The sequence below is a fragment of the Macrotis lagotis genome, chromosome X (genome assembly GCF_037893015.1).
Source record: "Macrotis lagotis isolate mMagLag1 chromosome X, bilby.v1.9.chrom.fasta, whole genome shotgun sequence".
Lineage (NCBI taxonomy): Eukaryota > Metazoa > Chordata > Mammalia > Peramelemorphia > Peramelidae > Macrotis > Macrotis lagotis.
Genome location: NC_133666.1, coordinates 1,634,243 through 1,693,532, shown reverse-complemented (window position 1 = coordinate 1,693,532; position 59,290 = coordinate 1,634,243). Strand labels below are relative to the sequence as shown.

At 41.2% G+C, this 59,290-nt stretch overlaps 1 protein-coding gene and 1 pseudogene across 1 annotated transcript; both read left to right on the top strand.

The window, feature by feature from the left end:
• Window positions 1-26,034: 26,034 nt before the first annotated feature.
• On the top strand, window positions 26,035-56,687 carry LOC141496922 (dynamin-1-like protein). Its single transcript, XM_074199498.1, is given in 18 exon segments — window positions 26,035-26,136; window positions 26,909-27,083; window positions 27,483-27,529; window positions 27,764-27,835; window positions 27,929-28,016; window positions 29,613-29,774; window positions 30,317-30,437; window positions 38,144-38,275; window positions 38,358-38,564; window positions 40,757-40,877; window positions 42,184-42,234; window positions 42,237-42,341; window positions 42,528-42,617; window positions 43,232-43,330; window positions 51,322-51,474; window positions 55,575-55,684; window positions 56,360-56,519; window positions 56,631-56,687. Coding segments are annotated over 18 exon segments (2,052 nt in total).
• LOC141496923 (alpha-ketoglutarate dehydrogenase component 4 pseudogene) lies at window positions 49,962-50,234 on the top strand (annotated as a pseudogene).
• Window positions 56,688-59,290: the final 2,603 nt, after the last annotated feature.

The window sequence follows — 59,290 nt, the reverse complement described above, 5'->3', positions numbered from 1 at the left end:
GGGATTCTCTAGGGTAGACTATCATGTCATCTGCAAAGAGGGAGAGTTTTGTCTCTTCCTTCCCAATTCTAATTCCTTCCATTTCTTTTTCTTCTCTAATTGCTGAGGCTAACATTTCTAATAAAATATTGAATAGTAGTGGTGATAATGGGCTTCCTTGTTTCACCCCGATCTTATTGGGAATGCCTCTAGCCTCTCCCCATTGAATATAATGCTTTCAGATAGATACTGCTTATTACTCTAAGGAACAGTCCATTTATTCCTACACTCTCTAGTATTTTTAGTAGGAATGAAACCCCCAAAATTTCAGATGAGCAATGGAAGTCCCCACTTTGTAAATCTCAGCTGGAATAGAATTGGCACCAGTTGCTTTGCCACAAGAGAGGAGTCTAATATCATTCAAAACTTGTTTTTCAGTTGGAAAAGATTGATTTCAACCTGAGGTAAACAGTCAATGACTTCATCTCAGTGCTGGCCGATTGGATGACACAGTTCACTCTTTCTCTTCTTTTTCTTTTGTTCTTTGCTTCCTTCTTTCTATCTTCCTTTCTTCCTATCACTTTCTAATTTTTCTAAAAGTCTATCTCCTTAATGTAGAAAACTGAAAGGAAATAGAATTGAGTATACCTTTTCCATGGGTGTGCATGGCACCTTCACCAAATTTGATCATGTATAAGGATATAAAAACCCTCACAGACAAATGCAGAAAATCAGGAACATTAAATGGACCCTTTTCAGACTGTAATGTAATAAAAATTACATTCAATAAAAGATTTTAGAAGCATAAATTAAAACTTAATTGAGAACTAAGAAATCTAATCTTAAAGAATGAGTGAGTCAAAAAATAAATAGAAATAAGAATCTCATTAAAGATAATGACAAGGAGAAGTCCCATGTTTGTGGAATGCAGCCAAGCAAATACTTAAGGGGGAAAAAAGACTACAAAAATAATAAATTTAAAAACCATAATTAAACACTAAAATAGAAGCGCTGACAATCAAAGGAAAAATTCATAAAATTAAAAGAAACTACCATTGAACTAGTAAATAAAACTAGGAGCTGGTTTATGAAAAAGGATAAATATTTGGTGAATTTGATTTTAAAAATAAAACCAAATTACCACCACTGAAAATAAAATTGTGGGGGGAGCGGAGCCAAAATGGCGACAAGAAAGGATCAAGTCTTAGGTACTCTCTGATAAAATTTCTAAACTAAGGATTCCAACTAAACTTTTGAGAGACAGAACCCACAGAGGGACCCAGAGAGGCAGTTCTCCTACTCAAGGTAACCTGGAAAAGAGCAGAAAGGCTCTGCTCCCTGGGGTCGGAGGGGCAACCCGCCAGAGGGGTGGCCCGCCAGAGCGAAAGAACTTCAACCTCCTGGAGGCAGCCCCAGGGCCCTGGGAGCCCCAGCTCACAGCAGCAGGGAGTCTCCTGAGCTATACCCTGGGGAGCACCAGGCACAAAGTGGGGGAACAGCGGGGGACCTCTGCCAGAGCCCAACCCTCAGGGCACACAGTGAGCAGCATGGTCTTTCTACAGCCCAGATCCAGAAACAGAAGCAGGCTGAGCCAGTAAGCAGGAGCCTACAGAGCATGAGCCCATTGAGCTGAGGGAGGGGAGTGAAGAGAGACTGCAGAGCTCTGTCCTCTGCCTCTGGAACAGGACTCTGGGGCTCTGAACACATTCAGATCCTGATCACAGTCTAGGCCCCCCCACAGAACAGCAGGGCTCCCCCCCACCTCAGCCCTGTGGCAGAGGGGTGGGGCACTTATGGTCATTCACAGAGCAGGAGGGAGAACAGAGCCTTACACACTGAGATCCTTGTGGGAGTGTCCCAAAAGCTCAGGAAGCACCCCAAAACCAGGCCCAGGCTGGGAAAATGAGCAAGCAGAGAAATAAGAGGAAGACCATTAAGAAATATTTTGCAAATGAGCCCAAGAAGGATCAAAATACTCAGTCTGAAGATGAGGAAGCACAAGCTCCTGCATCTAAAGACTCCAAGAAAAACAGAAATTGGGCTCAGGCTATGACAGAGCTCAAAAAAGACTTTGAAAATCAAATGAGGGAGTTGGAAGAAAAACTGGGAAAAGAAAGGAGAGAGATGCAAGAAAAACATGAAAAGGAAGTGAGCAGCTTAGTCAAGGAAATCCAAAAAAATGCTGAAGAAAATAGCATGCTAAAAACCAGCTTAGGTCAAATGGATAAAACAGTTCAAAAAGTTATTGAGAAGAAGAATGCTTTAAAAAGCAAAATTGGGCAGATGGAAAAAAGAGATAAGAAAACTCTCTGAGGAGAACAAATCCTTCAGACAAAAAATAAAATTCAGCGAGATTGATGAATTTACCAGAAATCAGGAACCAATACTTCAAAACAAAAAAAATGAAAAATTAGAAGAAAATGTGAAATATCTCATTGAAAAAACAACTGATATGGAAAACAGACTTAGGAAAGATAATTTTAAAATTATTGGAATACCTGAAAGTCATGATCAGGAAAAGAGCCTTGACATCATTTTCAAAGAATTACTACAGGAAAATTGCCCTGATATTCTAGAAGCAGAGGGCAAAATAGAAATGTAGAGAATCCACCAATCCCCCTGAGAAAGAGATCCCAAAAAACCAACCCCTAGGAATATCATAGCCAAGTTCAAGAACTCCCAAGTCAAAGAGAAAATATTACAAGCAGCCAGAAGGGCACAGTTCAAATATTGTGGAGCTGCAGTCAGGATCACACAGGACTTAGCAGCAACTACATTGGAAGCTCGTAGGGCTTGGAATACAATATACCAGAAGGCAAAAGAGCTTAGAATGCAGCCAAGAATGAACTACCCAGCAAGGCTGAATGTCCTCTTCCAGGGAAAAAGATGGACTTTCAATGAACCAGGGGAGTTTCAAATGTTCCTTTTGGAATGGCCTGAGCTGAACAGAAGGTTTGATCTTCAGATACAGGACTCAGGTGAAGCATGGAGATTGGAGGAGAGGGGGAAAATACGAGGGACTTAATGATGACAAACTGCATGTATTCCTGCATAGAAAAATGACACTGATAATACTCATATGAACCTTCTCAGTTAATAGAGCAGGTAGAGGGAGCTTTTATAGTTGAAGCACAGGAGAAAGCTGAATTCAAAAATAAAATATGGTGTAAAAATGGAGTCAATAGAAAAAAAGGGAAATGGAATGGGAGAAAGAAAAAGGAGAGGGAGAATAGGCCAAGATATTTCATATAATAAGATTTTTCTTTATTACAATGAGCTATTGCAATGATATGGAAGGGGAGAGGCAAGGGGGAATGAGGGAACCTTTGCTCTCATCAGAGGTGGCTAGGACAGGAAACAGCATATATACTCAATGGGGTATAGACATCTGGAGTAAGAAGGAGTTGGGAGCTGGGGGAAGGGGTGGGGATGTGAATAAAGGAGGAGAGGATGGACCATGGAGGGAGAGTGGTCAGATATAACATATTTTCTTTTGTACTTCTTGCAAGGAGCTGGGATTGGAAGGCCTGTCCAGGACCATAGGGCCAGGTGGATTCTAGGCCTAAGGAGTGGTATGGGGGCTCAGGGCCTCTTGGCCTCAGGACCGGGGATCTGTCTGCTGCGACATTCAGCTAACCTACAGCAGAGTCAGAGTGAAAGGAGAGAGAAAATATAGTACATGGTAGTGGAGAAATAAGAAAGGAGGGAGTTGCGATCAGCAGTGGCAATGTTGGAAAAATATGGAAGCAACTTTTGCGATGGACTTACCATAAAGAATGCGATCCACCCATGACAGAGTTGTTGGTGTTGGAACAAAGACTGAAGTACATTTATTATTATTATTATTTGGGGGAGGGGGCAGGGCAAATGGGGCTGGGTGGCCTGCCTGGGGCCACATAGCAGGGTGATCTTTGGGTGTCTGAGGCCAGATTTGGCCCCAGGTGCTCCTGGCTCAAGGGCCAATGCTTTGTCAGCCACCCAGTCACCCCTACTATTATTACTATTTTATTTTATTTTGGGTCTTTTTTTCCCTTCTTTTTGGTTTTTGTAGGGCAGTGGGGATCGGGTGGCTTGCATGTCATATGGCTGGGTGATTGTTGGGTCTACGGGGCTGGATGTGGACTCAGGTGCTCGTGGCTACAGGGCTGGTGCTTCGTCCATTGCGCCACCTGGCCATACCTACAATTATTACTATTTTTTTAATTTTAATTTTTTTCTCTCCCCTTTACTTTATCATTCAAGCAAGTCTATATTCGTGGGGGGAGGGGGTATTTTGTTTACTCTTAAACAAGAATATTTTGTTAATGTAAAAAACATTTGTACAAAATGAGAATAAAAAAATAAAATAAAAAAACAAAAAAATAAAATAAAATTGTGAATACACAACCAATGAAGATGAAAGTTAATCAGTTATTTGGAGTGTTAACCCCCAACAACAAATCCCATTTTATCAAGGATCCCTGGGTGCGCTGACATCTTGGAGGGGGAAGAGTCACATTTGAAGAGGTCTTGGCAAAAATGATAAGGCACAAAGATCCCAGGTTAGGGAGGAGTCACCCCTTCTGGCATATCCTCCTGAACATATCTTCTGGTAGGTGTGCCTGATATCTAGCCCCATCCCTAAGTTGAGGGAACATGCCCCTCCTTTGATAGACAAGCCAGAAGTGACTTTCCAGATCCCATCTTCTGAAACTGAAATTGTATTTTTCTAAAAACCCTTTTCAAAGCTGTATTTTGAGGGGGTTGGTTTTCTGACAAGATACCCAATGCATTCCTGCATCATCAGTGAACTTAGAGACATATTAAAAAACATGTATGTTAACCTAATTTGGTCTTACTCTTTCTTGAGGCCAAACTCTGAAGGCTAAAGTTTATCCCTTATTAGGACAAGCTGTTAAGATTAACACATATATAATCTAATATTATTTTATAAGGTCAAACTCCTGGAAGTCCTCAGGAGCTATTTTGCATGGTTACATGTCAATAGAGCTGACAATATAAAAAAGATGAATATTTCAAAAAATATAAATTGCCCAGATTAACAGAATAGGATAACTCTATATTAGAAAAAGAAAACAAGCCATTAATGTGCCTCCAATGAAAAAATCCACAGAACTAGGTATATTTATGAATTCTACCATTTAAAAAAGTTTCAATACCATATATTTTTTGCAAGGCAAATGGGGTTAAGTGGCTTGCCCAAGGCCACACAGCTAGGTAATTATTAAGTGTCTGAGGCTGGATTTGAACCCAGGTACTCCTGACTCCAGGGCCAGTGCTTTATCCACTGCACCACCTGGCCACCCCCTATATGTTTTTTTTAAAAAGGTAAAGAAGTCCTACCAAATTCCTACTAAGACATAAATATGGTTTTGACACCTAAACCAGAGAAAGCAAAAACAAAAAAAAAAACTATAAACCAATTTCTCTAGTTAATATTGATGTGAAATTTTAAATAAAAGAGTAGCAAGGAGATTATAATAATGTATCACAAAGATTATATACTATGAACAAGTGGGATTTATACTAGAAATCCAGGGTTGGTTCAAAATTAGGAAAACTATCAGAATAATTGATCATATCAATGACAAAACCAGTTTTAAAAAAATTCTGATTATGTCAATAGATGCAGACAAGCTTTTTAGCAAAAAGCAATACTGATTTCTATGAAAAACCCTAGAAAGCATAGGAATAATTGTGCTTTTTTTGAAATGCTAAGTATTTACTTATTAAAGAAATGCAAATTAAAGCATCTCTGAGGTACCACCTCACACCTCTCAGACTGGCCAATATGACTAGAAAGGATAATGATCATTGTTGGAAGGGAAGTGGGAAATCTGGGACACTATTATATTGTTTGTGGAGTTGTGAACTCATCCAATCTTTCTGGAGAGAAATTTGTAACTATGCCCAAAGGGCAACAAAAATCTGCATACCCTTTGACCCAGAAATACCACTACTGGGTCTATACCCTGAAGAGATGATGAGAAAGGATAAGAACATGACTTCTACAAAAATATTCATAGCAGCCCTGTTTGTGGTGGCAAAGAATTGGAAATCAAGTAAATGTCCTTCAATTGAGGAATGGCTTAGCAAACTTTGGTATATGTATGTCATGGAACACTACTGTTCTATTAGAAACCAGGAGGGATGGGAATTCAGGGAAGCCTGGAGGGATTTGTAAGAACTGCTGCTGAGTGAGATGAGCAGAACCAGAAAAACACTGTACACCCTAACAGCAACATGGGGGCGATGATCAACCTTGATGGACTCGCTCATTCCATCAGTGCAACAATCAGGGACAATTTGGGGCTGTCTGTATTGGAGAATACCATCTGTACCCAGAGAAAGAACTGTGGAGTTTGAACAAAGACCAAAGACTGTTATCTTTAATTTTTTTAAAAAAAAAAACAGTTATCTTATGCAATTTTGCTATCTCTTATACTTTATTTTTCTTCCTTAAGATATGATTTCTCTCTCAACACATTCAACTTAGACCATTGCATAGCATGTAAACAATGTCAAGACTGACAGACTACCTTCTGTTGGGGGTGGGGGAAGAAGTAAGATCAGGGGAAATATTGTAAAATTCAAAATAAAATCTTTCTAAAAGTAAAAAAAAAGAAAGAAAGAAATGATAAGTTTTGGGGGCAGGGGCAGCTAGGTGGTACAGTGCAGTGGATAGAGCACTGGCCCTGGAGTCAGGAGGATTTGAGTTCAAATCTGCCCTCAGGCACTTAATGATGCCATAGCTGTGTGATCTTGGGCAAATCACTTAACCCAATTACCTTGCAGAAAGGAACCAAAATCAAAAGAAATGATTAGTGTTATCTATATAAAACCTATAACCAGTATTTTTTATAATGGTGAGAAATAAGACAATGGGTGAAACAAAGATGCTTAATATTCCCATTCCCATTTAATACAGGACTAGAAATGCTAGATATAGAAATAAGAACAAATGGTATTAAAAATAAGAATAGGCAAAAAGGAAAGAAAATTATCCCTTTTTGCTAATGGTATGATGGTATTTAGAGAATGCTAGAGCCAACCAAAGAACTAGAAAAACAATGAACAACTTTAGCAAAGTTGCAGGATATAAATTTGCTTAAATCCTCAGCATTTCTGTATATTACCAACAAAACCCAGTAGGAAGAGCTAAAGAAATTCCATCTCAAATATCTTCAGATGGTATAAACTAGTTGAGAGTCTCCCTGCCATGACACACACAGCAACACAAATTAAACAACACACTTTTCACATAAAGCAAGATATCCAGGGAAGCTTGGTAGTGCAGTGGATAGAGCATTGACTCTGGAGCACCTGAGTTCAAATTCGGCCTCAGACACTTCATAATTACTTAGCTGTGTGACCTTGAGCAAGTCACTTAACCCCATTGCCTTGCAAAAAAATAAATAAAATTTAAAAAAAGAAAGCTATCCAACAAATTGGAGAACTATTCATTGTCCATGGTTAAGCTGAGTCAATGTTTTAAAAATGACAGTACTCTCTAATTTAATTTACTCATTCAGTATCATACTGCTCAAACCACCAAAAAATTTACTTTATAGAACTGGAATGAGAGCAACAAGTGAACCAGTGGATAGAGCTCCAGACCTGGAATCAGGAAGATCTGAGTTAAATCTAGCCTCAAACACTTACTAACTGTGTAACACTGGGCAAGTCACTTTATTTCTCTTTGCCTCAGTTTCCTCAACTATAAAATAGGAATGATGACAGAACTTCCCTCCAAGGAGAGTTCTGAGGATCATTATTGTAAAAATCTTAGCACAGTGTCTGCTATGTAGTAAGATCTATATAAATGTTAGTTATAATTACTGGAAAAAATAATAGTTTGAGGTGGTGGTATTTTGACCATAGCATGGAGCCAACTAGAATCATGCTGTCCCACTCACCTCCTCACCATTCAGCCCTTTACCCACTAAACATCCCCATACCCTTTCCTCTTCCCTTTCCAGACAACCAATCTGGGGGAGACATGTCGGAGAAGCCTGAGTCCATACTCTTCTTAGCTATCATGGCTACCTGAGCCACCGTGGTCTTTAGCACTCTAGGTAAGCTTATGGCTCAGGAAAAAGTGGTACCACTATGGCAACCACCAGTCAAACAAATTGAGCCGATCATGAAGACAATCATTCCTATAGTCATGACTGGTATCATCATCTCTATCTCTGGTCTGGTTATACTTCTACTACTTCAGTCAATTCTCAACCCTGCAGCCACTGTGATGTGAAAGCCTGTCTTGAACCAGCTCATCCCTCCCAATTGACTCCAGAACTAAGCTCAGTCATTAATTGGCTTTAGTAGGTGGTCAGTAGTAAATGCAGAATGTCTTGGTGACTTTTCTATCTGTGTCACTCCATCCTTGACTGAAAGGCCCCTGAACTGGGCAGAGCTGGAACTGAGGCATCCCAAGACCAGCTGGACAGCCATGTTGACTCCCTACACATTTTCCAATAGTATTCTGTGCATAAAGATGTATTCAAATGGTAATTTTTCTCTTTGCTGGATGTTTATTTCAAGGTTTGGCAAGTTTAGAATGTCTCTGGAGCAAGTTTTCCATTTCCCATACTATAATCTTATATGTAGGTTTATTATTGTACTGTGTGATTAAATGTCAAGTGCTGAGAACTCCTTGGATGAGTTCATTTGAAATTCAAGATTCTTCTAGTGTTTTAGTAAGTTTTAGTAAGAATTATGTGATTTGGGAACATGTTGAACATGTATTTCCAGTGGTGCTGTAGCACTAAACCAGGCTCACAATATTTCCAAATAAAATTCTGATTAAAAAAATAACAAAATTCATTGGGAGGAACAAAAAGTCAAGAATATCAAGGGAAGAGGTTAAAAAATGCAAAGAAAAGTGGCCTTGGAATACCAGATTTCAAACTATATACTGGCTAAGAAACAGAGAAATAGATGAATGGAATACTTGAGGTACCTAATATTTAGAAACAAATGAACACAGTGACCTAATTGAGAAAAACTTCTGGGAAATCTGGAAAGCAGTCAGGGAGAAATGAGTCATAAACCAACATCTCACAGTATGTATCAAGATAAATTCAAAATGGGTACATGACTTAGACATTAAAGATTGATATCATAAGTAAATTAGAGGTGTATGGAAATGAATTACCTATCAGCACTATGGACAGTGGAAGAGTACATGATTAAAGTACAGATGGAAAGAATCATGGGAGTAAAATGGATAATTTTGATTATATGACATTAATTTTTTTTGCACAAGCAAAAACAATGCAAACAAAACAAAGTCATAATTAGAAGTAAAGTGGGGAAAGGGTGGCAGTTTCTCTAATATGATAAAAGTCTGTTTTTTAAATTTCAAAATTTTTTTCCAATTATATGCAAAGATAGTTTTCAACATTCATCCTTTTGCAAGTTTTTGAGTTCTGCATTTTTCTACCACCTTCCCTTCTCTTCCTCCTCCCCATCAGTGAGCAATCTCTACATGTACAATAGTGTTTAACACATTTCCATATTAGTCATGTTGTGAAAGAATGACTATGTTCACTTTTTTTAAAACTTCTTTGTTTTTTTTTCTCATTTTTCAGATATATAGGGAACTGAGCCAAATTTATAAAATAACAACTATTCTCCAGTTGACAAATGGTCAAAGTATATGAACAGGCAGTTTTCAGAAGAAGAAACTAAATCAATAATCATATGAAAGAATGCTCTAAATCATTAAGACCAGAGAAGTACACAGTAAAACTACTCAGGTACCATCTCATACTCATCAGATTGGCTAACATGGCAGAAAAGGAAAAGGCCAAATTATGGAGGAGATATGCAAAAACAGAAATATCAATGCACCATAGGTAGAGCTGCAAACTTTTCCAACTATTCTGGAGAAGAATTTAGTCACTTGTATGCCCAAGGGACTCTTTAACTGTGCAAAACCTTTGACTAGCAATGCTAGATCTGTATTCCAAAGAGATCAAAGAAAAGGTAAAAAAGACCTATATGTAAAAATATTTAAAGCAGCTCTTTTTGTGATAGTGAAGAATTGGAAACTGAGGGGCTGCCCATCAATTGGGGAATGCTTGATCAAGTTGTCATATATGAATGTGATGAAACACTACTGTGCTGTAAGAAATTATAAGAGGGTTGACTTCAGAAAAACCTGGGAAGATTTAAATGAAGTGATGCAAAGTGAAGTGAGTAAAACCAAGAGAACAATATTGTAAGGATAATCAACTATGAAAGACTTGGCAACCTATCAATGATCTACAACAATTTGAAAGGACTCAAGATGAAAATTGCAATCTAGGGGCAGCTAGGTGGTACGGTGCATGGCTAGAGCACTGGTCCTGGAGGCAGGAGGACCCAAGTTCAAATGCACCCCCAAACATTTAATATTCACTTAGCTGTGTGACCTTGGGCAAATCACTTAACTCGATTGCCTTGCAAAAATCTGAAAGAAAGAAGGAAAATTGATACCTACTTCCAGAGAGAGAGAAGTGGCTTCTATTTTAAAATAGCATTAATGATTTCATTTTGCTTTTATATCCACCATTTTGTGAAATTAATTTTCAACTCCATGGGTCACCTGATTTAGGAAGTTTCACAAGAAGTTTCCCCTTCCCCTTCGTCACATGACTTAAAGAATGTCACAAGAATACTGCTCTCCTTCTCACCTCAGTGTCTCCCAACCCCCCCTTCACCAATGAGAAATTAGATGTCTCAATCCCTATAATCCTGTGTTTCCTGTTTTTCATTCCTTCCATTGTTGTATATCAACTGTGAGAAATCAAGTTTCTGGGTCCTTGGCTACCCACATACCAACTACATGCATTGCCAAATAAATTGCTGCCTGAATGTAATTATTGCATTTCTTTATGCCATTGTGACAGTTCTGGTGACAATGAAATGATTGAGACTTCAAGACTCCATGTGACAATGGGACCTTTACTGAAAGAACACCCTAAATTCTCTTGTCATAATTCTATTGATGGACTTCCTCAGTGAAGGACTGCACAAACCCAGACCTCTAAGTCCTCTCCAATAAGTATCAATTATTCCCTAATAAGGGAGGCATGGGAACTGGCTCTACTAAGTGACAGATAATCCCGTAGGGAAGTTTGGTCTGAGAGGGAAACTTCCTATTCAAAAGGGAATGACTAAGAATAGAGCTCTCAAATTATGCAAAGATTGGAAGGTATAGCCAAAATGGCTGAGCAAAACCTTGAAACAGTTTTAAATACTACCCTATAACAAATTCTTGAGCAGCAGAACCCCCAAAATAACTGAGTGATACAATTTTCCAGTCCAAGACAACTTAGAAGGTCATCAGGAAAGGTCAGTTTTACCAGGGTGAAAGAGGAGTGCAGTCTAGCACAGGCCACTTCAGCACAGAGCAGACCTCAGCAAGCCAGGAACCCACCTTGGGAGTGTCTGAATTAGTGATGGCAGTGGCAGTTTCTGGACCTCTCAGTTCACAGATGGTAAGGGGGTCAGAAGGAGATTACAGCAGTCTCGTTGCTGACACTGAGACAGGACTCTGTTACATTGCCCCTACTTGGATCTAGGTCTCAGTTCCAGGGAAAGAAAAAACACTAGCATACCAGAGCTTGCAACTATAGGAGTGAAGACCCTGGTCTGAGTTCCAGGGTAAAAAAGATTGTGATTGCTCACAGATCAAGATACAGTACAATAGAGTAGTAACCACACTTCTCCCTAGATCATACCACCTTGAAAGAAACAAAAACTTATATATCTCCAAAATTATTTCTGAAAACAATTGCAACAAGAGCCCAAAGCTTGGAATGGTGCCTCTTCTACTTTAAAAGCAGAGCCTTTACTTTAGTAGAAAGTTAAAATAGGAAAATGAGCAAACAACTGAAAAACATCCTGATTATAGAAAGTTACCATGATGACAAAGAAAATAAAAAAAAAACAAACTAAGAAGAGAACAAAGTCAAAATTCCTATATCCAAAGCCTCAAAGTAAAATAAGGATTGACCCCAGGCCATGGAAAAGCTCAAAAGTTCATTTAAAAATAAAGTAAGAGAGGTAGAGGAAAAATTGGGAAGAGACATGAGAGAGATGTAGGAAAAGCCCCCCCAAAAAGTCAACAGCATGGTAAAGGAGGCAAAAAAATATTGAATAACACCTTAAAAATAGGATAAATCAAATGGTAAAAAGGGCACAAAAATCCAATGAAGAGAAGAATGCCTTGAAAAGCAGAATTAGCCAAATGGAAAAAATTATACAAATATTCTCTGAAGAGAAGAACTCCTTGAAAAAGTAGAATTGACCATATGAAAAGGAAATAGAAAAACTCACTGAAGAAAATAATTCCTTAATAATTAGAATTATGCAAGTAGAAGCTAATCATTTTATGAAACAATAAAATGAATGAAACAATAAAACAGAACCAAAAGGATGGAAAAAATAGAAGAAAATGTGAAATATCTCACTGGAAAAACAATTGATATGGAAAATAGATCCAGGAAAGTTCATTTATAATTTATTGGGGTATCTGAAATCCATGATCAAAGAAAGAACCTAGACATCATCTTTCTTTTTTTAAGAAAGATTTTAGTTATTTTGAGTTTTACAATTTCCCCCCATTCTTGCTTCCCTCCTTCCACCCCTCACAGAAGGCATTCTCTTAGTCTTTACATTGTTTCTATGGGAAACACTGATCTCAGTTGAATGGGATGAGAGAGAAATCATATCCTTAAGGAAGAAACATAAAGTATGAGATAGTTAAATTACATAATAAGATAATGGGTTTTTTTTTTTCAATTTGATGGTAATAGTCTTTGGACTTTGTTCAAAGTCCATAATTCTTTCTCTGACTACAGATGGTATTCTCCATTGCAGAGAGCCCAAAACTGTTCCTGGTTGTTGCACTGATAGAATGAACAAGTCCAATCATCGTCCCCATGTTGTTGTTAGGGTGTACAGTGTTTTTCTGGTTCTGCTCGTCTCACTCAACATCAGTTCATGCAAATCCTTCCAGGCTTCCCTGAATTCCCATCCCTCCTGGTTTCTAATAGAACAATAGTGTTCCATCACATACATAGACAACAGTTTGCTAAGCCATTCCCCAATTGAAAGACATTCACTTGATTTCCAATTCTTTGCCACCACAAACAGGACTGCTATAAATATTTTTGTACAAGTGATGTTTTGACCTTTTTTCAGCATCTCTTCAGAGTATAGACCCAATAGTGGTATTTCTGGATCAAAGGGTATGCACATTTTTTTTGCCCTTTGGGCATAATTCCAAATTGCTCTCCAGAAAGGTTGAATAGACATCATCTTTCAAGAAATTATCAAAGGAAAAACTGCCTTGATATTCTAGAACCAAAGGGTAAACTAGAAATAGAAAGAATATACTGCTCACCTCCTGAAAGAGATTACAAAATGAAAACTGCCAGGAAGAGCTACCAGGTCAGGGAGAATATATTGCAAGCAGTCAAAAAGAAACAATTCAAATGTCATGGAGTCACAGTCAGAATAGCACAAGATTTAGCAGTTTCTACATTAAAGATCAAAGGGCTTGAGTTATAATATTCAGGAGATCAAAAAGGTTGCAACTAAGAATCACCTACCCAACAAAACTGAGTATAATAAGTTCAAAGGGATAAAAATGAACATTTAGTAAGCAACTTTTTAAAAATTTTTATTTATTTAAGGCAATTGCCCAAGGTCACACAGCTAGGCAATCATGAAGTGTCTGAGGCTGGATATGAACTCAGGTCCTCCTGACTCCAGAGTCAGTGCTCTATCTACTGCACCCCCTAGCTGCCCTTAAAAAAAATGAACATTTAATGAAAGAGGACTTTCAAGCATTCCCAATGAAAAGACCAGAGAAAAAATTATCAAATACAAGACTAAAAAGAAGTATAAAAAGATATACAGGAAAGAGAGTTCATAAGGGATTCAACAAGGTTATGTGTTAACATTAATATGTGAGAAGATGGTACTTGTAAGTTAGTGAGAAGGCAGTTAGAAAAAGTATGCACAGAGGGCACAGGTGTGAGTTGATATGAGGGGATGATTATCTAAAAAAGAATTAAAAAAAAGAAAAAGAAGAAAGCACTGGGAGAAGGGAAAAGTGAAAGGCAGAATGGGGTAAATTGTCTGACATGAAAAGGGCCAAAAGAGATTTTACAGTGAATGGGGAAGATGGGAGTAGTATGGGAGGGAGAAGGGAAGCTTGTGAACCTTACTCTCATTGGAATTAGTTCAAAGAGGGAATAACATGCACACTCAGTTGGGTGTAGAAATCTATCTTACCCTACAAGATAGTAGGAGGAGGGGATAAGATATGGGGAAGGTGCTGAAAGAAAGGTGGATAGATTGGAGGAGATACTGGTCAGAAGCAGTACACTTTTGAGGAGGGTCAGGGTAAAAGGGAAGAAGGAGGACAGAGAGAAAGGGGGAGAGGGAGGGAGAGAGAGAGAAAGGGGGAGAGGGAGGGAGAGAGAGAGAGAGAGAGAGAGAGAGAGAGAGAGACAGGATAAACAAGGAAAAAATAGAATGAGGGAAATATATAGTTGGTAATCATAACTGTAGGGAAAAAATTTACAGCAAGTTTCTCTGATAAAAACTTCATTTCTCAAATACATCAAAAACTAAGTTAAATTTATAGAAATAAGAGGCAATCCTCAATCGACAAATGGTCAAAGGATATGAACAGGCAGTTTTCAGACAAAGTTAATTCTCTGAGTCACTATTGATTAAAGAAATGGAAATTAAAACAACTCTGAGCTACCACCACACACCTATCAGATTGGCTGATATGACAGTAAAGAAAAATGATAAGTGTGGGTGGTATGTGGGGAAATTAAAACACTAATTTATATTGGTGAAGTTGTATAATGATTCAACCACTCTGATGAGCAATTTGGAACTATGCCCAAAGGCAATTTGGAACTATGCCCATAACCTTTTGACCCAGCAATTCCACATGTAGCTCTCTCAAAGACATAAAAAACAAAAATATGTATAAAAATAATTATAGCAGCTCTACTAGTGGTGGCAAAAAACTTAAAACTGAAGATTTCTATCAATGGAGGAATGGCTGAACAAATTATACTATATGAATATGACAGAGTTCTATTATTCTGTAAGAAATCATGAGTGACTTAACTTGAGAAAAGCCTGGAAAGACTTACATGAACTGATGCTGAGTGAAGTGAGTAGAACCAGAATATTGTAAAGATTAACAGCAACACTAAGTCAACTATGATAGATTTAGCTCTCATCAGCAGTACAATGATGAAAGACAATTCTAAAGGACTTATGATAGAAAATACTATCCACATCCAGAGAATGAACTATGGAGTCTGAATGTAGACCAAAGCAGACTATTTTCTATTTTTAAATTTTGTTTTATGTTTTGTGTCCCCCTCCCCCATGGTTTTTCCCCCTTTTGTTCTGGTTCTTCGTTCACAACATGACTAATGTGGAAATATGTTTATCATACTTATACATATATAATAATAACCTGTATCAGATTACTCCCTGTCAAAGGGAGAGGGGAGGGGAGGGAGACAGGGAGAAAAATGTGGAACTCAGAATCTTACCAAAAAATGAATGTTGAAAACTATCTTTTCATATAGTTGAAAATAAATCAATAAATTTGTTTTTTAAAAAAGTAATGATGGGGCAGCTAGGTGGCGCAGTGGATAAAGCACTGGCCCTGGAGTCAGGAGTACCTGGGTTCAAATCCAGATTCAGACACTTAATAATTACCTAGCTGTGTGGCCTCGGGCAAGCCACTTAACCCCATTTGCCTTGCAAAAACCTAAAAAAAAAGTAATGACTATGATGGAATACTATTGTGCTATAAGAAATGATGAGCAGGATGCTCTCAGCAAAATTTGGAAAGACATGAACTGATGTAAAATGAAATGAGCAGAGCCAGAAGAACATTGTACACAGTAACAGCAATATTGTATGATGATCTACAGTGAATAACTAATCTATTTTCAGCAATACAGTCATCTAATAGAATTCTTTATGATTTATGAGGAAAGGTGCTATCCATCTCCAGAGAAAGAATTGATGGAGTCTGAATGGAAATAAATGATGCTTTTTTTTTCTTTATCTGGGGGGGAGGGGGTATTTTTCCCTGTGTTTTCTTTTTTTTTCCTTTCTTTTTTTTTTTAGATTTTTGCAAGGCAATGGGGTTAAGTGACTTGCCCGAGGTCACACAGCTAGGTAATTATTAAGTGTCTGAGTTTAGATTTGAACTCAAGTCCTCCTGACTCCAGGACCGGTGCTCTATCCACTGTGCCACCTCGCTGCTTTGTGTTTTCTTTCAAAGCATGACTTACATGGAAATGCATTGCATGACTGTATATGTATAACCTATATCAAATTGCTTTCCTTCTTAATGGGGAGAGAGAATTTGGAACTCAGAATTTAAAAAAGAAGGCTGTTAATATTGTTTTTACATGTAATTGGGGGGAAACCCCAAATGTATATTTTTTTTAAATTATACAAAGATTAGTCAAAAATATAAAAATCTCGATGGATCCCGAATTTGGCCTAAAGGAGGGACTTTCAATTATTGAAATGAAAAAGTTTAAGATTGTTTTTAGACAATTATGCATACTGACTTTTAAAATTAAAACTTTCTTCTATGTGTGTGTCTCTCTTGTTGTAGTGTCTGCATTTTTATATGGTCTGACTAGCCAAAAGAAAAAAAAGAATATAAATAGTGAAAACCTTTCTGGGAAACTTTTCTGAGTCTTCAGAACAAAAATGTCTCTCTACCCTCCTAACACTGACCAAGACAAGAAAGAAGGGAATCTTTGTTCCCAATATAGGGCATTGTAAAACAAATTAGAATGAAGGGGAAAGAAAACCATGAGAAAGGAAGAAAAAAAATAAAAGAAGTTTTTAAAAAGTGAGCATAGTGTGCAGTCATGCTCTGGTATTTTATTTTTAGGTTTTTGCAAGGCAAATGGGGTTAAGTGGCTTGCCCAAGGCCACACAGCTTTGCAATTAAGTGTCTGAGCTGCATTTGAACTCAGGTACTCCTGACTCCCGGGCCGGTGCTCTATACACTGAGCAACCTAGCCACCCCCGCACTGTGCCACCTAGCTGCCCCTATAGAATCTATTTTAAGGAAAAATGAGAATAAAATTCTATGACTGTTCCATGGAAACAGCACTTAGACCTCTCATTACTCTTTCTCCAGGAAGTGACCAATTTATTGTTTTAGTGCAAGGGGGAAAGGTAATTTCACTTATTAGAGAAAGCTGTCTGAAACTAGTTGGAAAGTATTATCAGTGAAGTTCCAAAGTGGGAAACAAAAGTTTGCAGTTCAAATGTATCTGACACTTAAGAACTATTAACTCTTCTCTAGAAACTTATTTAAATTGGGAACAATTTCAAAGCAAGTAAAATTTAATTTGGAAAAATATTGTGTATTACCACTGTATTTCTTCTGTGAATGAAATAACAGAACTTAATTATTTATCTCCAGTTGTCTTGATCCACGTCTGGCCACTGGACCCAGATGGCTCTAGAAGAGAAAGTAAAATTGGTGACTTAGCCCAGCACCACTATACTCTGCTCCCCAACTCCCAGCTTAAATCCAATTCACTTAGTGGTCATGGCATCACCTCCCTGATGTCATCAGCTTCTTCAAGAATGAAGGACAAACATCATCATCAATTATTTAGGTAAAGTAATGACAAAAATCACCAAAAGGTGTTAGAATAGATGATATATATGTAAACTTGAAGAACTTCAAAGGCAACAACATTGCAATTAGTTAGTTTTGTGTAGTAAAAATTTTTGCTAAATAAGAACTTATTGTTAAATAAATAAATAAATATATATATATATATATACATATGAATATATCAAAGATCTCTTTTTGGGTAATTTGCGAAGATCTCTTTAAGTTTAGCTACCTGGTTCCTTGAAACTTTCTAGTTGGACAAGGTCATAAAATCTTACCAACCCTTCTGATCAAGCCTTGTAGGACCACACCCAGCTCAGGTGGGAAAGCTTACCTGTTTCCTTATAGTAAAGAGTGATTTTTATCTGATAGATTACTTGGCTATCACTTGGGAAAACTATGACCTTGTACCTATTAATAAATAATCAGGATTGAAGTTACATCATCTCTAAACCAATTAGTAAGAACAGACCCTATAGCCAAAGATTTCGATCCTGCCTCAGGGGAAAAAGAGGTAATAGATATTAGAGGCTCACTGCCTTCTCTGGGCTGTGGTGTTAGCTATGATGTATTCATTGTATAGGTGAAACTCTGGAATGTAATTATTCTTAAATTATAAATGAAAGGTCAACAAGATATCCTTATATATGTGCTAATGGATTACTGCTGCCATAACATGAAAAAATAATAACAGTCCAGAGTTGGGAGTGGGACCTCCCACTGCAGTGGATAGATTGCTAGGCCTGGTGTTGGATCAGAATTCGAATCTTGCCTCAGATCTCACCCTTACTTGCTATATGAACTTGGACAAATTACTCTGCCTCAGTTTCCTCTTCTGTAATATGATTAGGAAAAGGAAATGGCAAAGCACTCTAGTATCTTTGTCTAGAAAATCCCAAATGGGCTCAGGAAGAGTCAGACACAAATGAAATGATTGAACGACAACAAAAGCTGTGATGAATGAAATTGTGCTATTTAAGGAAAAATCTCTTAGAACTTTAATTTGATATTGTTCTAAGTTTTGATATCAAGTCTGGTTGTCTGAACTGTCATTAAGCCAACAGTCCACCATTCAAGGGGAAAATGCCATGTGCTGTTCAAAAGGAGTGGACTCTGAGAACTACTACAGGGTGGATGGCTGTCCCTAGAAAATGCTGAGGGGATGACCTTGGTATGGGCTAAGACAGAATTCTCTTGATGCAGTTTCCCATTGTACCCTTTCAGAACTTGAAATTTTTCCACCTAATTCAGAGCCAACTTTTGATACTCTGTTAATAAAAGTGCAATTTTTCTGCATTATTAGCTCTCAGATATGACTCTAACCTGGAACCAAACAGAACTAAGGGAGTTTTTCCCATTAGGGCTTATGTCAGGTCAGTTTTTTGTCCTTGAGGATTCAATTTACTTTTTTGCTGTTGGTTTTTTTTGCAAGGTAATGGGGTTAAGTGCCTCACCCAAGGTCACACAGCTAGGTAATTATTATGTGTCTGAGGTCTGATTTGAACTCAGGGCCTCCTGACTCCAGGGCTGGTGCTCTATCCACTGTACCACCTAACTGCCCACTTTGAGGGGACAATTTTAATATCATCATAATTATGTTCCTTCTTTTCCTTTCCTAGCAAATGTCTATAATCAAGATTAGTGAACTATAGAAGTTTTTGTTATTGCAATGATAATCTCTTAATAGAGATTAATACTAAAGCATCTCTGAATTACTATAATAGGATATAAGTATGAAAGATTTCACTGTTTTCAATCTGAATTTTCAGTCAATTCCAGGTCCTGTTTAACTAGGTAAACAAGTTTCTAGTCTTGCCAAGCTCTTACTACTCATTATGTATTCATAAGAATGTCTTTGAAACATCATTCTTTCAAGGTAAGATAAAGATAATATCCCCACAAAGAGGAAGTGAAAAAAAAGATGTAAATTTACATATGTGGCACAGTGAATAAAGCACCGGCCCTGGAGTCAGGAGGCCCTGAGTTCAAATCTAGTCTCAGACACTTAATAATTGTCTCGCTGTGTGACCTTGAGCGAGTCACTGAACCCCATTGCCTTTAATAAAAAATAATTTTTTTTAATTAAAGATTTTATTTTTTTTGAGTTTTACAATTTTCCCCCCAATCTTACTTTCCTGCCCCCCCACAGAAAGAAATTTGTCAGTCTTTACATGGTTTCTATGTTGTACATTGATCTAAATTGAGTGTGATGAGAGAGAAATCATATCCTTAAAGAAGAAACATAAAGTATAAGATCTAACAAGATCAGACAATAAAATAGCAATTTTTTTTTCTAAATTAAAGGGAATAGTCCTTGGTCTTTGTTCAAACTCCACAGTTCATTCTCTGGATACAGATGGGATTCTCCATTGCAGACAGCCCCAAATTGTCCCTGATTGTTGCACTGATGGAATGAGTGAGTCCATCAAGGTTAATCATCACCCCCATGTTACTGTTAGGGTATACAGTGGTTTTCTGGTTCTGCTCATCTCACTCAGCATCAGTTCATGCAAATCCCTCCAAGATTCCCTGAATTCCCGGCCCGTCTGGTTTGTAATAGAATAATAGTGCTCCATAACATATTTATATCACAGTTTGTTAAGCCATTCTCCAATTGATTATTATTACTTGATTTCCAATTCTTTGCCACCACAAACAGGGCTGCTATGAATATTTTTGTACAAGTGATGTTTTTACCCTTTTTCCTCATCTCTTCAGAGTATAGATCCAGTAGTGGCATTGCTGGATCAAAGGGTATGCATAATTTTGTTGCCCTTTGGGCATAGTTCCAAATTTCTCTCTAGAAAGGTTGGATAAGTTCACAACTCCACCAATAATGTATTAGTGTCCCACAACCCTTCAAACAATGATCATTGTCCTTTCTGTTCATATTGACCAGTCTGAGAGGTATGAGGTGGTACCTCAGAGAAACTTTAATTTGCAATTCTCTAATAAGTAATAATTTAGAACAATTTTTCATATGACTATGATTGCTTTGATCTCCTCATCTGTAAATTGCCTTTGCATATCCTTTGACCATTTGTCAACTGGGGAATGACTTTGTTTTTTAAAAAATATGACTCAGTTCTCTGTATATTTTAGAAATGAGTCCTTTGTCAGAAACATTACTTGTAAAGATTGTTTCCCAATTTACTACATTTCTTTTGATCTTGGTTGCAGTGGTTTTATCTGTGCAAAAGCCTTTTAATTTAATGTAATTGAAATCATCTAGTTTGTTTTTAGTGATGTTCTCCATCTCTCCTTTACTCATGAACTGCTCCCCTTTTCATAGATCTGGCAGGTAAACTAGTCTTTGATCTTCTAATTTGCCTATAGTATTGTTTTTTATGTCTAAATCCTGTATCCATTTGGATCTTATCTTGAAATGGGGTGAGAGGTGTTGGTCTAATCTAAGTTTCTTCCATAATAACATCCAATTTTCTCAGCAGTTTTTATCAAAGAGAGAGTTTTTATCCCAATAGCTGGACTCTTTGAAGGTTTATCAAACAGCAGATTACTATAATTGCTTCCTGCTATTGCACCTAGTCTATTCCACTCATTCACCACTCTATTTCTTAGCCAATACCAGACAGTTTTGATGACTGGTGCTTTATAATATAATTTTAGATCAGGTAGAGAGCTAAGCCCCCTTCTTTTCCACCTTTTTCTTTAAATCCCTGGAAATTCTTGACTTTTTATTTCTCCATATGAATTACTTACAACTTTTTTCTAACTCATTAAAGTAATTTTTTTGGATTTTGATTGGTAGGGCACTAAACAGGTAGTTTAGTTTTGGTAGAATTGTCATTTTTATTATATTAGCTCTACCTATCCATGAGCAGTTGATGTTTGCCCAGTTATTTAAATCTAATTTAATTTGTGTGAGAAGTGTTGTATAATTTTTTTCAAAAAGTTTCTGAATCTGCCTTGGCAAAGAGACTCCCAGGTATTTTATATTGTCTGAGGTTACTTTGAATGGGATTTCTCTTTCTAGCTCTTCCTGCTGTATCTTGCTAGTTATATATATAAAAGTTGAGGATTTATGAGGGTTTATTTTATATCCTGCAACTTTGCTAAAATTGCTAATTGTTTCCAGTGGTTTTTTTGGATGATTTCTTGGGATTTTCTAGGGATACCATAATGTCATCTGCAAAGAGTGAGAGTTTTGTCTCTTCCTTCCCAATTCTAATTCCTTCAATTTCTTTTTCTTCTCTAATTGCTGAAGCTAACTCTTCCAGAGTTTGGCCTTAATAAATACCAACAGAAAATTAGGGTAACATAACATATTTATTAAAAATCCTCCAGGTTGAACAATTGGGTGTTATCCCTAAAGGGCAAAAAACTGCATACCTTTTAATTCAGCAATGCTACTACTAGGTCTGTATCCCAAAGAGCTCACCAAAAATGGGGGGAAAACCCATATATATATATATATATATACAAAAATACAAACTGACCTGTTTGTAGTGGCAAAGAATTTGAGGGGATACCCATTGGTTGATAAATGAATGACCAAATTGTGGTATCTGAATGTGATTGAACAGTATTGTTCTATATGAAATCATGAGGGATGGGACTTCAGAATAGTCCAAAGACTTGAATGAACTGATGCTGAATGAAGTGAGCAGAACCAGGAAAACATTGTACAAACCAATAGCAACATTGGGTAGTGATCAGCTATGATGGATTTGTTCAATCCAGCTGTTCATTCATCAAAGAGAATTCGAAAAGACTTGTGATAGAAAATTCCATCCCTATCCAGAGAGGTAACTGCAGAGTTTGAATGGAGATCAAAGTTTCCTATCTTCAGTTTCTTAAATAGCTATCCCAGCTACCTATTTTTACACTATATTCCATTATACACAAAAATTATAAATTTTATTATCTACTTCCCACCTTGAATATGTGCAATACCTTTGCAAATCCTAAAAAAGCACTGTGGAAATGTTAGCTGTGTTCATAAATAAAATATCTTGCATATACACAAGCTGCAGCCCATTTGGGCAGCAAGATAGTCTCCTGCAAAGAGGATAGGTAAGGGGGAGCTATTTCATGCTAAATCCTGGTGGGTTTTTTAGATTTCCCAGAGATATAGATTTAAGATGCACCAGAGCAGAGTGACAGAATTGAACAGAATTAGCTAGGAATAGGAAAAATAAACTTTCTTCCCTCAAAACTGACTTCCAGAAAAATCTCTGGTGCACTTAGTCAAGTTTTTGAAAAGAAAAGAATCCCCCCCCCCATTTCATCTGGCTGTGCATAGAGAGAAGATGGAACGGGGAGGGGAGGAGTGCTAATTTCCCAATGAGAATGAGTAAGGGGTGAGAAACACTTGAGGATGAAATGTGTGTGTGTGTTTGTGTGTATGTATGTATGTATGTATGTGTGTCTGTGTATTTGTGTCTGTGTGTGTGTGTGTGTGTGACAGTAGGAGCAGCTGGAGAGCAAACAGCTAATAGCCACAGAGAAACAGGATTTTTGAGAGAGAGAGAGAGAGAACATCTCCTCCAAAAGGGATGAGGTCAGTATGTTAGATGAAATGGTGCTATTGTACTTGCTAGATCTTTATTTTAATGTTTGATTTAGATTGTCCCATAATTAAACACAGCAAATAATGAAACAAAACCACAGGGGAAGCCCATTTTGTTCTCACACTAGAAGATTCCCAAAACTCCACCAAAGAAAATAATTTAACAAAAAGACACAAACAAGGGAACCCGTTTTGCTCTTACACTAGGGGACAACACACAAGTATCTGGGATAATGCACAGTTATCAACAGAGTACCCTAGAATCAAGCAGAGGCACCAGAAAAACCAGGTCTAAAACCAGAGGAAATTATCATCAGAGTTGAGATCCTAGAGAATATTTCATTACCATCCAAAACAAAGTTTCAAAAATAGAGCAAATGAATTGAAATGTGGTAGACTCAAAATCTTTCAAAGCCACTATTATTTTTACCAGGCTCAAAATCTGTCCTAGCTTTGGGGATCCCTATTAATGGTGCTGTTAGGAAGGAGTCTACTCATTTGCAAGTCTGTCCAGTTAGAATAGCTGTTCAAAATAGATCGAGTTGAAAAGTTACAGACTTTTATCCTTTCAAGGCTACAATTTTCATCAGGAAATAATTTGCTTGATTGGGCCCTTTCATATATCATGATAGAGAGAGAGAGAGAGAGAAGGAGGGCCCGTCCGACTTCAAGCTTCCATGCACAAATTCGAGTTGAGGCACAATTATTGTAAACCTTAACTATTTTGGAGTAAAAAAATGAAATAACAAAAAGTTAGGTTATAAATGAAATTTTACTCTTTAAGATCTTACTTAGAAATGTATAAATGGAAGACATCATTACAGATGTGAACCCTGAAAAAAGTTTTGGAGGCATATTTATACAGAAAGGACAAAAAGCCATAAAACTGAGTTAGGCAACCAATGAGGTTTTCATATAGCTGATGTAGTCATCCATTATGATACTCTCTTAAGTTATTCATATCTGCTTCAATTGCTGATTGATAAGAATCTCACTTAAACTGAGAGGGAATGTTGACAAATATAAGACTTCTCTCTCCTCATCCAGGATGTCCCTTATCTTGTGATTTGTTGACCCAGGTAAAGGAATTTATGGGTGCTATTAGAAAGCTGACCAGGTAGGATTGACACAGGCTATGTCCACAGGTTATGGAGAAGAGTAGACCTTGACATAGCAGATTGACATTTATATACAGTCAGCATTCAAATTTATAAACCTTAATTAGAAACCAGTTTTTGATCAGAAACAAAGATTAATTTTCATTACTTATGTGTGTGTGTAGGGTATCATATTGTTGTACCCAAAGAAGGAGATGGAGGGAGACCAGAATTTGATAAGGTTGGAGATCTTTATTCCTGGGGACTGTCTGGGGATTGAGTACCCAAATCAGACAGCACCTAAGTGTTCAGGGGATAGGGTTTTTATAGTGTTTTGAGGGGGAGGTACTGATAGCAAGCAAATTCAGCAGTTAGATATATTGCTGTGTTATACTAATACAAACATGTAAACATATGGCTCAGTATAATAGGGAACTGGACAGAGTGGGAAAGGGTCAGGGTCTCTGTGTTATGTCTGAACATGTTTCCTGAGATGGAAGGACTCAAAGATTCACAGGCTTCCTGCAGGTTTGAGGGAGTGAACTTTACTATTATATGGTTCCAGCTACATCTGGGGAAGGGGAGGCAGTCCTGAGAGGAAGCAGGAATCTTACAGATAAAGCAAGATAATTAGGCTAACAAGGCTGCTTTGTAAATCTTTAGACAATTTTATGGTATATCCATGACCTCTTGGATCCTATCAGACTATTTTCAGATGCAAAGGCACCCAGCCAAAGTTATATTTCTAAGGAATTTCTCAGGGCCCAGAAGGATGTCAGGGACCCCTTTCTATACAGGAATTTCACAAACATTATGTACTTCAATATGGCTTTCCTTTTTAATGGGTAGAGGAGAAGGTCCAGGGAAGGAGAGAATTTGAAACTTGAAAGAAAAAAAAGAAATTGGGGGAAGCTAAGTGGCGCACTGGATAGAGCACCAGCCCTGGAATCAAGAGGACCTAAGTTCAAATGTGACTTCAAATCTGTGTAACTGTGTGACCTTGGGCAAGTCACTTAACCCCATTGCCTTCAATAAAAATAATATTTAAGAAAAGAAATTAAAAATTGGTGAAAGGAATGAACAATTAAAGGCAGCTTCTAGCTATTTGATCTCCCCACAACTCTTGGGGGTAAATGAATCAAGGAGAGGTAAAGAAACTTGCTCAGTCACTCAAGCTAGGAAATATATATGATTGGATTTGAATTCAGGTCTTCCTATCTACAGACCCAGCTCTCTATTCAAAGGGCCACCAGCAACCTCAGTAAGGGGTAAAAAATGAGAAGGTCTGGGATTAAGGACTGGAAGTTTGGGCCTAGTATGGAGGGAACCAAGGGAGAGGCATTAGCCAATCAGAGTGCAGCCTCCAACCCAAATTCATTCCCATGGGGCTATTCGCAGTCACATGTACTTCTCTCACAATTCCCTTCTCCATCTCACCAGATCCAAGGGGGCGGGACTAGGGGAAGTTCGACCAATGATAGAGACCCATACAGGTCCTCAAAGGACCACTGGAAGGGGCAAGGTGAATAGGATCACTTGGTGAGAGACGCTCCCGAGAGGAGGTGGTAAAGCTAGCTGCACAGAAAAGGAGAGCTCTGGCCTGAGGCCTGACTCAAGCCAAACTTGGCTCTCTCTGCTGGGGAGTGGGGAGGCCCGAGCGCAACCCTTAGAGTTCATCTAATTATCTGCTTTTGTCTCCTCAGGTCCTCGTTGAGGACATCCTGAGCCCCACCATGGAGACGCTGATCCCCATACTTGACAAACTCCAAGAGATCTTCAAGATGGTGCACATGAAGCCCATCAAACTCCCACAGATAGTGGTTATCGGCTCCCAGGTGTTACCTCGGGTGTGGGGAAGCAGTGGGCCTCGTGCCGCCTTCCCAGTCCCTTCGGGCCTAGTTCTTTCCACCTACCTTCCCCAGTCCCCTCCCCCCAAGTCTGGGAGGGACAGGCGGGTGCCTCCTTCCTTCTTGGCCCCTCCCACCACACTCGTTTGACTGCTTGCTCTAGGCACTCCCCCTGGCCTGGCACTGACTGGCCTGGCTGGGGTGGCAGCCATAACTGGCTAAGTCCCGAAGCAGGGGTCTAAGGGTAGCAGCACCTGAAGGAGTGCTCCCAACCAGTGGACCTCAGCCACCTTTATCCCTGTTTGGGATTGCCCTGCTGGCTGTGCCCACAGAGATCTAGGGAGCTGCCTTCATAGGCCAGCATTATCTCCATACCCTGCCCCCCCCAGCCCCATGGTGAAAATTCTGAGGGGTTTGGGGACCTCCCTGTTGTGGAAAAACCCTGAGTAGAGTTGCTATAGGATCCTAGACTCAGACTGGCTGGAAGGGGTCTGGAAGGCTAGCTAAACCAACCTCTCTTTACAGATGATGAAACTGAGGCCCAGAGAGACATTTCCAAAATGGCAGGGGGGAGGACTTGACCCCTGACCTTCCAAATCCAAACCTAGTACCCTTTCTGCCCTGTAGTTAACTGGAAATGGTCAAGGCCAGGATGACTCAGTTGGGCTAGGCTCAGAGTAGAAGTTGGTGATGGGAGGTACAGGCAGTGCCATTTCCCCAAAGCCCCTGAGCCATCTCCTCTCCCTTGATATGATTCCAGAGCAGTGGAAAGAGCTCTGTTCTGGAAAGCATCATAGGCCGGAGCTTCATTCCAAAGGGCCCTGGAATCATGATTCGTAGGCCCCTCATCATTCAGCTGGTAAACGTAGCCTTCATGGACAAACAGACAGAAGCAGCAACTCCACAGATAGGTGAGCATGAGGGAAAGGACCAAAGTGGGATGAGGGTTGGGGGCAGAGCTGGGCCACAGTTTCATCCTGACTTGAAGGTTTGGCCAGGCCAGAGTACAACCACCACTGTTTGGGATTCTTACGCTAGCTTTAGAACTGAAGAACAGCTTCCTGATCTTCCAGTTCAACCTGCTCATTACCAGACGAGGAAGGCAGGCCCAGGCTGTTCAAGTGACTTACCTAAAACAACCAAGACAATGCCATAGACCTGGGCTTTGGACCCAGGTCTCTTGACTCCACCATTCAAGTTGTGCTGTGTCTTGGAATAGGTGATAGAAGTGGCTCTGCTGTGGGCAAGTGTCCCTTCTTCCCACTTTCCTCCCATTAAGAGGTGATTGGCAATGGCAAGAGAGGTGATCCTCCCCTTTCTTCTTGTCCCCACAGATAGCAAAGCTGAGGAATGGGTCACTTTCTCACACCAGAAACATAAGGTAATCCATGCCAACCCAGCCCATTTGTCAAACTGGATCATTGGGAGGAATTTTCCTCTTCTTCCTATGTACATCACTCTTTCCCAGCTCACCCATAAGCCTAGTGGCTATATGGAAGTCTTGAGAATAATGCTGCCCCTGCCCCTGTGTTGACTGGGAAATGAGGACTTGGTCTGTGTTGAGTGGCTTCCAACTCAAAATCTCTCCAAATCAATAGTTCTCTTTCCTCTCCAGTTATTTACAGATTTTAATGATGTCCAGATGGAAATTTTGAAGGAGACAGATCGGATCTCTGGGACTAATATGGTAAATGCAGGATGCACATGGCCCCTTCCCTTCCTGTTTTACCCCTGTCTTTTTCTAAGCCCAGTGGATCTGACCTTGACTCTTATCCACCAGGGGATCAGTCTGGAACCTTTGTACCTGAAGATTCATTCCTCCAGAATCCTCAATATAACTCTGATTGACTTACCTGGAATCACCAAGGTCGGTTTTCTCCCTGAAGCCTCCATCAGAGGCTGGACTGGTCTTCTCCTCTCCTATTGTCCAACACTTTCACTCTGGTTCATGGATTTCATCATTCCTTCACCAATTCATGACAGATCAGGCACAAGGTCCTGTGCCTGATGGGGAGGGGTGGGGAGCAAAGGCAGTTTAATAAGGGAGGGGAGGAATACATTAAGTCCTTTCCCATTTGTGAGCATAGTAAGGAGATATCTTTTAAGGAGAAGCCAAGGCCAGACAGGCCAAAGGGAAGCTGGGTAGCAATCAGTCCTGGGGCATGTGAAGGGCCAAACCCAGAAAAGACATGAAGAAAGCATTTATTAAGCTTTTTTCCTATTCTTTAATCCTTGCACCTTCCTTCACTTAGGCATCTCATCAGCTCCTGTGGATTGATTGCTGAGGATTCTCCTATCTCCCTTTCCTGTCTCAATCTCTCTGCTGACCTCTTATCTCTCATCTTCAGCTGCTTCTTAGACATAACCAACTGAATTGCCAGTAGACATGATTAAGACAGAAGTTTTGTCTTTCCGCCAAGCCCCCACCTTATTTCTGTAGAAGGTAGCACCATCCTCAGCTAGGTGGCACAGTGGATAGAACACTGACCTTGGAGTCAGGAGAACAGGAGTTCACATCCAACCTCTGACACTTGAAACTCACTAGTTGTGTGACCTTGGGCAAGTCATTTTACCCCTATTATCTTGCATCCAGGGCCATCTCCAGTTGTCCTGATTCCTATCTGACCACTGGACCCAGATGGCTCTGGAGGAGAAAGTGAAGTTGGTAATTTAGCACAGCCCCCTGATTCACTGGCTTGTCCTGGCATCACCTCCCTGATATCATGGTCCTCTTCAAGAACTGAGGCTCACTACCTCAGAAGCATCCTGGACTTCTCACTTTCTCACCCCCTGCTAAGACCTTTGCTTTTCACCTTTGCAACAACTCTTGAATACTCCTCCTCCTCTCCTCTGCCACTGCCACCCCCTGACACAGGCCTTATCACCTCATCCCTGGACTACTACAGTAGCTGCCAGAGGCAGGGAGGGAGGGATGGGCTGCCATCTCCTGTCTCTTGCTTCAGGTATCTAAGTGGCTGCCAAAAACAAAGGTCAGATCATGTCATCCCCCTCTTCGATAAACTCCAGTGACTCCCTCTCTCCTCCAGGAGCAAATATAGACTATTCTGTATGGCATTCAAAGCCCTTGCTAACCTAGTGCCCTCCTCCCTTTCTAGTCTTCTCAGACCTTACTCCCTGCAACATACCCTGGCCTCTCAGCCTTCCTCCCTGGCTGTAGGCCTTCATTCTCTCTGGCCATCTCCCATGGCCATGCTAGCTTCTACAGGAAGTCTTCCACGCCCCTCCTGTTTATCCTATCTGGAGCTGGCTTTGTAACTGGTTGTTGGCATGCTGTCTTTTCCATTAGACTGGGAGATCCTTGAAGGAATGACTGTTTTTGCCTCTTTTGCATCCCCCCCCCCCATACTTCACGTAGTACCTGGGACAGAGTAGGCCCTTAACAAATGGGAATGGGTGGATGGATTGATATTTACTCCTTTTTCTTCTTATCTCCTTCTGCCATATTCCTGTTGGAGATCAGTCCCTTGACACCGAGATGCAGATCAAAAACATGATCATGTCCTACATCAGTAATCCCCACTGTCTCATCCTGGCCACTGCTGCTGCCAACACAGACATAACCACTTGTGAAGCCTTGAAACTTGCCCGGACTGTGGATCCTGATGGTATAGCCCCAGGACTACTTTGGGGGGGGGGGTCTAAGTAGAGCAAAACTAGGAATGGAAAGAGTATCTACTGGGAGGAGGAGATCTGACTTGGCCAGTAATTCTTCATTAGTCTTAGGCAGGGCACTTGACCTACTTGGGTTTATTTTCTTTCTAAAATATGGACTTTGAGCTCGATGGGTTACCTCCGGCCTCTTTCACTTTTGTGATCTCTGAGACTGGGATTTTCCCTCCCTGGACATAAATATCATTATTAGGAAAGGATGGCTGGAAGTTTTTTGTCATTTGGGGCTGCCCGCTCTTATCTTTGAGGCTAAAAACTGCTCATCCTTCCATTCCCCGAACATCAGTGTTTCCCCTGCCGTTGACAAGACCTGTCCTGTCCTTAGTAAGGAGCAAATAATGGGAGGACAACTCTTATGTCCTGAGGGCATACAACTCTCCCCACCTAGCTCAGACATTACTCTTTAAATCCCTAAAGTCATCTCTGGAAGGTGGGCCTAGAGGTCACAGGCTGTTCTTGTCCCTTTTGTACTTCTTAGGTTGCAGAACTTTGGCAGTGATCACTAAGCTCGACCTCAAGGGTGTTGAAACATATATGATGGATATCCTGTTGGGCCAGGTCATCTCTGTGAAGCTGGGCATTATTGGAGTGGTGAATTGGTGAGGAATATGGCCCCTTTCAATCTGCCTTCCTAGGTTGGTAGAGCACAGAAGAGACTGAAACAGGGACAAGGGAATGGAGCAAGACAGAAAAACACTGGCTGAAAAACAGTTGAGCTTTATATTTGATGAGGAGAATTCACTTCTTTCTATAGAGTCAGAAGCAACAGGAATAGTTTCTAAAATTAGAAGCAATGGAAACAGATCCTAAAAAATTACAAATGCTGAGAAGGTACATGGATTCTTTTTTTTTTTTTTTTGCTTTTGCAAGGCAATGAGCTTAAGTGACTTCCTCAAGGTCACACAGCTAGGTCATTATTGTGGCTGAGACTGGATTTGAACTCAGGTCCTCCTGACTCCAGGGCCGGTGCTCTATCCACTGTGCCATCTAGCTGCCAGTAACATTCCCTCATGATCATACACCACAGCTTATTCAGTCATTCTTCAAATGATGGGCATCTGTTCGGTTTTCAATTCTTTGCTACCACAAAAAAAGAGCTACTCTAAATATTTTTATACAGATAGATCCTTTTCCTTTTTCTTTAATCTCTTTGGGGTTGTATACAGAATTTGCTAGAAACTTTGAGTGTAGCTCTAAATTGTATTCCAGAATGTTTGGACCAGTTCACAACTCCACCAATAATTTACCAGGGTCCCAATTTTTCCACATCCTCTCCCAGCATTTGTCATTTTTTTCTGTCATGTTAGCTAATCTGGTAAGTGTGAGGTGGTGTCTCAGAGTTGTAATTTGCATTTCTCTCATTGAGTAGTGAAGGTCTTTGTGAGTTTGGACTTAAAATAATAATAATTAAATTAAATATGTGTTAACCTTCAGAGTTTGGCCTAATGAGGGACCAACCTTAACTCCCAGAGTTTGGCCTTAAGAAGGAGTATACCAGAATTAGGTTCAGGTACACATTTATTGCTATTTCTCTAAGCTTGCTGATTATGCAGATCTCTGTTGGGGGGTCCTGGTTAGAGAATCAGGTCCCCCAAGTTGGAGTCTTGAACTGGGTTTTTTTATATAATTTTACTAGTAGAAGACAGGATCTGAAAAGCCACCTCTGGCTTGTCCAATCAAAGAAGAGAGGGGACCTCCAATTTAGGATGGGACTGAAGAACTGGATCTCAAACATTCCATTATAAGGAGTCACCTTATCAGTCATGCTACAGACCTCCACAAAAGGAATGTGAATTTTTCCCCTCCAGGATGTCAGTACATTCAGTGTTTCTTGATCCAATGAATTTGGGTTTTTTTTTTACAAGGCAATTTGCCCAAGGTCACACAGCTAGGTAATTATCAAGTGTCTGAGGCCACATTTGAACTCAGCTCCTTCTGACTCCAGGGCCAGTGATCTATCTACTGTGCCACTTAGTTGCTCCCTGTCTTTCCTTCTTTTTTTGTTTTTGCAAGGCAATGGCATTAGGTGGCTTGCCCAAGGTCACCCAGCTACGTAATTATCAAGTGTCTGAGGTCATATTTGAACTCAGGTCCTCCTGACTCCAGGGCTGGTGCTCTATCCACTGTGCCACCTAGCTGCCTTCACAATGGGATTTGTCATTAGGAGTCAACATTGGTGTTTGAGAACGTTTTCCCACATGATTAAGGATAGCTTTGATTTCTTCTGAAAACTGCCTGCTCACATCCTTTGACCATTTATCAATTGGGGAATGGCTCATTTATAAATTTGACTCAGTTCCCTAAAATATTGGAGAAATGAGGCCTTTTTCAGAGAAACACTGTAAATCCCCCCACCCCGCAATTTTCTATTTTCCTACTAATTTGGGGATTTTACTCATGCAATATCTTTTTAATTTTATGTAATCATAATTACCTGGTTTTTGTCTCCCATGATCCTCTCTCTCTCTCGCTTCTTGGTCATAAATTCTTCTCTTATTCAAAGATCTGACAGGTAATTTTTCCATGCTCTCCTAATTTGCTTATATTATTCCCCTTTAATATCCAGATCATGTACCTACTTGGAGATTATCTTGACCCACAGTTTGTGATGTTGGTCTTGCCTAATTTCTCTCTGACTGCTTTCCCATTTAACTGGTTTTTGTCATGTGGTGAGTTCTTGCTCCAGTACGTTGGATCTTTGGGTTCGTCAAACTCTAAGTGGTAGTGCGCATTTACTTTTGGATATTTTGTACCTAGACTATCCCATTTAGAGCACTCTATTTCTTAGATGGTACCGGATTGCTTTGATGATTATAGCTTTGTAGTAGAGTTTGAAATCTGGTACTGCTAGGCCACCTTCCTTCACTTTTTTTATTGATTCCCTTGATGTTCTTGACCTTCTGTTCTTCCAGATGATTTTATTATTTTTTTCAACTTTATAAAATAATTATTTAGTAATTTGATTGGTGTGGCATTAATTTAGGGAATGCTGTCATTTTATTATAATGGCTCATCCTAATCATGAGCACTATTTCTCCCAGTTGTTTTGACCTGCCTTTGCATGAAAAAGTGTTCTGTAGTTGTATTCATATAGTTCCTGGGTGTGTGTTGACAGGTAGACTCCCAGTTATTCTATACTGTTAGAAGTTTTTTACCTATTTTTGGGTTTTGCAAGGCAATAGGGTTACGTGACTTGGCCAAGATGACACAGCTAGGTCATTATGAAGTGTCTGAGGCTAGATTTGAACTCAGGTCCGCCTAACTCCAGAGCTGATGCTCTATCCACTGTGCCACCTAGCTGCTCCATCCCACCCATCTTTGGGCGGTGAGAGCCCCTGGTTCAGCTGGCATTGCTACTCTGCTGTTCCTTCTGCCAGCCTCCACCCCCAGTGAAGATGTCTCTTTCTCTCTTCGTCTATTGTCCTAGGCTGAAAAATGTCTCACTGACTTTTTGTTGCCACTTTACAATTCTGTTTGATGTTTTACAGATGTTTAGAGGGGAATGTGGGGAGAGTCGGGGTGGAACAGTCCCTCTATACTACTATCTTTGCTCTGCCCAATTCAACAATTATTAAAATCTCCTTTGTGGGTTCTAGAGTTGCAAATGCAAATAAACAATCACTACTCTTGAGCAGCTAGGTGGCACAGTGGATAGAGCACCAGCCCTGGAGCCAGGAGGACCTGAGTTCAAATCCAGCCTCAGACACTTCATAATTGCCTAGCTGTGTGACCTTGGGCAAGTCACTTATCCCCATTGCCTTAAATAAAATTTTAAAAAATTAAAAAAAAAAACCAATCACTACTCTTAAGGGGCTTACATTCTAATCAGGAATACAGCAAGTACATAAAATACACCTAGAGAATAAAAAACAAAATAGTTCAATAGAAAGTCATTGGGGGTGGGGGTAGGGAATTGGGGGGATGGATGACTACCCATTAAAAGGTTCCACCTAGAAGATGGTTCTTGAGCTGAAGCTTAAAGGAAGAAATTCTAAGAGAAAGAGATGAGAAGAGAAAGCATTCCATTACAAAGAGCAATAGACTAGAAAGAACAGAAAGAGGCTATTTTGGTCGGATCAGAGTATAACCCTGAAAGATAGTTGGAGCCAGATTGTAAAAGATTTTAAAAGCTAACCAGAAATTAGGCAATAAGAAGACACTAGTGTTAATTGAGTCTAGAGGAGTGGCAAGGGCAGATTTGCCCTTAAGGAAAATCATTTTGGCAGCTGAGTAAGATGGACTAGACTGGGAAGAGGCCTGAGCCGGAGAGACCAGTTAGGAGGCAAATGCAATAATTTAGGTGAAAGATTAAGGCCTGAACAGAGTACAGGGTGGTAGTGTGATGTGAGTAAAGAGAAGGGGTCACATAACTGATTGGATCTGTGGAGTGAGGGGCCCAAGAATAATACCAAAATTCTAAACTTGGGAGACTGGAAGAAGAAAATAGGGGAGTTTCAAAGAGGGTAGATCTGAGGAGAAAGACAGTGAATTCTGGATTGTGGACTTGCAAAGTCTGAGCTGTGTCTGGAACATCAGCTCAGAATGGTTTCTAGGTAATTAAGTGCTGAAGTGGGGGGGCCTAAGGCTGGATGTATTGGAAAGTCATCTCCGTAGAAGTGCTAATTAAACACACGGGAGAAGATGAGCTTCTTGAGTGAGTGTCTTTGGAGAATACTCTTTTTTGGCGATGTGATGATGAGCTAGCAAGGGAGACTGAGAAAGTTCGATTAGGCAGAATAGAAGGGTAACCAGGATAAGGTAGTTTGTTATCACCAAAACACAGAGAAGGGACAGAAGAGAGTGGTAAAAAAACAGCAGGAGGGGGCGGTTAGGTGGCACAGTGGATAGAGTACCAGCCCTGGAGTCAGGAGGATCTAAGTTCAAATCTGGCCTCAGACACTTAATAATTACCTAGCTGTGTGTCCTTGGGCAAGTCACTTAACCCCATTTGCCTTACAAAAACCTAAAAAAAAAGAGGAGGAGAATGACAGAGAGAGAACTTTTTCATTGACTGTCCAAGAGCTTTGGGTTTAGTAGAGGCAAGGGCACCTCAAAAGGCTCTCCACCCCCAAAAGGTTTCCCATGTATATAGCTTGATTATCCAAGAGATGGTGAGAAAGAGGAACACAGAGAGAACTTGGTGATTATTAAGGGCAAGCAAACAAAGCCTGAAGCAGTCCCCTTCCTCCTATCCTCCTGGAGGAGTGTGTTTTGGCTCTACCAAATGCAAGTTGGTAGGCTAGAGGCCTGCAGGTTCTTCTGGCCCACCTGAAAGGCTCACTTGACGAAGCTTGAGAGACAGCCTTCTGGGAATTCCAATTTTTTTAATAGAATGCAATCATTTCATGTTTCACCAGGTTCTTCCTTCACAATAGGCTCTAGTATATGAAGTTTGAATACTGTTAGCCACATTTCCTCAAGAATGCTGTTTTCACCGAAGTCTCACTCATGAAAATTGTTTGGTGGGCCTTCAATATGATGAACCTCAGCCTCCACCACCGTCGTTTGGTACCTTCTCGTCACCAAAAGTTGTCTAGATTATTGAGAGGGTTGGGACATGTCATGTGTCCAGAAGCACACAGCCCAAGTATGTACAAGAGAACCGAGAAGGTCATCTGTCTCTCCATTGGGTCATGCTGCTTCTCTGGCTCTTTCAGAGCTGAAATGATTATTGTCTTTCAGCTACAGCCAGCATTGATAAAATTAGGGCTGGTGCTACATTTAAAGATGATTAACAACATGAAAGTCCTGCCTTCGAGTTCCCAGTCTCCTTGGAGGCGGGAAAGGTTATGGTCATATAAGTATCCTAGAAGGTAAAATTTGATCAGGGCAAAGGGTAAATCCAGACAAAGTGCTCTGAGAAGGGGTCACTTGAGCTGGCCTCTCAAGCAGAGAAGGATTTCCACATGCAGCCCTGGAGAAGGAATGTATCCATTCCAGACATGAGAGATTGTGATGTGCAAATGTCTGGAGATGGGAAATCTCCAATGCAGATGAAACTGGAATTCCTTAGACTTCTACTTACTCTTATCTGCTAATGGAATCAAGTTCTGGAAAATCAGCAAGTCTAAATCAGTTCTATGATAATGCACACATTTGGTTTGTTCTGTTGCCTGCAATTAAGTGGATAAAATGCCTATAGTCCAGACTATAGGACCTGCAGTCCATGGGATTAGTCCATCAGTGGATCTGTACATCTAGATCTATAGATCTATCAATATCGATCTATATCTATAGACATAGATAGATATATAGCAATATATATCTTAGAAAGACTGTGTCAGTGGTCATTGAGCTGAGCCCTAGATTGAGCAGGAAGAGATGACCTTTAGGACTAGCCCAGTACTGTGGAGATTTCTTACTCCCTCCTCTGCCGAGCTGCTTCTCCTTGAAACAAAATTCTATCTTTTTTAACATCAGAATTCTTTTTAAACAAGACACAGCCTTTTTTGTTGCTTTTTTAATATACCCTAACTTCCTAATTTCTCCTCCTCCCTTCTAACAGAGAAGCCAAACCAAAGCAATAGGCCTCTTTCCATACCTATAAGCCACTACTTCTCTAGTATGCTGTAATGCCAGTGCTTTTAAATCATTCTGAGTCATGGCATGAGTCAAGAGTTCTGATGCCTTTGCAAGTTATTTTCCCTCCCATGATTGTCCCTTCACCCATTCCTGGTATTGTTGTGGTGGGTTTATCTGGCTACAGGTCATCCAGAGCATAGAAAATGCAGAGTGACTGTACTGGAAAGCATTCGTCCCCAGGAAATGGCATGAGAGTTATCCCCTATAAGACCGATGACCCGGAAAGTTCAATCAGTTCCATAGCTGGAACATAGATGATAACCAATGCATAGCCATGGTGCTGTATCCAGGACTAGCATAATGGCAGGGGATCATCAGTTTGAAGCTGAAAGAAACCTTAGAAGTAATAGAGTCTGGCTCCCTCATTTTACAGACAAGGAAATCGAGGCACAGAGTTGAGGAAAGTTTTTCGAACATTGATTGGACCTCCCAAGGAGGATTTTTTTTTATTTTTCAAAGTTTTATTAAATGCTTTTTTTATTCGACATCATAGACATTTCCTGATATGTCCTGTCCCATTGAGTCCTCTTTGTAACAACTGCAAATGTGACATTTTACTTCTATAAGTCTCTGTCTTTCAAGAGGAAGGAATTATGATTCTTCACATAAATTTCCTGAGACCCATCCTGGTCATTCACCAGATTCTTTTAGAAAAACTAAGTCTTTCTTTTATTAAAGATTTTATTTTAGTTTTACAATTTTTCTCCCAATCTTACTTCCCTCCCCTTCCCTCCCCCCATGGAAAGCAATCTGTCAGTCTTTATTTTGTTTCCATGTTGTACATTGATCCAAATTGAGTGTGATGTGAGAGAAATCACATCCAAGGAGGATTTTGCAGAAGGACTTTTGCATGTTTCATGGGATGAAAAGGGAGGGATGACTTGCAATCTCCAGCCTTTAGGGTGTCTATAGCAAGAAAACAATATTAGAAGAAAGGATCTACTAATGTGCCACCCACTTTTAGGAAGTTAGGGTATATTAAAAAAGCAACAAAAAAGGCTGTGTCTTGTTTAAAAAGAATTCTGATGTTAAAAAAGATAGAATTTTGTTTCAAGGAGAAGCAGCTCGGCAGAGGAGGGAGTAAGAATCATAAGCTCTATGATGATGGGAACTATGTCTTTTCTAAATAAACTGTATCTTCCCCTTGGATGATGTCTTGTTATGCTCTGAGTGCTTAAGAAATCTTTTTTTTTTGAGTTGAATTGAGGGTTCTCTCTCCCAAGAGTCTCCAGAGATAGGTGGCATCTACCTTAACAGTCTGTCTTCCCCGAATTAAATTCCTGGGATTTTCCAAGTAAATCATTGTGTCATCTATGGGTAGAGGATCGGTGTGCATGGCTTTATTTTCTTTCTTTTTGTCTTATGGCTGTCACTGGCATTTCTAGGATGCCATCAAGAGCAGTAGGGAGAAGGGGTCATGACTGTTGTATACCCTTGCCTTTATTTGCAAAGCTTTTTTTTGGTTTGTTTTTGTTTTGGGGGAGGGGAGTTTGTTTATTTGAAAAGCTTTTAAACTCCTTCCGCAAACCATGCTAGCTTTGGATTTGCCATATTTTATTGCTTTAGAAAAAACTAGTGCTCATTTTTAGGGGGTTTTTTTGGTAGGACCTGGGGGGTTTGTGTTGTTTCTATGATCACAGCCATTGTTTCCTTTCGTTGAATCAGCCTTGAATTCCTGGTCTAGGGAAGGAGACTTGAGTCTGAATTTTGACCTTCTCCACAGGAGCCTGTTTGGCAGCCACCCATCCAACAATATCAGTAACGCCCTACAGGATGCTCAGAACTTCTTGCAGAAGAAATACCCAGTCCTGGCCAGTCAGAATGGCACCCACTTTCTTACCAAGACAATCAACAGGTGCTGCTAGGGCTGGTTGGGGCAGGCTGCTGGTAAAATTGCCAAGTTCCCAAGGGCTTGATCCTTGCGCTCTCTCCCTCAGATACCTGATGCACTACATCCTAGAATGTCTGTCCAAGCTGAAGGCCCGGGTGAATGTACTGATGGACCAGTACCACTCAATGCTGGAGAGTTATGGGCATCCTGTTCAAGACCAGAATTCCACTCTGCTGGAGATCATCACCAGATTTGCCACTGAATATTGCAACAACGTTGAAGGCACAGCAAAGAACATTGAGACCTCAGAAATGTGAGTTCAGGGAAGGGGGAGCAGGGTTGGAGCAGAAAATTCACATAGAGGGGCAGCTAGGTGGTGCAGTGAATAGAGCACTGGCCCTGGAGTCAGGAGGTCCTGAGTTCAAATTTGACCTCAGACAGTAATTGCCTAGCTGGGTGACCTCGGGCAAGTCACTTAACCCCATTGCTGTGCAAAAATTAAAAAAGAAAACACCGAAAATACACATAGAGAAGGGTCACTGAGACTGGAAATTCCTTAGGCCCTGCATCCTGGAATTTAGATAAGGCTCACAGAGTTTAGGCCATTTATTTGGAAGTTGGGCAATAGTCCCGGATAAGGTAAAGCAATAGTAATCTATTGAACAAACTATTTCCTCCACACTTTATAGAAAACCCCAAAAGGGATCATGAAGAGTCAGACGTGTGAAATGACTAAGCAGCAGATACTCCCCTCTAATAGGGGAGAGGGGTTGTTGGCAGGGGGGAGTTGGTTTTAATCTGTCAGACTTCTCAGCAACTTCAAGTCTTAGCAAGTTGACTGGGCCTCTCTTACGTACAGGGTTTAGTGCTCCATGTCGCTCTCCCAGAAGGCCAACAAAGACGTTATTCAGCATTTCCTATTTACCTAAATGCTCAGTAAACATCCAAACCAGAAAGACCCAAAACCTGTCCCTGACTTCCAAAAGCTTCCCTTCTGTGGGGAAGGAGGAATGGAGAAATAATTAGGCATGTACAAAATAGAAAAACTTAATTCTTTGAGGCAAAAATGAAGTAACAGAAAGTTAAGTTATACATGACATTTATTCCCTAAGATTTACCAAGAAACCTAAGGGCGGCAGCCTCTTGACATGACAGCCAAGAACTCCCAAACCTTTTGGTGGCCAACCAATCAGATCACCAAATGTCATTAGTCATTATGACATTAGATCACCAAAACGTCAGTTTCCCTTCGAGTTGTCACGTCTGTCTCCAGGCAAAGGTCTAAAGGAAGATAGCTAGTTATCTCCCTGCTGATTAGTTTCAGCAGGGCAGCAACCCATGGGGCATTAAAGAGAGATAACCAGAAAGTGGCCTACTCGCTAATCATGTCTTCCTGTAACAGGCCAACTTCCAAATGGAGAGTTCACATTCCAGATTTAGAATCCTTAATTACAGAGGAAGAAATCAGACTGACCAGAAACATAGATTGTCAAACTTAATAACTTGGACAAAGGTATCAATGGTGTATTGTGCATATATATATATATGTACATACATTAAATATATATATATATATATATATATATATTTGTATATATGTATTGTCCTTCCATAGGAGTGTCTACAGTTGAACCCAGCTAGGGCTCTCTAGGATCATTGTCTGCCAGAGATGGCATAGAGTGGGCAAGGTAGGAAGAGAGGGTTCCTTTGGGTAGGAATATATCTATATCTAGCTAGCTAGCTATATCTATATATCTAATATATATATATATATATATATATGTATATATATGAGAGAGAGAGAGTAGATGGAAGGTAAACTGGAAAGCAAAGCATTAGCAACTGGGGGTAACTGAAAAAGGTGAAGTGTGAAGTGGTAGGACTCAAACCAAGTCTTGAAGGAAGCTAGGACACAAATCTTTGTCTCATCTTGTCTGGGCATCATATGATACTTCTTGTCATTCAGTTGTGTTCAGCTCTTTGTGACCCCATGGACACATACCAGAGCTGCCCTTGGGGGTTTCTTGACAAAGATACTGGAGTGGTTGAATATTTCCTTTTCCAGGGGATTAAGACAAACAGAGTGAAATGACTTGCCTAGGGTCATGCAGCCAAGCATCTGAGGCCAAGTTTGAACTTGGGTTCTTGCTGACTGCAGATGCAGCACTCTTGTTCACAGCATTGCTACCTAGCTGCTTCCTGATGCCTCGTGGAGCCCAGCAAATAGTAGAAACTGGGAGAGTTCCCCAAAGAACATCTAGGCCAACACACTTGTTTTATAGATAGGGAAACTGAGGCTCAGGCAGAGCAAACAACTTGTCCGAGATTTCATGGTCAGTACTTCGTAGAAGTAAGACCCAGAATTTTTACAGTCTCCGTCCCTTATTTCTGTTTCTAATTCTATATTTGACTTTGGTCTAAGGCAAGGCTGAGTGGGGATTCCTAGGGTTGGGAACAGCCATGGGTCAAGCAACTCCGTAATGCCTCACTTCTGACTCCCCACAGCTTTGGTGGTGCTCGCCTATGCTACATCTTCCACAAGACCTTCAGCCAGACCTTGGAATCCATCAGTCCTCTGACTGGCCTGACCATGTTGGACATCATGATAGCCATCCAAAATACTATGGTAGCAGATCCCTCCTTTCTAACCACCTTCCCTACTCCTGTCCTCATCTAGGCACTGACTTGGTACTCTGTTTCTATGCATCTGGATCATTGTTTGGGGAAAATAGCCCTTTGATCAGAGGGGTGTGGTCCAACCAAAGAAACCAAGGCATAGTGTTGTGAAGAGATGTGTCCAAGGTCACACAGCTGAGCAGAGATTTGAACCCAAGTGTTCTCAGTCCTATGCAGCAGCTCTGGTCAGATCCTCTTTGAGGACTCTTGTTTGAGTAGAGCCTTGATTACTTGCATTGAATTCTTTTAAATGGCTTGTATGGGGGCAGGCCTTGGGCCTTGGGAGGGGAGGGGAGAAGAGTTTGAATTCTTGGCAATGAGGAGGAGGGGAGTGTCAGCCCAGTATGAATCAGGTAATGTCAACTCCCCACCATCTATTAACTCCCAAGCCAGACAGGCACTGGGCTAGGCCTTGGGACTGAATGGACAAAGAAAGAAACCAATCGTATTGTCAAAGACACCAAAAAGGAAAGAAAGAGATTGCTTTCTTTCTCAAAGCTCCTTAACACGGCTCAAAAGAAGCTTGGCAAAAGGAAAGCATTGGTGAGCCAAGCCAAGGGCAGCTTGGGGAGTCTATGCCCAGCCTCTGGAGTTGCCATGGCTCACTGAGACAAGTTGCAAATTCAGTTTCTCATCTGTTGCTGTTGCCTTCATTCTGTAGGGGCAGACACGAACAATCTTAATAGAAGTAGCTCACAGTTATAGAATACTAGAAGTTTGCAAAGCATTTGTCACGAGGGAGGGGCAATAGTCCTGAAAATTAAGTTTAAATGGGATAGGAGGAGTGGATCACTCCCATGAGAGGAGCCGTAGTGGTGATGAAATGACTTTCATCTGGAGTCTTGGCCTTCTTGTTAGAAAGAGGTAGGGGAGGTGGAGAGGAAGAGGATGACTAAGCAGGAATTTTGAGGACAGATGAAAGAATTAGAGATGTCTTCTCCCCCCACCCCAATATTACCACCATTTCCCATCGCACATTAGGGAAGGAGTTAAGAGGGTGAGCCAGAAAGGGGAGGAATCAAGTGGAGAACCCTGTTGGTTCTATCTGACCCCCACAAGCCTTTAAGGATGCAGGAGACAAAAGCTGAAAAAGAAGCCAAAGTCCCTGTCTACCCATAGGAACCCTCTCTTCCTACCTTGCCCACTCTGTGCCATCTCTGGCAGACAATGATCCTGGAAAGCCCTAGCTGGGTTCGACTGCAGTCACTCCTATGGGAAGACAAGCTAGGTCTCCTCATTCTTCCCTCCCTCCCCAGGGTCCTCAACCAGTATACTTCACTCCCAAGAGCTCCTTCGAGCTGCTAGTAAAAAAAAGCAGATTAAGAGACTGGAGGAGCCAAGCCTTCGCTGTGTAGAGCTGGTGCATGAGGAGCTTCAGAGACTCATCCAGCATTGTTTGACTTATAGTATCAAGGTGAGGGGAGAGGGGTCTAGCCGCCTGCTTGCCCACATGCCTTCCCCGAGGGCCAAAGGCAAGCAAGTAAGGGGAAGAGCTGAGATGAGTACCCAAGTCTCTTGACACTGACTGGAGAAGGTGAGGGCACGGAAGGCAGAAGCAGCCTCCCTACCAGAGTCGAAGTCTGATCACCTGTCTCCTCAGGAGTTGCCGTGCTTTCCTAAGCTGCAGAAGGCCATCACAGACATAGTAACCAGCTTCCTAAAGAAGAGATTACCAATAACCAAGGAAATGGTAATAACCCAGATGGTGCCCTGGGACACAATTTCCCTGAAGGGAAAATAGCACTCACTCGGGTTGGGGACCTAGAAAACACCCTGACCCAAAAGCATCTGGCCTGCATTACCCACCAAGACGTTAGGGGTGGGGTGCTAGTAGCCAGTCTAAAGCTCCATAGAGTATGAAATGGGAAGGGAAAAAGCAAGGATGGGGAAGGGCAGGATCTTGTGTGGACTTGAGCTGGGGCTAAAGGGAAAAAACTCCCTGAGCCTCTGTCCAAGATCATTTCCAGGGTAAACTCCACTAATCCTGGCAAATACACTGCACCCAGTAAGTAATCAACTGAAGGAATACTCAGGAGGGCATAGTCATCATGACTGGTCATGGAACCAAAGCCAGAGGGGGCAGGTCTTTAGAAGGAGGCCTGGTATGGCATGAATGGGGAATTCTTTTCAAACCACAGAATAATGGGATAAGACACTGACAAAGGGAGGACTCCTAGGGGACTTCATACTTCAAGTTGATTGAAATGATGCCTGCCTCTGTTTCTCCAACCTGACAAATAGAAACAAGGAATGGGAGGAGTGAAACAGGATAGGTACGGCAGCTTCACTATCTTTCCCTTGCAGGTTCACAACCTTGTGGCCATTGAACTAGCCTACATCAACACCAAGCACCCAGATTTTATTGATATGTCTTTAGTCTCAGCTTCCATCCAGAGGAATAAGGTACTTGAATAAGGTCACCCAGATCTGGCCTCACCAAACCCTCATCTGGTCCCTGAACTGAATCCCCCAGTGATTGGTCTCCCTGCTGTCCAGGTAAAATCAGGTGATAGAAACCGTCCATAGCAGTCTTGTGGCATCCTAGATAGAGGGCTGAAGTTGAAGTCAGAGGATGCCAGTTCAGCTCCGAACTCTAGATCTGTTTTCTCCTTTGAGATGCAGGGGGATTGGACCCAATTACCTCTAAGGAAGGGCCCTTTCACTTGGAGAACTCTGGGAACCTATGAAAAGGCATTGGCCCCAAAGGGTAGCTGGGAGAGGGAGGGGCATCCTGCCTAATTTGATTTGCTTTGCTTGTGGCTTGGATACTCATACTTGGTCAAACCCTCCCTGGATTTCCCGTTTGGTTGATGGATAAGGTTCTTCTTACATCCCACATCTGAGATTTGATTACTTTGTCTACATGCGAATTATAGTTCCCTGATGCTTTCATTTAGAGATAATCTAAAAGTTTAGTGATGGTTCAGTTTAGAAAAACAGGCCAGGGAGATAGGAGGGATGGTTTCAGGGCATGATAGGAAACCTGTGGATGCATAAAAGTGGTTGAAAGGGGCAATTGCCAGCTTGTTCACCAAACTTGATGCTCACGCTAGAATAGAGACCATTAGGTGGTAGTATCTTAGTCATTTAGCATGAACAATAATGATTAAAGCTACATTCCTATTGATAGCTTTTGTTTTACTCCCCATTCATTTCTGTTTCTATCCTTACTCATGCACAATTGCATACAAGCAGGTGCACATGTCTCCCATTGTAACAGATAAAAACAAGGGAAGAAGTCTAACAAGCCAGCCATGTGTGGCGACAGGTCATGTGACCCACTCCACAGCCATAGTCCCTCACTCTCTAGCAGAAGGAAAGGGCATTTTCTCCACTCCTCCAGGATCAGTCTTTGTGGTAGTTCAGTGGTTTTCAGCTGTGTCAGACTCTTTGCCAGAAGGCCCCATTTGGGGTTTTCTTGGCAAAGATACTGAAGTGCTTGGCCATTTCCTTCTCCAACCAATTTTAGTGCTTGTTCTTTGCTACCCCATGAATATTTTGATGTGTGTGTGTGACTGACCTCCCCTGGATTCTGGCAATGGTATCTCAGTCCATGATTCTAGAACGCTTGAACCAATTCATAGATACCCTAGCAGTGTTTTCATTTGTGGTAAGCTTGTCTTCCCACTGTTCTTGAATTCTGATCATTCCCATCTTTGACATTTTGCAGAATGTCAGCTGAAACCCCAGTTGTTTGGGTTTTCATCTTATTATGAATGATTTGGAGATACCTTGCATGCTGCTGTTTAGTTGTTTCAGTTGTATGTGACTCTTCATAATCCCATTTGGGGTTTTCTTGGCAAAGATACCAGGAGCAGTTTGCTCCAGTTCATTTTACAGATGAGGAACTGAGGCAAACAGGGTGAAGTGACTTGGCCAGGGTCCCACAGCTAGTGAGTGTCTGAGGTCAGATGGGAACTCAGGAAGAGTCTTCCTCACTCCCAGCCTAGTGCTCCTGCAGTGCTACCTACCTGCCTTGTTGATCTTGACGAACAGACCTTTCTCAGAGGGAATTGATGCAAAGACAATTTCCCCCTGTCTACTTTCCTTTATTCTAATTGTATTTAGGTAGAGTTCTTAACTCAAGTTCTGTAAACCAGGGTTTTTAAACTATTTTGACCACTTTATTTCAGTGTAATTTGTTTCCTTTTGATCCTAGGCATTTGATTTTATGTACCCCAAACAAAGTGTTTTGTAATTGTATTTTTGTTCAGTATAGATTTTGAACTAAAACTTTTGAGGGAGGAGCTATGGCAATCACTACATATGTACAAATAGCCATACATCTTCTCAACTCATCCTTTCTGTATCCTCTATCATTACTTTTGCCATTCATGTAAGTATATTCACCCAGTAACATTCCTAGATGCCCCATCATTGAATGGAGGTAACTGCCCTGGCTTCTTGAAACTTGGCCCCAGGGACTGAATGCTCTGGCAGGTCCTGCCAAGCTGTACTAGCTTCAAGCAAAGGCTGAATGAAGGAATGACCACTTATTAAGTACATTGTAAGAAGGATTCTTTTTTTTTGTATTTGTTTTTGCAAGGCGGGGGGTTAAGTGACTTGCCCAAGGTCACACAGCTAGGTCATTATTGAAGTGTCTGAGGTTGGATTTGAACTCAGACCCTCCTGACTTCAGGGCCGGTGCTCTATCCACTGTGCTACCTAGCTGCTCCTTTTAAAGTTTTTTTAATTCACTTTTGCTTTCAGCTCCAAATTCTTTCCCTCCCACCTTTCCTGCCTCTCATTGAGAAAGCAAAGGGAAAAAATTGCAAATTGCTTCATTAGCCATATCCAAATATATATAAATATATGTGTGCATATGTTTTATATATAACGTGTGTATGTGTGCGTGCATGTGTGTGTGTGTGTGTGTGTGTGTGTGTGTATAGATACATAGTCCCCCCCACCCCAGTTTGCTCCTGAGTCATCAATTCTCTACCTGGAGGTGAGCAGCATATTTTATCATGAGTCTTTGGAACTGTGGGGGGTCATTATGTTGACCACCTACTGAGTCTTTCACAGTTGATTGTCTTTACAACATAGCTTGTTCTCCTGGTTCTGATCACTTCACTTTGTATCAGTTCATACAGGTCTTCCAAGGTTTTCTGAAATCTTTTCTTATGGCACAGTAGTATTTTATCACAATTACCCCAAATTGTTCAGCCATTCCCCAATTTATGGGCATCCCCTTTGTTTTCAATTCTTTGCCACTTCAGAAAGAGCTGCTCTAACTATTGTTTCCATTTGAAGCCTTTCCCTCTTTCTTTGATCAGTTTTGAGTTGTAGTCCTGGTCATAGTATCACTGGGGCAAAGGGTATGAGCAGTTTGATAGCCTTTTGGCTACAGTTGGTGGAAGAGAATCTTCCAGTATAGTTTAAACTAAATAGCCACCAAGGCCCCATCCAATGCTGAAAGATTTTCTTTTGATTCTGTCTTCACTGTATGTGATCTCAGATAAATTCTTATTTCTTTTCCTCCTCATCCATTCATGGCGCTGAAGTAAGCCCTATTGGTCATGTTCTCAGTTACAATTGTTGTGACTAAATTGTCAGTTATTTCTAATTCTTTACTGCGATAATACAAATAAACAAACCATCCACTACAAATAATCTGTTGGACTGGGGACTATTTTCTTTTTTAAAAATATTTTTGGAAGAAGAGATTGAGACTTAGGAGCTCTCTGATAAAACTCATCAGCTAAGGACTCTAACTAAACTTTCGAGAGACAGAACCCACAAAGGGACCCAGTGAGGCAGTTCTCCTACTCAAGGTAACCTGGAAAAGAGCAGAAAGGCTCTGCTCCCCGGGGTCAGAGGGGCGGCCTGCCAGAGGGGTGGCCCACCAGAGCCAAAGAACTTCAGCCTCCTGGAGGCAGCCCCAGGGCGCTGGGAGTCTCAGCTCACAGCAGCAGGGGAGTCTCCAGAGCTGCACCCCGAGGAGCACCGGGCACAAAATGGGAGAACAGCAGGGGACCTCTGCCAGAGCGAGCACATGGAGCCCAGCCCTCAGGGCACACAGGGAGCAGTCCAGAGCTGGAAACAGAAGCAGGCAGAGCTGGTAAGCAGGAGCTTCCAGGGCATGAGCCCTTTGAGCTGAGGGAGGGGAGTGAAGAGAAACTTCGAGCTCAGTCCTCTGCCCCTGGAAAAGGACTATGGGGCTCTGACCACATTCAGATCCTGATCGCAGCCTAGGCCCCCCCCATAGAAAAGCAGCCCCCCCCTCAGCCCCGTGGCAGAGTGGGGTGCATATGGTCATTCACAGACAGGAGGGAGGACAGAGCCTCACATACTGAGACCCTTGTGGGAGTGCCCCAAAAGCTCATGAAGCACCCCAAAACCAGGACCAGGCTGGGAAAATGAGCAAGCAGAGAAACAAAAGGAAGACTATTGAGAAATATTTTGCAAATGAGCCCAAGAAGGATCAAAATACTCAGTCTGAAGATGAGGAAGCACAAGCTCCTGCATCTAAAGACTCCAAGAAAAACAGAAATTGGGCTCAGGCTATGACAGAGCTCAAAAAAGACTTTGAAAATCAAATGAGGAAGTTGGAATTAAAACTGGGAAAAGAAAGGAGAGAGATGCAGGAAAAACATGAAAAGGAAGTGAGCAGCTTAGTCAAGGAAATCCAAAAAAATGCTGAAGAAAATAGCATGCTAAAAACCAGCTTAGGTCAAATGGACAAAACAGTTCAAAAAGTTATTGAGGAGAAGAATGCTTTAAAAAGCAAAATTAGCCAGATGGAAAAAGAGATAAGAAAACTCTCTGAGGAGAACAAATCCATCAGACAAAGAATAGAATTCAGGGAGATTGATGAATTTACCAGAAATCAGGAATCAATACTTCAAAACAAAAAATAATGAAAAATTAGAAGAAAATGTGAAATATCTCATTGAAAAAACAACTGATATGGAAAACAGACTTAGGAAAGATAATTTTAAAATTATTGGAATACCTGAAAGTCATGATCAGGAAAAGAGCCTTGACATCATTTTCAAAGAATTACTACAGGAAAATTGCCCTGATATTCTAGAAGCAGAGGGCAAAATAGAAATGGAGAGAATCCACCGATCCCCCAGAGAAAGAGATCCCAAAAAACCAACCCCTAGGAATATTATAGCCAAGTTCCAGAACTCCCAAGTCAAAGAGAAAATATTACAAGCAGCCAGAAGGACACAGTTCAAATATCGTGGAGCTGCAGTCAGGATCACACAGGACTTAGCAGCAACTACATTGGAAGCCCGTAGGGCTTGGAATACAATATACCGGAAGGCAAAAGAACTTAGAATGCAACCAAGAATGAACTACCCAGCAAGGCTGAATGTCCTCTTCCAGGGAAAAAGATGGACTTTCAATGAACCAGGGGAGTTTCAAATGTTCCTTTTGGAATGGCCAGAGCTGATACAGGACTCAGGTGAAGCATGGAGATTGGAGGAGAGGGGGGAAATATGAGGGACTTAATGAGGATGAACTGCATGTATTCCTGCATAGAAAAATGACACTGATAATACTCATATGAACCTTCTCAGTTACTAGAGCAGGTAGAGAGAGTTTTTATAGTTGAAGCACAGGAGAAAGCTGAATTCGAAGATAAAATATGGTGTAAAAATAGAGTCAATAGAAAAAAAGGGAAATGGAATGGGTGAAAGAAAAAGGAGAGGGGGAATAGTCCAATATATTTCACATAAGATTTTTTTTATTACAATGAGCTATTGCAATGATATGGAAGGGGGGAGGCAAGGGGGAATGAGGGAACCTTTGCTCTCATCAGAGATGGCTAGGAGAGGAAACAGCATATGTACTCAATGGGGTATAGACATCTGGAGTAAGAAGGAGGGGGGAGCAGGGGGAAGGGGTGGGGATGTGAATAAAGGTGGAGAGGATGGACCATGCGGGGAGACTGGTCAGATATAACACATTTTCTTTCTTACTTCTTGCAACGGGCTGGGATTGGATGGCCTGTCCGGGACCATGGGGCCAGGTGGATGCTGGGCTTAAGGGGTGGTATGGGGGCTCAGGGCTTCTTGGCCCCAGGACCAGGGATCTGTATGCTGAGCCAGTCAATAACCCTACAGCAGAGTCAGAGTGAAAGGAGAGAGAAAATAGTACATGGTAGTGGAGAAATAAGAAAGGAGGGAGTTGCGATCAGCAATGGCAACGGTGGAAAAATATGGAAGTAACTTCTGTGATGGACTTATCATAAAGAATGAGATCCACCCATGACAGAGTTGTTGGTGTTGGAACAAAGACTCAAGCACCTTTTTCATTATTATTATTTGGGGGAGGGTGCAGGGCAAGTGGGGCTGGGTGGCCTGCCTGGGGCCACATAGCAGGGTGATCTTTGGGTGTCTGGGGCCGGATTTGGACCCAGGTGCTCCTGGCTCAAGGGCCAATGCTCTGTCTGCCACCCAGCCACCCCTACTATCATTACTATTTTATTTTATTTTGGGTCTTTTTTTTTCCTTCTTTTTTGGTTTTTGCAAGGCAGTGGGGATGGGGTGGCTTGCATGTCACACGGCTGGGTGATGGTTGGGTTTACGATGCTGGATATGGGCTCGGGTGCTCGTGGCTCCAAGGCTGGTGCTTTGTCCCTTGTGCCACCTGGCCATACCTACAATTATTACTATTATTTTTTTTAATTTTAATGTTTTTTCTCTCCCTTTTACTTTTTTTGCCCAAGCAAGTCTATCTATATTCATGGGGGAGGAGGGGTATTTTGTTTACTTGTAAACAAGAATATTTTATTAATGTAAAAAAAAAAACACATTTGTACAAAATGAGAATAAAAAATAAATTAAAAAATATTTTGGGGCAGATTCTCAGTCATGGAATACATTAGGTCTAAGAGGATGATTTGGGTTTTGGATTCTCCTAGTTTTCTGCCCAGTTCAAGGTTAATTTGAAAGAAATTGCGTCAGCCTACCTCTTTTGGCGATAAATAAGCATATGGGCTGAAGCCGAGAAGTCTTCATTAAGAACTCTGTATAAGAACCCCTCAGCCTGCCTTGGAAATAGTACATCCCTGTGGGTCATCATGGGCAGCAAGATGGTGGCAGCCACCCAGGTTGTGCAGGTAGTCAAGCCCCATAGTCTACAAATAAGGTTCCCTGACAGAAAAGGACACCCCAAAGTGACTGTACCAGAGTCTTTAAAATCATCCATGCTTTCATCTCATGCTTCTGCAATATCACAGCATTCTGTGGGTGGCAAATCATCAGATTTGCTAATGAATCATGGTCTACCAGACACTGCTGAAAGAGTAAAATTATTTCCTCAGAAATACAGGAGGAAACTCGGAAGAGACTGAATTTATTCAACAGGGAGATCCAGAGTACTCACTAGTAAGCCTGTTACAATTGTTAGACAAAGAGTGCTTAGCTTCACAATAAAGGCCCTCAAAAATGACACATGTTAAATTGTACATGAAACCAATAGATCGATAGAGAATGAAGGGCTGAAAATTTAGATAAGACATTTCTATCTCCTGATTTGTTTCTAATTTGGCTTATCTGCAAGTCAACCTGAGGGTTTTAGTTAGTGTTTCCTCAAGGGTAGGATTTTTTGTAATTTAACAAATTCTTTTGCTTTTGAGTTTTTTTGGTTCTTTCTAATATTTAACTGTTAAAAGTTTAGTTTTAATTTCCAGATTTGTCATCCAGAAATCTCATCAGATTTCTCATCATTTTTCCTTGCTTTTCTCTTTAGTAATGGAAAGTACTGGTCAGATGGAATCGTCGTTTTAGAACAGATGCCAAAGCTTTTGAGATTAGCTGAGAATCAATGTTATCCTTTTCTGAAGGGTAAAATTCAGACAGGACAGGTCAATGTACTACTTAGAATGGGACAGTAATGAAAAAATGTATTTTATTGCAGTTATCAAACTTCCGTTTGTCAAAAATCATAAAATGATTAGCAAAAACGAGCTGGAAATAGGAGGTGTGTTTTACAAGATATGTTGTGTATGACTTAAGAGAAGAACAAGTTCCTGTCTTCTTGAGTTTGTTACTTGTCAATCGTGTATGGTGAGCACAAGTTGAATTAAATATTTACCACCCCCCCTCAAAAAAAAACAGTCTGAGTTCAAAAAGGAATGTGGGAAGTCACAGCTTGGGAAATTATTCCCACTGTAAGAAAAGCACCTTCTAAAGGGTGGGCAGGCTTAGCAGAAGCTGAAGATGAAAAGGGAGAGTTGTTGCCTGATGGCTTTTCTTCTTCCAGGGATATGAGGTGGGCAACATTTGGCATATTTCTGCCCCACCCATTATTTTAGAGCTCCCTTCAAGCTGATGAAATAAGGTTTTCTCTGTGTGCCTCTGTGACATGCTGCCCATCCTGGGTATTGGGTATCTTGAATATCACCATTCTGTTCTTTCCCTTCTGTCTACCCTGGACAGAGTGACATCTACCAGAAGAGTGCTTATAATAAGCAAGAGAAGAGTGATCAAACGGGAGCTGAAACAATTGTTCTTGAGCAAAGGGAGATTCCCAGATCATCTCTTCGGTTATGTAGCATCCAGCAAACCCAAACCACCAGTCTGTTAGATATGGTGAGTGGCATTTGGTTTCAGCCAGAACCTGGGGTGGTGGGCCTGGACTTCTCTGGGGATAGAAATATCTGTCTGGGGTTGAAATTCATTTCTACCATATGTGACTGAAATAGCTCCAGGTCTGAAGCTATGGAAATGATGAGACCCAGGTCCTAGGGTTCCATTTTTCCAAGAGTTCTTCAGTTTCCTTTAGCTCCATGGCCTCAGGAGTTGACCTCGGTACTTTTTTCCCAGTTTGGTCTGTAACTGGAACAGCATGCCTTCCTGGTTGAGGTGGGCAGAGAAGATTTTTCAAAAGGTTTTTCCAAAGTGCAAAGCTCAAGAGGAAGGACAGAGTTTGCAGAGTTTGCAGACTGAAAAGGGAACTCCTCAGAGTCTCATTTATCTTATCCTCCTTGCTTGGTAGCAGTTGATTTCAAATGAGTGATTTTATGATGAGACCACCCCCACACACACATGCATGCACAGAACTAGCCAAGAAGGTTTGCCACCAACAGAGATCTTAGGAGGTGTGATGATGGACTGGACTGCCCTTTAGCTCCCCTGTGTCTTCTGAGCATCAAAGCCCAGGCTAGAGGGTCAACTTGTTTGCAGGTGGCTCATGGGGGTTGCAAGCTCCAAAGAGAGCTCACTAGCTTTGCTTTTTTGTGTAGAAGTCCCATCTTTAGTGATGCTTCCATTTTTCATTGCCTGGGAATTCGAGGGTAGTGATTGACTAAGGTAGGATGAGAAAACTTTGCAGTGAGATTCTACATCTGAATGATAGCCTAGATTCAGGGAAGATGTTTTGAGAGGAGAGAGAAATCTCTTAAAGATCTTATTAACGCTGAAGGGCCTCAGTTTATCACTCTAGCTCTTTATGAAGGGGTGCATGGATACATTTTCTAGTAAGTTACTATCCATTTGATTAGTCACAAAGGAAAGGCGACTTCTGCATCTACAAAAAATCATGAATCTATCCTGTCTCTTTTGAAAAAACCCAGCAATCGTAACATGCTGAAAGAGAGAAGGATGGAGAAGAGAGCTGAGCCACTTAGACTCATAGGCCCCAAGTTCAAATTGCAGCTCTGCCACTTCCTGCCTATGGCACACCTTATAAATATATTGTGGTAGCTTTAGCTGAGCTGGGACTACCTCGGAAAGGACTCAGATACAGAAGCACAAAACTCAAGTCCATGTTTTTCATCATCAGTTGTGCTAAAGTCTAGTTCCAAATGGCTCAACTCCCATAACTTGGAGTTCCTACTTCTTCCCTCTAGCCTATCTAGCTTTTTTAGAGTTGACTTATAGACAGAAGCAGAACTTTTTGCTCTTGGGCTTTCAAAGCCTATGCCCTATTTGGTGTTGGGAGAAAGACAACAAAATGATGGTCCTCCTGAGTTGGAGCTCTGTACCAGTTCAGCTTCCTAGCTCATGCTTTAGTCAAAAATGGGGTGGGGGTGTTGATGTCTAATGGGAAAAGATCAAGTGAAGAATTTGGAGGATGGAGGTTGTTTGGAGGCGATAGGGAAATGGCCAAGAGACAGGGAGAGATTGAAAAATGAGATAGTAGGGATGATAGAGGAACCAATCAGTGGAAGGAGACAGGATGGGATAGGGTAACCTCTGCATTTGGAAGAGTTTGCTTTGCCAAGAAGGGCCACCTCTTTCATGCGAGACAAGTGAAGGAGAAGATAATCACAAAAGGCACTAGAGTGATGAGAAAAGAGAGAGTTCTCTGAGTATGATTGCAATTTTCCATTGAAATGGCAGGCAATGGGGTGGCTAGGTGCTATAGTGGATAAAGCACCGGCCTTGGAGTCAGGAGTACCTGGGTTCAAATCCGGTCTCAGACACTTAATAATGACCTAGCTGTGTGGCCTTGGGCAAGCCACTTAACCCCATTTGCCTTGCAAAAACCTAAAACCAAAAAGAAATGGCAGGCAAGGCTCTTAACTAAGAGAATGTAGGAGACACGGGGGTTTACAGGGAGATGAGAAGGAAATGCTGCTGTGGTGAGTGGGATAGTAAGTTACTTAGGAAGATGTAGTAAGGGCCCCAATAGTTGTGTGATTTCTCTGGTTTCATTCAGTACCATTTGCATAGAAGTAATGGCATCAAGATGGTGGGAGTAATCCAAGGCTGAGACTTGGGAGGGCAAGATCAATGATAAGGTAAAGGGGCCAGAGACTCAAGAGGATAGTATCTAGTTGAACTGCTACACCAAGGGATCAAGGTGGGAAAGGGACACAAGTTTAGCCAGAGCAGGGGTGATGGCCTGAGAAAGAACTGAGGGGGGAGAAGGACTAAAGATCATGGTGAGGATAAAGAACAGGGTTTGGGATTGCAAAGCAGAGGGAAAGGTTGGATTGACAACAGAGTGTGATAGATAAAGAAATTTCAGAGTTTGTGAACATGGAAATAGAATATTGGTATGTGATGACAAAGAGGTAAGTTGAGAAATTGGGAGGTTAAGGGCTTAGAGGGACCTTCACGATATATGGTAGTAGTGTGAAAGAAAGCTGGGAAGGTGGATTGGAACCAGCTGGTAAAGAACCATGACTGCCAGAATAAGGAATCTGCATTTTGTCCTTTGTAGACGATGCAAAGTCACTGAAACTTTGGAAATGTGATCGTGATCTAATCAGACCACACTTGATGGAATTTACTTTGATATTAGTTTGAAAGAGGAACACAGGAGGCAGGAAAAACAGTTAGGACTATTCCAGTACTGTAGGCAAGAAATAATGAAGCCTTAAATTCTAGTGATTGGGAAAGTCCAGACCAGTGTAACCAAGAGAATAATAGCAGCATTGACAGGAGAACGCAAAGTCGGGACTATGGAGTAGCGATACATTGTGATAGATTTGTGCCCTGTCTATCATCTGCTCTGTAGGGAAGAGAAACAGCTCTTCTCTTGTTTTGGAAATGGTAACCAAATCGGGACCTTTGCTTCTGGAAAAGGCATGTCAAATGTCACTGTCCCTGACATTTCCCCAAACCACCCTTTCCTTCTCTGTGTTGTTCCCTCTCATTGCGATAGAGTCCTATAGCAAAGGTATTGCCTTGCACCCCACCCCCACCCTGCATAGTCTATCCCTTGGTACACATTAACCATAATATACCTAATAAATGCTTTTCATTCACTCATATGTATAGTGTTATCAGATACAAACCCAGAAATCATTGACCTCTGCCTATTCCAAATTGTGTGAGACTGGATAGATTGTGATTTTTCTTATTTGTGAAATGAATTGAAAAGTCCAAATCACAAATGTATCACCTGTACTATCTCATGTTTTCCCCAGGTTTGTTAGAGAATCTTTAGGAGTAATGGGGGTGCATACATATCTTTCACTCAGTCATACTGCTACTAGGTCTACCTCCAACAAATATTTGTAGCAGCTCTTTCTGTGGTGGCAAAAAATTAGAAATTAAGAGATACCAATCAGTCGGTTAGAACATGATTATGTTGAAATACAATTGTAGTTTAAGAGATGATGAGCTGGATGGTTTCAGAAAGACCTGGAAAAACTTAATCTGAACTGATGCCAAGTGAAGTGAGCAGAACCAGGAGAACATTGTACACAGTAACAACAACATTGTGTGATTATCATCTGTGACCCTCCACATCTCCAGAGGACTCATCATAAAACATACTGCCCACCTCCAGAGAGAGAGCAGATGGACTTGGAGGGTAGATCAAGGCATATTTTCTTTTGCTGTCTATTTTTGCTGCAACTTGACTAATATGCAAATATGTTTTTCACGACTTCATCTATGGGATGGGTATCACATTTCTCATCTTCTGAATGGGTAAAGGAGATACTGGAGAGAGAGAGAATTTGGAATTGAAAATAAAAATAGAAAAAATAATAATAGGAAAATAATTTCTTGCTTTCCTCCCTCAGATTATATTATTCTAGCTCTGATGCTAGAACTGGTACTATTATTCCAGAGACTCTGCCCAGCAGAGGGTGGCTTGTCCAAGGCTTCATGTCACTTCGAGCCACTGCCATAATACTGAGGCAGCCTTTAAGACAATGGCTTTATTGTGCTTTAGGACAGATTTCATCTTCCATCTTCCTGGCACTTCTTTTTCTTCTTGTGTCTTCCCCTAGCCCATGTCACTTGCTGAAAAACTGAATCCAAGAGAAAAGGGTAACTGTGAGATGATCTGCAAACTGATCCAGTCTTACTTCTGCATTGTCAGGAAGAACATCCAGGATAGGTAGGACTGTGCCTGTGTGCATGTGTGTGTGTGCATGCATGTACGTGTGTATGTGTGTTGTGTGTGTGTGTATATCTGATTTTGTGGGGGTGGGGAGGAGGGACTTCTACATCAGAACTACTCCATTACCTGAACAACCTGGTCATGGTTAAAGGTAAGAAGGAATCAGGCATTGTTCTCTAGTGTTTTATTTTCTAAAGCATATTTTACTTAAAATTCCATTTAGGGGCAGTTAGGTGGTGCTACAGTGGATAGAGCCCTGGCCCTGGAGTCAGGAGGACCTGAGTTCAAATCCAGCCTCAGACACTTAATCATTACCTAGCTATGTGACCTTGGTCAAGTCACTTAGCCCCTTTGCCTAGCCCCCCAAAACATAAAAGTATATAAAATTCCATTTAGTTTCATCATATCCTTGTGAGAAAAACAAGGGAAGGACTATCCTTCATCCTTTTTACAAAAGAAGAAACTGAGATTTAGAGAAGGCAAATTGTCTATAGGGAGCTAGGACTGGATGCCAGGTCCCCTGACTCACCAGGACTTCCCATGAGAAAAACTAGGAAAGGGAATTCTTTATCGGGTTCCTGTGAGCCATTTGCTCCCAGCATTAGAGACTGTGCCCCGTTCCTATAGGACCCTTCTCCCAGCCAATGCCTGTCTGGTCTCTCTATCTTTCAGTGTCCCCAAAACAATCATGTACTTTCTGGTAAACTATGTCAAGGACCACCTGCAGAGTGAACTGGTGGGACACTTGTACAAGGCCCACCTACTGAATGAGTTACTGACTGAGTCTAAAGACCTGATCCAACAGCGAAATGAGGCAATTTCTGTGCTCCAGGTAATTAGCTACTGATATGATGGGAGGCCTCTCCCCACCCCCTCTCCTTAGGGAGCACCTGGGGCTGGTAGTGATGCTGTCATGGTCTAAAGATTTTCTTTTCTTTCTCAGACCCTCAAGAATGCCAACCAGTATCTCTCTGATCTCAGAGAAACTCAGTTCTGGTGAGTAACACTCATCCTACCCATTAGCCCTTGGCTGCCCTTGTTCTAGGCCCTGTTGCCTCTTCCCTACCTGTATGTTCTGTATGTCTGTATGTTCTCCACATGATCCAGTCTAACTTTCTTCCAGTTCACCAGGATTTCTTGCTATGGCCCATTTGAGTCCAAGCATCAAACTCCTAAGAATTGTTCCAGGGATAGGGACTAGAAAATGAACATGGCTACTTGAAGGGGTTAGCAGAGGGAGATAATTAACATAGAGAGCCATCTTTCCCTTCCACCACCCTACCCTCATTCTAGGCATGGCTCCCCTTGTCTCCTCACCTGATGGGGCCTAGTGTGATCAGCAGGTCAATCCCTCCCCTCTAATTTTCTTGGGAAGGGAAGTGGCAGAGAGGGGGAAGTGGCAGAGAGTGGCCAGTTAGGAGTTCTCATGTGTCCTGTTACTTGTGAATGATTTCTCTCTATCTTTGCCTCCCCTTTCTCCTTTCTGCCACATGCTGATAATGTCGTAGAAGTGTACAAGGTTGGCCACACACCACAGGGAAAGGTGGGGAGAGTGCCACCAGGCCAAGTCCCAGAATGCCACCACTATTTCTTCAAGACCAGACCCAAGTTCCTTGGAAAAGAAAAGGAGAGCAGTTTAAAATGTTTTTGATAGGGTCTGGAGTATTTACCCAATAAAAAAGTTCAAGCAGTATGTGAATTTGTTGTTGTCGGTTTGGAGGGATGTTGTGTCCATGAAGGGAAATGATGGCAGCCACAGAGCAAGTGATACCTCCCGGTGCTCTTCACTCTTCCTTAACCTGGGGGGTTCTGAATCTGTTAGGTCATAGACTGGGGAGTCTGCCCAACTCTCACTATCCCTTCTCGGAATCATGTTTGAAAATACCTACAGGAAAAATGACATGGGATTACAAAGGAAACCTGCTGAGTCCCACTTCTGGACTCCCTCAATCTTCCCCAGGTGAGGGTTGGAGGGGTGGGAGACAAGGATGACAAAGGAGACAAGTACTCCATCAAGATCTCCAAGTGCTGTGTTTATTTACCAAAACACCAGTGCTTAAATACCTTTCCCAGTCTCTAATCCACTCCCACTCCTACACAGTAAGATAAGACTCTGGTGCTCAAGGGCACCAGGTAAGGATCATTTACAGTACTCCCATACACAAGGGTTCCTAACAGAAACCATTCTATTAAAATCTTGTTGAAGATTCCCAAGTTGGGGTTTGGAATCCCTACTCTAACTGGAGCTTTAGTTTGTTGCGCAAACACATCAGTTTCCCCCTATTCCCTCTTTGCCTGACCTGTCTAGAAATGGCTTCTATGGGCAGAACTTCCTCTAACCTTTTCATCAATATGAATGTGGCCCCAAGCCCAGGCCCCCCAGGGTGGAGAGGGCAGGGTTAGAACACTGCTCTCCCTCTAGTTCCAAGTTCTCAGTCAATTTGAATGGGGCTAGACCCAATCAACATTAACTATACCCCAAGCAGGTACTGTGTTAAGTACCAGGGGATGCAATTAATATAAACTTAATACAAAACAAAGACAGACCCTACCCTCAACTAGCTTACTATCTAAGGTCGAAAGAACACAAAGGAAAGAAGGAAAGTGTGCATCTCCTTCCAGGGAGCTGAAATGAGTCTGGGCAACAGAGGCAAGGGGAAGCAATGATTAGAGAGTCCATTTTCTTCCTTCTATGAAGTTTAGGGTGTTCCCTTGTATGAAGATGTTTCCAAAGACTCAGGAAGAGAGCTTCAAGAATTGAAAGGTCAATACCTAGTATGTCAATACCTGGGGCTGCTCCCCTGCTAAGCTACCACAGACCCCACCTGATGGCAAGACATATCAAGAAATATCGCCTATGTGCCACGCCCCTGGGATTATGGTACCAGAAGAACAAATGCACACGATTGGCTTGCTTGTTCTTGTGAGGGCATCTAGATCCAGCCCTTCCTTGGTGGAGGATGTACCAAAAACAGACCTCTGATCCAAAGCAACCATAGGGAAATGTTCAAAGGCTGAAATTTGACATATTGTCATTTCAAATTACAGTGCAATACATCTATTAATATGGTTTTTAAAATGCAAATTCTGGAGCAGCTAGGTGGCCAATGGATAGAGCAACATCCCTGGAGCCAGGAGTACCTGAGTTCAAATCTGACTTCAGACACTTCATAATGACCTAGCTGTGCAACCTTTGGCAAGTCACTTAACCCCATTGCTTTGTAAAAAAATAAAATAAAATAAAATGCAAATTTACATGAAAATGCAGCAATTTAGGCAAAGATGACATAGTTAAAATAATGTCAAAATGATAATATAGCTTAGATGCTGGGAAAATTGGTGGTGCCATCATAAAGATGAAAGATTTTGAAAATGAAAAACTTAGACTAGCCCTGGAGGTAGAAGAGTTCAGAATTTTTTATTTTACAAGGCTAAGAAGGAAAAGATTAAACTTTTTACTGAAGAGACAATAAGCTTCTTGAGGACAAAGGTCTAGGTAAGAATGCCTGTGGGAAAGGGAGAAAGGAAAACAGCCCTAAGAACTGGCTGGGCTTAGACTCCAGTGAATCCGGCTGCATGGAGCAGAGACCATAGTTCTCCAGT